Genomic DNA, 72089 nt, shown 5'->3' with positions numbered 1-72089 from the left:
TTCTATAACAGACATTTTACATTTGTCAGCTTTTACTTTTTTACGCCCGTCCCACTCTCTTCCTTTGTGTCTTATTATCTCATGGAAGCCCTAACATTTGTTATCTCTACCCAGATCCATTTCTCTTCTTTCTAGTTATCCTCTTTTGACTTCTTGTTGTCTCTCATACCAAAAGCGAGTATTTCTCCTTCTTGCAATCTTTCCTAGGCATCGTAGGTGCTATTGTGGATCCTCAACTCCAGTTCCACACTGAATTCATTGACCAGTACCGTACCCAGGAAATGGCAAAGGATTGTGGGAGAAAGCAGTTATTAGTCAATGGTTTAGTCCGAAATCTACAGTGCAGTGGTTAAGTACAGGAAGTCTGGAATCAGACCTTGATTGAAAACACAGTTCCACTACTTCCTGGCAGTGTGAGCTTGGTCAAGATAGTTGACTCCCTCGGCCTCAGTTTGCTTAGATTTCCTAGAATTCCTGAGGTTTAAAGGGGGTAATAAATGTAATGTAATTAGCACAATGGCCGGTACATAATAGTAGCACATAAGAGTACATAATAAATGGCCGGTAACATTTGTGGAACACTCCGTAAGTGTTAATTCATACTAATTTGAGGATCTTCCAAATGAGTGATGAGAATTAAGTAAAGCACAGATGAGTGACATTATAGAAAATTACTTTAATTACTTTTGTGTTTATCTTCTAATCTCATACTTTTTCATAACAACTCCTTCCTAACAGAAGTTGAACTTTCATGGTTAATATTCAGAAACTGTAATACATTTTCAAATATTTATGAACAGAGAAAAAGAATTTGATCTCAGAATGGTTACTTAAATACACTCATTTTAATTCTGAAGCCATGTCTGAAAACTCTATTTACTGGAATGAATATTATAATAACACATTGTGATGGAGGTGCCAGGTAAGGTTCTGAGTACAAGAGCGTTTTCCTCTGGCATTTTGAGTATTTATATTTTATATTTCATCTGTTACTAACAAGTGAAAAACTACCTGGTATTAATTAAAACTCTCTTGACCTTCAGTATGTCTACAGGTAAGACAGATCTTTCTGTGGTTTGTGTCATTTTCATTACAGGGCTAAAGCATTAAACTTTAATATCTGGTATTCATACATCTGTCAAAATTCATTTTAACTCATGCATAAACATGTCATTTGCATGTTGATTAACTGCCACAATTTCCTCCGTAACAATCTCAGATTGGAAGTGCACATAAATCACAACGGAGCAGATTCCTATTAATTCCAAAACTTCATATGAAATAATTGTTGTTTTTCTGGAGAAAATCTGTAGTCAATGTGCAAATTATACATTTTGTTTATACATGTGATCTATAGTTGATGTTGTAATTAGACATTTGTTTATACATGAAACTTGGATTTCCAAATGAAAGACTATAAATATAAAAAAGATTTAGCCAAGCCAAAGTGCAAACTTTGTGTGATCAAATTAACTAGTTTGGCTGCAGAAGGCAGTTGACGAAGCCACCCTGGCGATTGCCCGCAGCGGCATTACCTTCTAGAGGCAGGCGAGGGAGCTCTTCCCTACAGTATCCTGGTCTAGTGGTCCCGGAGAGAACCGGGCGTGAGAAGCCAGCCCAGTCAGAGGAAACACCCCACAAGTTTGAGCAGCATCATGGCAGTGCTGTGTTTGGAGACCTTGAGAAACATAATTAGGTCCATCACAAAAACGGGAGGCCATTTTTGGATTCTATTGAGGTTTTCAGAGATTCCAAATGGTTTAGGAGGAATAGGGAAGTTACAGTGTCTACTCAGAGCTAAAAATGGAGGGCTTTGAACTCAGGAGGTTCATTCAAGTTCATTCCCAGCCTACAATCTGAAGTGTGCTGGAGTCAAGCTATACTATGTGGGTGGGGGCTTTGTGATACAGACAGTGGATTTTGACTTTGGATTCTGGATCGCTTTTTTCACATATCCTTTAAGCGTTCTGAAATACAAAGAAGTTTGTGATCTTTGGAGGGCTGAAATTTTGAACTGCCTGTGCACTCTTTAAAGAATGGTTTTAGCTATATATTTTGGGAGCTCAACAAACTCCTCCTGCATTCTTTTTATTCTGCTTTAATTTGCACTGTGCTCGTCACGAGCCTCATTGCTTTACTTAAAGCATCACGATAGCATGGAAATGCTTATTTTTGTTAACAATGAGAGGGAGTATTGCATAGTCCCCATCCTTAAGACTGAGTATCTGCTGATAACATCTAGGCCTACTTTTAAAGGAGGGTTGATATTAAATTGTGATGGGGTGAATTAAAAAGCTCACATTAAATTTGTTCTCAGAAATAAATGGAAACATCATCTGTAAGCTTAAGTTATCATGTTGAAATGATGACATCCTTCAATAGGTTTCTAACATTCAGAAAATAGTCAATGGGGTTATGTATGTTTTCAAGGAAAAGTTAGGAAAATGGCACCCAAATGGCATTTATGGGCAAATTGACATCTAGCTGTTCTTCAATGAAAATCTTTGGCCAGGGAGGCAGTTTGGGCCGTAGCAGAAGCAGCAGGAGAGTGAAGACACCTGCTCCTGGGTCTACCACTAATTAGCTGTATCAATGCGATGTGTATTTTCTGCTCTGAGTCTCAGGCTACAGAGATGTCAACTGTGCAGAATGGGGCATAGTCAGTTAAGGAGTTAAAATTATTCACCCTTATACGGTATTAGGAAAAAACGAAAGTATATATTATATATGTGTATATATCTATACATACAGCTATAAAGAAATAAGACCTATATGTTAGATACAGGTAGATACTAATACACACAAACATGGCCTGATAAGGCAATATGGAAATAAGAATATGAAATATGAAAATAAGAATATGGAAATAAGTAAAGTGTACAAAAGCTGGAGACAAATAGTTTGTGGGTAATAATTCTCTTCTGTTGTTTCCATGGCACAGTTGCTTCCAAGTTTCTTGAGTTAAAAGGAAACAAAATGTAAAATATTTCTATCCTATAGAAATAAGTTTTATTTCACTTCCAAGTTGAATGGACTACTTTGACTTAATTACTTAAGTCAAAAAGGTTTTCAGAAACTAATACATAAATGAGCAATCTCATTCTTCACTGTACCCTCAGCTCCTGGAACAAGTGCCCGGGGTTATCAGAGATGCTGAAGAAGTATTTGATGAATGTATAAGTAAATGGAAAAAATATAGGATATGACCCCACCTTAATAGTCTGTACACCATTAAAGGCTGTATATGTTGAGACATTTATATCCTTAAACTGTTATGTTAATGCTGCCTGTATTAGTTAAGGTTCTCTAGAGAAGCAGAGAAAGAGATTTATTGATGAATTGGTTCACACAATTATAAAGGTCGGGAAGTTCAAATTCTGCAGGGTGGGCTGCCAAACTGGAGACCCAGAGAAGAGCCAATGTTACAGTTGAAGTCTGGAAGCAGTCTGCTAGCGGAATTCCTTCTTCACTTGATCTGAGCCAAAAGGCCGAGAAGCGATGCGGAATTCCTTCTTGTGTGGGGAAGGTCAGTCTTTTGTTCTATTCAGGCCTTTAACTGATTGGATGAGGCCCACCCACAGTATGGAGGTGCTTTGCTGAAAGTCCACCAATTTAAATGTAAATCTCATCTAAAAACACCCTCACAGAAACAGTACTTAGAATATATCCCCCAAATCACCAAACTAATCTTTTCACCTTAGTTAAGTAATGAAATCAGTCAGCTCAAAAGGCATTTTGAAAGTTTACAATTTTACTATTTACATGTCTACTACACGTGTGGCCCTTTGCTTCATACTGGCCTTACGTAGGTGAATGAAATAGATTTCCCATATTCACAGAACTTACCGTTTGATGGTAAGATAAACATATTTGTAGTATCACATTATGATTTTCATGTGCAACGTGAAAAAAAAAATGCAACCTAAATTTTCTCTCCTTAGTGTCACAATTACACACTTACCACACCGACTTCTTGTTCTTTGTGCAATGCTCACCCTATCACTGTGGCCTCAGCTCTCCTGCCTTTTCTAACAGTTGCATCCACAAAGGCCACACTTGTGTTGATCGGGACCTCGGCACTATTGCTTGTTAATTTGGATGAGTTACCGTAATGCTCAGAGCCTCCCTGTCTTCATTTCTAAAGTAAAATAATTTCCACAATGTCACAATGGGATGGTAATGTGATGGACAGAAAGATAGAAGGTTTTAGTGGCAGTTGCTTAGGAACTTTACAGAGATAGCAAGAACAGAGAGCAGTTACATACAATAGGGGTTAACACGGGTTTTAGAGGTGCAGGTATGGCTTCTCGTATTCCCCCCGGAGGCCAGTGGTATCCTGCAGCTTTGGATGACGCTGCCCGCGTGGAATAAGGACCCTACCAAGCAGGAGAAGCTTCTCTTGCCATTTTCAAGCATTCTTTATACACTGCTGTTGGTATCAATCAGGCTGTTGTAGAGACTCTGGCTGCGTGCCTGCCTCCTCACTAGGTGCAAATAACTAGTGCAAAATAAAATTAGCACCTTCCTGAGCCTTTATATGGAGGTGGAATGAAGTGAGGTTCTATTACCCATGATCAGGCTTCAGCAGGCCTGGGCTTCAAGCTCTGTGAGGGCCTTTCCTGCAAACAACTAGCTCACAAAGATGCAACATGGAAATGTTTAAAGCACCTGGCATATAACAGGCACTCAACCGTTTAAAAACTGGAATTCTGTGACATATACGATGCGCATAATTCTGTAGGTGTATTACTGCATTATTAAATTGAGTTGAAAAGACAATATTCTGTGATCTGGGTTCTCTTTGTTGCTGACGTCAACCATAACAGCAAGTTATTAAATTACTACGAACGTATTATTCTGTATATTATCATTCAGCGTACTGTGCTCACACTGTATTCAGATTTTTCATATTCCTAACCTCTTGTGCATTTGCTATATTTTAAATTCTCTAAAAGAGGAACACTGTTCACCTTTGAATGTCACCAGATATTTTATTCATTATTTTGCTCGGGAACAGCAGTGTATATGCTTAAAGGTGATTATTCAAACATTTAATTGGTTTTAGGATGAGGTTTTTTCTCGATTCTCTTCATCTTAAGAATAGCAAATTGTACTACTTTTGAACACAAATTATACATTTAAAAGAGGCATTTGGTTGTGTTATGTTACAAGTGAACAACATGCAAAACTTGTGATTGTGTTTTATGTCTACTGACTTAATATTCTCTTTATATATGCTGCTATATTTGTGTTTTTCCACAATCTAGATATAAACCACTTTATATTCAACTCCAATTGCTCTTACCATAGGAGAAACTGTTAGCAAGGACAGTTGTCTGTTGGTAAAATTCACAAGTGATCAAATAGAGTACAAAAGTAAACGTGACTGCCACTCAAATAGCCTGACACCGCCCCCCCCACCCCAGCAGACACACACACGAACGCTCGCACGCACACCACTGAGCACTCCATTGACTTTATAGATCTTTCAAGATGCAAGTAAGCCCTTTATCATGTCATGCCTTGATGCTTCATGGCTTGGCTCCTTTGTCTTGAGCCCTGTCTCCAGCCACAGCACTTTGGCATGCTCTGCTTTAGCCACAGTGACCTCCTTTTAGTCTCTCAACTGATCACGTGCCTTAGGACATCGATGTTTCTTCTGCCTGGAGTATCTTTCCCTTCTCTTGTTGAGTAGTTAGCTTCTAAGAGTCCTTTAGAACTTCTTTATAGAAGCCATCTTAGACCCTCTGAATTGCTTAAAAGACTCCAGTCATAGATCCTAAGCATCACATAGCTGTCCTTTGTCAAATTTGTCTCTACTAAAATTTCACATTTACTTGTGTGAACTCTTAATTGCTATGCCTGCCTCTCCGTCTCTGTTAAGCTATGGGCTCTGTGAGGGAGTATTTGTCAGTGTCTGCTCACCGTAACAATTCCCCAGTGCCCAGCACTGTGCCTTGGAGTAGCTGAAGCTTGATAAGACTCTTTGGAGAAAGAGTGAAAAATGAGTATGAGTAGAGCATGAAAGCATATAATGTTGGCCAAGTTTCAAGCCCACATATTTGTGCGATTGAATATCAGAAGACATAATAGATGGTTTAATTTATGTGTTTGGAATTTAAAATCAAAAGATTTCAATGAAGGAAGTGTTATTTATTTCTGCCCTTGCTTTTGATTCCTTAGGGCACCTGCTAATTTGTCAAATGCCTTTGATGAAACTGTTTGCATTTGGTTTAATTTTTATTTGTTTTCTTGTCATCCTCAGGGAGCAGAATGTCTGTCTGACTCACCCTGACAGATCAGCTATGGCAGGTCTGCTGTTATAGAAAATTCTCCACCCCAAAGGCTCTCCTGCAGGGAAGCCTCATGAGCAAATGCTGTCATTAGCAACCGTGCATTGCTGAAGACACACAGTGAGAAAATATGTCAGGCATTGTTTCGATGCATAGGTTTAAGTAGAAAAGTATAAAGATTTTCAGGATATTGAATACAGATTAAAGCAATAACAACCTTTAACCTGAATCTTGAGAGTTTCCCTTTTCGTTTTTATTTTTTGATTTTTCTTCCCCATCTTTTGAGAATTCATGCATTTGTCCTTGTATTTTTCAGGAGAAAGTACTTTCATCAGAGAATGTTTTAGCTATATGATTGGATTTCCCTTCACTTTTTACATAGTCTGTTTCATACTTCTTGGTAAGATCTCTTTTTTCTTTTTTTAAAATGTACCTACAACCATATTGCACTGTCTTGTGCGTAACAGATAACCAATGAGTGTTTGTTGAGTTAATATTCTGCCCTCACGAACCATTCTGGGAAATAGTAATTTTTTTCATTTAATTTGGTGAAGGTATAATGTTTATTTTTTAATTTTCAAAACTGTGCACTAGTGGGATAATACCCGGCTCTGCATGGGACAAAAAGTTGGATGAATGAATTCCTGATTTGACCAAGAATGAAGTCTCTTAAAAAATAGCAGTAATTTTGGGTGCCTGGGTGTCTCAGTCAGTTAAACGTCTGACTCTTTGTTTCAGCTTAGGTTATGATCTCACAGTTTGTGGTTTCAAGCCCCTCATTGGGCTCTATGTGGAGACTGCTTCAGATTCCCTTTCTCTCCCTCTCTCTTTGCCCCTCCCCTGCTCACATGCTCGCTCTCTCTCTCTCTCTCTCTCTCTCTCTCAAAATAAATAAATAAACTTAAAAAATAGTACTAATTAGAATAATAGTCAGGATTAAAAGCAGATTATTAATGGGTACTTTGAGATAATTGTCTTACAGCCGTTTTCTTTCTGGTTGTTATAGTTCAGGAGGCATCTATGCTTTGCTGGTAATTAAAGAAGGATTTGAAAAGGGAGGATGGGTTTGAGATTCATTTGTAAGTCTAGTAGGAAAGGAGTCACAGAAATATTATTTATCCTACTATATCTAGAGAAATAGTTGTAATAGGAATTTTCTTATCTGATTCAAGTAGATCCTATAGTTGGTTACATCACTGAAGAACAGTCAGTGTAAGGAATCATCAGAAAGTGATTCATGCATGCCTTAAATATTTTAATCTTTATAAAACATAAATCTGTTGTTTATTTAAATCTATTTCTGAATATCCTTCATTTGTCTTTCTAACTATAGATTGCTTTTCTGTGTACCTTTATCCTCATTGGAAATATGGCTGCCAACAACACCTGTCTGAAGATCTACCTAAATGGGAGCAACTCCCCATACCTTCTCCCTGTTTCTTTCATAGTTGGAAAAGTTCCAGACATGGGATTAATTGGCTAAACTTTGGTTAATTTGACAGAGCCAGTACTAGGACAATAAACTGGGTGGGCATACTTCCCAGAAGAGTGTGTGTGTGGTTGGTGGTAAGACCAAACAAGGGGTCCTTGCAAAAATTTCAATATCTTCATTGATATTCAAGCAACTAAAATAAATCAGTTAAATAACAGTTACCAGCTATGGATGTATGTCAAAGTACACTCTGATTTTACATGCATTACCTTTTTAATCATTACAGCAACTTTTCTAGTCAATGCAGTGAAGACCCATGACTTTTCCCATTCAGAACCCCTTCTCTATCGGGAAATGCCCCCACGATTTTTCCGTGAATTCACTTAGCCATTCTACATATAGCACACACATAGTTCCTGGCATAGAGGAGGTAAGCAATAAGTGTTATCGAATAAATAAAAGATTAATATGGATTTAAACATTGCTAGAATCACAATAAGTAGATCTCTAAGTCAAATGTCATCTAAGTATTGCCCTAATTGAGCATCCCTCAAAAAGTAAAATTGACAGTAAACTTTTTTCCTTAAGAACACAAATTCTCATCCATTATTCCTAGAAACCCTGAACTGCTTGGTGTTCTCTATACTTCAGCCTTTTTTCTGTTCTCCCTATTTTTGCTGGACTCAATCCCTCTGCTTGCACCATGGATTCTTCCTCCTCCCACTTCAATAACTAACCCCTACCCTTCTGCCCTTGTACCATCCACCTCCTTCAGGAAGCCTCTCTGAACCACTGGCTGGTGGTCCTTTCTCTTCACTCTCAAAGAACTTGGGTTTTAGTCCAAGTTCTGTTCTGCACTGCATGATATAGGGGAAATTACCTCACCCATTTTGGTTTCAGTTATTTCTAAAACAAAGGAGGTTGTACTAGATGAATGGTGTTTAGTTTCTTTTTAGCAGCCAAATCCTCTTATTTTATAAGTAAAATTCTTTCATGGAGTTCAATATACACATTAATGGAAGTCATGTCAGAGGGTGCAAGTGTCGTGTTTTCTCTAATGATCTAAAAAGCATCTTGAAATCATGGAAACTACTCCACTCTACACTGCCTAAAAGAGGCCACCCTTGTGGACACCTTGTAATCCCAGGAGCACCTCGCTTAGAACGTAGAGCACTGCAAGGGACTTCAATCATATTACATTATGTCCTCTCTGTCATACAAGAGGAGATAATCAGCTTCTTTGTTTTCTGATAGTTGAAATGAAAGCCTTCCCTTCTCCAAAAGGTAGATGCTCAGGAAAGGATATTGAGTTCATGAAGGGATGAGCATAAAACCGGTCCTAAAAAAGCACTCTGTGGACCAGCTGGGGCCTTGGAAATGGCTGCATATGGTAGCCTGAAAATGCAAACACTAAAGGACTAATCTCAAGTACAAATTTAATTGCCTTAGCCAAATCTTAACATTTTGTTAATTTAACCACTCAAAAATTTTCTGTTATCAGATCAGTTTGTTGTAGTGATAATCAGTCACACCCTCTCAATATATCAAGTTAAAAATCACATAAAGGAGGTCTTCTAGGGGTTGTCTGGCTGCCTCAGTAGGTAGAGCATGTAACTCTAAATCTTTGGGGTGGGGTTGTGAGTTCAAGACCATGTTGGGTATAGAGATTACTTAAAAATCACATCTTTAAAGGAGATCTTCTAAAAAGGGGAACACAAACCAGAAAAAATTATACTCAAAAGGTTTATTGTTTCCCTTTTGTTGACCAATCTTTAGGGTAGAGTTTTATGACTCTCACTCGCAAAGCAAACCTTGTTTTAGAACCGTTTATATTTCAGCTGCTAATCAAGAAAATAATTGCGAAAAGTGCCAAGACTCAAGGCTTAGATGTGTTCGTTGAATTGATGTCTTTGCTGGAGCTAAAATTTAAAAGGTTGCTGAGAGACAGCCAGCTCAGTGATGTATTCTCTTTTAGAATCCTTCTAACTATCTCAGCTCTTCACTTTTCATATAGAAATGCATGATCTTCCTTATTGGCTTGGTACAGAAAAATTGCATTCTGGTCAAATTTACTAGTATTTTTAAGTTTTAAACAAAGATAATGCTTCTCTAGCATTAAAAGCTTGGCTTGACTTGCTTTTATGCTTGAGTACTATTCAGTACCAATGTTACACAAAAACTGATTTAAAGAGTGATGTTTGGTCAGAGATGGGGCAACAGTAGAACAGGATGATTTGTTTTGGAGAGTCTTAGAAGGAATCTTATTGATACAATATACAACAACATGGATCCAAACATTAAAAGAAGGAAGTATAATATGTCTTTTATAATATTACATTTTCTTTGGATAACCGTTGAAAAGTTCTGCTTACTGTGATTATTTACAGGAATAGAACTAAAGTAATAAAATTGCTAGGGAAGACATATTATTTGAGAAGTTATGAGGGACCAAAGCCTGAGGTACTCTGGTTTCCTGGGATATCATTATTGGCTCAGTGCCAACTAAATATCATTGCTTCTCAATGAATTTTCATAAAATGGTGGGGCTGCATTTGATAAAGAATTACCTTGATGAAGAGACGTGAAAGGTTAGAATGTTTGGTTATATAATCTTCAATTTTATCCTTTTCTGCATTCAAGTTTCTTTCCAATTAACAACAACAAAAAAGATTTAGTTATGCAATATAGTGTAGTGGTCTAAACATAATTTATGCAGCCCAACAGCTACATAATTTTTTTCTGGCATAAGTAAAGGACCATTTTAATTATTGTTTCATTTAAAATACTTTACATACTTTAATATTGACACTTTATTTTTAAGATAGACATAATCATATTAGTGTTTTATCCCAAACAGAACATTTTTTTCCATTAATTCTAATTAAGCTCTCATATGTGGCAAAGGGAGGGGGTAGAGTAGGTAGTCAAGGAAGCTACCAAACTAACATTTAGTAATTTAGGGATAGAGTTCGCAATTACAAACTGTAAAAAAAAAAAAAAAAAAAAAAAAAAAAAAAAAAAAAAAAAAGACATATTTGAATCTCAGAAGATAATAAACTATTGTTTGCATGTTATAATTTCTTTTAGAGAAGTGGTCCATTTGAACTCTCTGAAGCCGAAAGGAAAGAAATATTAATTGAGAAGTAAATTGGGTGCTGAGTAAAACTTCCTCTGTTCAGTCATGTATCTTAAAAGTTGAAATAGTCATTTCCCTGATTTTGTAATGTGTCCTAACTTCATACCAAACACTAATCAAAGTGTAATAGATTGTACAGAAATGCCAAGACATGTAATAATTTACATGTTCTGTTTTGTATATAAAAAAATCAATATTATATATTATAAACCCTGCAGGATGCTGACACAGAAAAATCCATGTTCAAATCAGTTCTTGTGCAGATAAATGACCCCTGATGTAAATCAGACAATGATTAGGCAACATATTTTCTGATCTATATATCTGTAGTAGAAACTACAGAAATAGATGAGTTGTGACTATTCCTATTTTAAAAATTATGGTTACAGATGAGATAAGCTTTGGGAAAAGATTCAAAGACATTTGTTTCTTCTTTTTTGCAGTGAATGCTTTCTAAATTTAACCTATTACTTCAGACTTTCTTTTATCAACCATGATCTCCTTCACAGCTTGTGTATTCCTGTTGTCATTTAAATTTTGCTAATAGCAACAAATAGTTGAATACTAAAAGGAACAAAGACAGATATTGTACATTTTATGAAGTGTTTTCATATTTGCCTAATCATCATAATGACTTGGGTGGGCACAGCTGAGAACAGGTGTGAATATCATTGTTGTACAGATAAGAAAATTGTTGCCAAGAAGATAAATGATTTACATTGTTCCAGGCTCCAACAGCGTGGCTGGAGCTCTCCGTAGTTTTATTCGTGGCCACAATAAGCCTTTACTTAAGGAGCCAGAGCATGGTAGCCATCCTAATAGAAAGGCACTGTTGTTCAGGCAGGTTAAGGAGGTATCATCTCAGACCAGCAAAGGCAGCCAGGACTTCCCTAAGCAACTCCCCAAGCTGGATACCTTAGTTCTGCAGCTTACCACTCTGAGAATGATGCCCACCTGAGGGCAAGCACGTGTCAGTTACAGTGGGTTTCTGGGAAGGGTGCAAAGAGATTTTTTCCTATTGAGTTTGGCTTCCTTTCTGGGTAGAGGTGAAAATTAGTGACACATTACTGTGATCTAGAGTAAAAAGGATATAAAAATATCTTACCCTTATTAACCCAAGCTTCAAACTAATGAGATAAGAGGGGAGGCAATACCTCTGGTTTTATTTTGGCAACTATTTTTTCTTGTTCTGGAATTAACCCAGATTACCCCCTCTTGAATTGTTGTTTGTTTTTTTTTTAAACAAAATACGAAATGCGACAGAGTAGAAGCTCTCTCTCATCCCATTCCTGTCCCTCTAGCCCCAGAGGTAACTAATATTCTGAAGCTGATATGTATTTTTTCCTCCATATATTTTATACTTTTGTGATATATCATGTATGGTTTACCATAGTGTTTTCTGTTCTTTTTAAGAGTTACACAAATGACAGCATAGTATAGTTGACACTGAATCTTGCTTTTTTCCCCTGACATTCATATTTTTCAGATTCAGCCTTGTTGATATGTGTAAGTCTGGTTTGTCCTTTTCATGAATATACTACAATTAATTTTTCCATTCCTATATAGATTGACATTTGCAATGTTTCCATTCTTTTTATTAAAAATAAGTATAAAGGTTTCCTTATGCCCACATTCAAGAGCTCCTCTAGGGTTTATTCTTAGGGGTAGTGTTTCATGTTCAGAAGGTATAAACATCGTCAACTTTTTTTTTTTTAATTAAAAAAATGTTTTTAATGTTTATTTTTGAAGGAGAGAGACAGAGCATGAGCAGAGGAGGGGCAGAGAAAGAGGGAGACACAGAATCTGAAGCGGGCTCTAGGCTCTGAGTTGTTAGCACAGAGCCCCACGTGGGGCTTGAACCTGCAAGCCATGAGACCATGACGTGAGCCAAAGTCGGATACCTAACCAACTGAGCCATCCAGGTGCCCCCTTTTTAATTTTTTTAAATTTTTATTTAGTTTTGAGAGAGAGAGAAAGAGAGACAGAATCTGAAGCAGGCTCCAGGCTTTGAGCTGGATGTACAGAGCCCGACGCGGGGCTTGAACTCACGGACCCTGAGATCATGACTTGAACCGAAGTTAGATGCTCTATCAACTGAGCCGCCCAGGCGCCCCGTCATCAACTTTTTTAAGGTATTGACAAAATACTGTCTTCCAAGAGCAGGTTATGACAGCTCCCATTTCTTCCTACCGTGTCAAACAGTTGGATATTGACATTCTCTATAATAGTCTAATAGAAGTAAAATGGCATCCCATTGTTATTATAATTTGCAGTTCTCTAATTATTAGATTGACCGTAGTTCCACATTGTTTTTAAAAAATTTTTTGATGATTATTTATTATTATTGAGAGACAGCATAAGCAGGGGAGGGGCAGAGAGAGAGGGAGACACAGCATCTGAAGCAGGCTCCCGGCTGTCATCACAGAGCCTGACACAGGGCTCGAACTCACAAACCGCAGGACCATGACCTGAGCCGAAGTCCAACACTTAACCAACTGAGCCACCCAGGTACCCCCATAGTTCCACATTGTTAATGGTCATTTGAGTTTCTAACTTTGTGAAATTCCTGATCTCATCCTTTGTCCATCTTTTAAAAATTAATCTTTTTTCTTCTCTTTATAGGTGTTTTTTGTAGATGTTGGAGGCCAGTCCGTTTGCCCTGTTGCAGGACAAAAAGTAAGTTCCGAAGATCTCTGTGGAACGTGGATTATTTGAGAGAAAATGATAAAATGGTAGTAAATAACCTCAAGACTACAGCATGCATGAGTGTTCCCATATTTGCTCCTCTTCATCCTAGAGCAAAATTTTTATAAGTTGTCCCAAACAGGGATACTGCTAGGGGGACCACCTTGGAAAGCCCTCTCAGTTTTACCAAAGTGCATGCAAATTAATAGAAATTGTATCACTTTGTTATGATGATTTGTGCAATAATAATTCAGCTTTGAGTGAGTGTGCTGGGTGATTACTTTGTATTTCAGGTGGGCAGTTGTAAACCTGTACGGTAGCATGTTTTGTGTCTTTAAAAGACCCACTGGAGCTAGACTTTTCTCTCATTGATAGGCAGCACTAGATCTTACTATTCTTTTTGTACCACAGTTGGCTTCAAACCTGTAGCTTGATTTTAACTTTGCTGTTGGTTTCCTTGTTGGTTCAGAAATGTAAAACTTGAAGATAATCATATTTATCGTTATTTTTTTTTATACTTTTTCTTCTTCAATCATATGAAATCTTTCCTACTCTTACGTCATAATATTTTCCTATATTTTCTTCTCAAAGTTTTAAATACTCGGTTTTCATATTAAAATCTTTAATCTGAAATATATTTTATATATAGCATTGAAAAAAGAAATATAACTCTATTTTTTCCCTCTATGGATTGTCAATTATTTTCAGTACCATTTATTGTCCAGTCCAACCATTCCAACTATTTGTTTTTTTTTTTTTAAGTTTATTTATTTTTGACAGAGAGAGAGAGAGACAGAGCATGAGTGGGGGAGGGTCAGAGAGAGGGAGACACAGAATCTGAAGCAGGCTCCAGGCTCTGAGCTGTCAGCACGGAGCCTGATGCAGGCGGGGCTCGAACTCATGAACCATGAGATCATGATCTGAACTGAAGTCAGACACTCAACCGACTGAGCCACCCAGGCCCCCGATTCCAACTATTTGTAACAGCAGTTCTCTTGCTATGTCAAATTCTAACATAAGTTTATGCATGCTTACCTCTTTTCTGTTCTGTTTCATTGATCTATTTGGCACACTCTGCACCAGTATCATGCTCTTTTTGTTACTGTAGCTATATAAGCCTTGATACCTTAATTCACTTTAAATTTTGTATGTAGGCTTATCTAATCTACAAATAACACCAACTGTACTTCTTTACTACAACTATTTCTTTTTCTTGTCTTATTGCATTGATAAGTATTTTCAGTATAGTGCTGATTATAGAAGAGGTGGTCCTGTCTTGTTTCATTTTAAAGGGAATGTGTCTGTTATTTTGACATTAATGTTTGCTGTATTTTTAAATTAACATTTGTTATATTAAAGTGTTTTTTTTTTCTAAAGGAGTTTGCTAACAGTTTTAATAATGAATGATGATGGCATTTAACCAAATGCTTCTTCTGCATCTGTTGACATAAATATATCTTTGTCCTTATTTTCATAAATTGCTTAATTTCATAAATTATAAAAAAATATTCTGTTAGGCTATCCTGATATTTCTGGGATAAACCCTATTATATGCCGTATTTAAAAATAAAACAGGTAGTGTTGAAGGTTCGTCAAGGTTTTATTTGGGATTATTGGATATATGTTAGTAAGTATTCAAAAATCACCTTTTATATTAAAAAGGCTTTCACTGCCCATCCTTTTAACATACTTCCCTAATCCATTACTCTACTTCCTTACTCTCCATTCTTTTCTCTCTAGCACTTATCATCATCTGATGTATTGTATATTTATTTGTTTATTATCTGTCTCCCCCAAGAGAATGTAAATTCAGAGGGAGCAGACCTTTATTTTGTTCACTGCTCTTCCCTAAATAATGTGAGCAGAATATTTGTTTATTGGATTCATGCACTTGAGAGAATTATTATATGTAAATGAATTAATGTATAAATGAGTGCTATTAACCCTTTTTTTCCTTTTTCTGGCATTTTCCAATTTGATATTAAGGTTATTCTGGCTTCACAAAATGAATTGGGTAGCTATCAAACATTTCGTATAAAGCATAATTACTCCTTAGGATTCGATAATGTCTAGTGCTTTCTGATAAGTAGAACGTGATGAATGATTTCATTTCTTTCTAAAAAAATTCTTCTTGAGCTATTTTTGGTAGTTAATATTTTCCAAAAAAATCGTTGTTGCTGTCTACATTTTTAGGTTAATTGGTATATTAGTTTATTATTGCTGCTGCAACAAATTACTACAAATTTAGTGGCCTAAAACAACACAAATTCATTATCTTATAGTTCTGGAAGTCAGAAGTGTAAAATGAGCAAGCGGGGACTTTTCCAGCTTCTAGAGATTGCTTGACTCATTGCACCACTCTGACTCTTCCAGTTCCCTCTTGTAAGGACCTTTGTGATTTCAGTGGACCCACCTGGATGATAATTCTTCCTATCTCAAGATCTTTAACTGTATCACATCTGCAAAGTCCCTTTTGCCAGATTTTCACAGGTATTGGGAATTAGGATGTGGACATCTTTTGGAGGGCCATTGTTCTATACCTGTCACAATTGGCATCATATTTTTCATTGTATTTTCTCTTTCTAGATGTTGCCTTTTTTTTTTTTTTCATTTCAAAATGTGTTTTTTTTTTTCTTCGTCTGTCACTTTCTCTCTTAATCAGTTTGCCCATTTTATGTTATATTTGTCTGTCTTACCAACTATACCCTGAACAGCTTTAGCAGGCTTCCTGCTAAAGGCTGGAAAGGCATGGTCAGCCATGCCAAGTTAATTTTCGCCCACCTGTCATTTCCCACTAGTTCATCAAACGAAACTACTTTCTTTGTACTCTGGGCATTTTAAGTAACCCCTGTTATCCTGCTTCCTAACTCGGTGTTAAAGGTAACGATGCATCCTGGACATTTTCACTGTGCGTCCCATTCCCAGAACTGCTCCTTCTCTGCGAAGGAAACCTCTGAGCTTCCTTTCTCTCGAGTCTCAGCCCCTGGGAATACCGAACGAGGTGAGCGGGCTGCTCACCTTACTACTCCTTCGGGGCCGAGGCCTGGGCATGCGCACGGCGGATGGGAAGAGAAAGCACGGGTCTCGCCCCTGCTCCTCCCCACCCGGCTCTGGGACCTGTCAAGCTGGTTCCGACATCTGGGGAATTAACGTGTCCCGCCCATCCCTAGCTCCGCGCCCCGCCCTTGTTCCCTCTCCGCTTCCAGCTCCTACGAGTGAAAGCAGCTACAAAGGGCTTGAATGAAACGTGTGTGGGTTTAATGAGTCGTAAACCACCAGGGAATCCAGTCTCCCCACAAACCGGCATCTCTCCGAAGAGGCAGAGGAGGGGGAGGAGGCAAGGAGCGGAGCGCTGGGTGTCGCCCTCGCGCGCAGCGACAGGAGCCGCGGGGAGAGGCCGGGCCACCTCCCCCTTTCCGGCCATGCACCGCCTCGCCCGCGGCGGCTCCAGGCACCACACTCTCCGCCCGGGTAGCGCCCGCTGTCGCCGCCACCAGCTCTTTCGGCCGCCGGCACGGCACAGTCCACCGAGGAGCGGCGCCCGCCCTCCTCACTCCCGCCATCGACTCCCTTCTCCGCCAGGACGCACCGCCCAGCAGCCGGCGCCGCCCCCTGGTCAACTTTGAGCTGGAGGAGAAGCAACTTTGACAGTGACCACGGGTTTCGCATCCCGCTTCTCCACGGCAGCCGCGGCCTGGCGAGTCGCTGGGGTTAGGTGGGGCAAGAGTTTCCCGGGCGCGTCTGCGCGGCGTCTGGCTGTTTGCAACCTGTTTCCAGCGAGCCGGGAGCGGGATTGTGGCTGCCAGTCACCTGAAGAAGGGGAACTTGTTTTTCTCCCCCTGTAGCGACCTCGGCTTACAACTGGACAAAGCGGTTGAAAGGATGTAAAAAGGCAGCACAACTGTTACCAACTGGATAAAGCTGTATCGAAAGGATGTAAATAGGCAGAGCAACTGTTACCAAGAAGGCAACCACCCAAAGGCAGGGAGGAACGTGGGGCTTGGTCCGGGCTTCTCCCGGTAGCAACATTCATCAACAGTCAGGTGTTGGTTACAACTTTTCAAGGTCAGCCGTCGGGAGCAGTGACTCCCTCTCTGAACCTTGCGGGGGGGGGGGGGGGGGATACGCAGCGCTCGGGGTGGGTTCGGCCGAGAGATGCACGGGAAGCCAAACGAGGAAGGATTGTAAAGGGGGAGGGTTTGTGACCCAAGACCCATCCCCCAACCTCCCCGTAATCTCCCGTCCCCCACTGCCGGGGCGGGAGTGAGTATGTGACATGTGTCTAACTCTCAGCAGCAACTTAGGCAGCAGGTGTCGGTCCTAACCGGGAGCCGCGGCCGCGGGGAGCGCCCTCACCGAGCCATGCGGGCCCCGGGCTCGCCTCTCGCCCGCACCTTGCGGCTGCTGCTTCTGCTACTGCTCAAGGTTTCTGCCTCTCCTGGCCTCGGGTCCGCTTCTTCGCCAAGAAACGAAACTTGCCTGGGGGAAAACTGTTCACCTGCACTGAGCCACCGTCGCAGCAGGGACTCTTGGGGACTGGGAAATTCTGCAGAAGACCTGCTAGCCCGTGCGCTCAGGGAGGAGGAGCAGGGGGCAGCGGTGCGCGCACCGCCCTTTAGGGACAGAAGGGCAGCTCCGGGCGGTGACCCAGGTGCAGGCAGAGGGGCGGAGGCGTTGACCGCAGAACCCTCGGGACCTCCAGCCAGGCCGCCTGGAGCCTGGAGGTGGAAAGGTGTCCGAGGTCAGGAGCCCCCTGGAACTTTGGCGAGAGGGAACCCCCCGGCTCTCCAACTCCTCCTTCAGATCTCAGAGGAGGAAGAGAAGGGTCCTAGAGGCTCTGGCATTTCTGGGCACAGCCAGGAGCAGAGTGTGAGGACGGAACCTGGCGCCAGCGACCTTTATTACTGGCCAAGGAGAGGCGGGAAACTCCAGGGCTCCCACCACGACACCCCACCCAAGACGGTCAATGGGCTGTCTGGGCACGAAAGGAGGACAATTGCACCCCCCGGCAGGGCGCTGGCCCAGAATGGGTCCTCGGGCGAAGGGATCCACGAGCGCGGGGGTCCCCGCCGGGGAAACAGCACAAACCGACGCTTGAGAATAAAGAACCCCTTCTACCCACTGACCCAGGAGTCCTACGGCGCCTATGCGGTCATGTGTTTGTCTGTGGTGATCTTCGGGACTGGCATCATTGGCAACCTGGCGGTGATGTGCATCGTGTGTCACAACTACTACATGCGGAGCATCTCCAATTCCCTCTTGGCCAACCTGGCCTTCTGGGACTTTCTCATCATCTTCTTCTGCCTTCCGCTTGTCATCTTTCACGAGCTGACGAAAAAGTGGCTGCTGGAGGACTTCTCTTGTAAGATTGTGCCCTATATCGAGGTAATGCCTTCCAGGGGGTCTCAAGCTACTGGCTTTACCCATTTCTGGGATTTATAGCATCAGAACTGCTGTTCCACGCACCTACCTGGCTGCTGAACCCCTTCACTTTTTTTCTGGGTACCTTCCTCCATTTCTCTTGCCAATCATTGAGAGAGAAGGAGGGAGGAAGGAGGGAGGGGGGAGAGAGAGAGAGAGGCAGCTTTGTTCACCCACCTTCAAATTCATTTTCTCCTGGATTATGGTATAATTAATTATGATCTCATAACGTATAGAATTGTTTAGATTTTAAATTTCTCTCTCTGAATATGGCATTTATATATATTTTTTATTTGGCACCTATCAGAGATTCTAGGGTTAATAAGTGACCAGTCAAGGTTGTCTTACCAGAACTCAGCAACCACAAAAAACCATGTTTTGTTTATCCAGTAGGGCTCCAATATGATTTCTCCCCAAGAAGATTATTGCATTTTTTCTTAAATATATAAGTTGGAATACTATTTTATTTAATAAAGGAAATCTGCTTTTGTCAGTTGGCTTCATGATATGTTAATAACCTTCCAAAATTAGTTTACGTGTCTTTGGCTCTCTGCCATGCTATCCCATCTAAATTCTTATGTCATTTTTGATTTCTTTCCTTTTCCTTCTCCATTTCTTAACAGTTTTATTTCTTTCGTGTGAATGCACTTAAGCAAGAATAACACGTTGGCCATCATGGCATAGAATTTATATATAGATATATAAATTCTCAGAAGTATACAACATATACTTGTCATTTGTTAGGGTATTGATTGACTATTTTAAGGGATTGACTAACTCTAGAAAATTTCTTAAGAAGAAGAGGGAATATAACAGGTTCCGAACTTTGGAAACAAAAATATTTCTGAGGAAAATCTTACTGTTTCTTCTTACAGCTAGTGTCCTGAACCATTATTATGGTGGTTGGAATTTGCTCTTTAAATGGCCTCTCTTTAAACACCAGCTCTTGGAAGGAGCCCAAGTGCTTTGTTGCCAGTTGTGTTTTTAGCCAGCTGGCCCTTGATTTCCTCCATTCAGACTGCCCATTTCATTTATGGAAGCAGAAGAAGGGAAACTGTAAATATTCCAGAGCCCCTGATCCTGTCTGGCACCAGGGCCAGTGACACTATGTTCAACATTGTTCCAGGGCCTAAAGCTAGGGGATAAGTAAACAGAAAACAGTACCTACTTAGAAGAAGTAAGGGAAGAGACAGTAAATGAGACCCTCTGTTATCCTGGCAGGGATCAGATGCAGAATCATTCCATGCTGGCTAAATCAGCTGTTGCTGCTTCACCAAGACCTAGGGTTTCTCTTGTTGCCAGGCTCCAAGTAGCTCTGAAATGTCTAATTTATTTGGTAGTTCATTTTTGAATTGCAGAGGAGGTAATTGAATTCATGTAAGAGAAATGTGCCTATCAATTGCAGCTTCAAGGTCAAGATTTAAGATTTCTCTGATTGTTTGCTTGAATAATGCAGAAGAAATTGACATACAAGAATGAGACAAAAGTAAACTATACAGTGACCAGGAGAGTTACCCGCTCCCCCCCCCCCCCCCCCCCCCCCCGCCATACAAGAGAAGTGTATTGGCTTGTCTAAAATGTACTGGGCATGATAAAACCTTTATATGTTATAGGGAAAAACCATATAAAGAAGACAGAAAAAAAATGGGGAAAGAAAAAACATATTACCCAAGTTCTTGAAAAAAAAAACTTTAAAAGAAAGGAATCCCATCCAAATTCAGAAAAGGATATAAAAACTCAGATTTAATGCAACCTATGAGTTTTGAGTGATGATGGTATTATGTATGTCTTTTAATTGTTTTTCTAACTCTGAGGATTCTTAAAAAATGTGTATTTTCATTTGTATTTCATTTTTTAATTCTCTGCTTCTTAAGTTTATTTTTTACCTCTTTTATTATTAAAACAATTACTGCTTGTTTTGTTTTGTTTTGTTTTGTTTTGTTTGCTCTGTAGTTTTTCCTATTCTTTATAGCCCTATTTTTTTAGTTATTAGTACTAGGTTTTATTTTCCCTAGAGAAGCAAAGGTTGGAAAAAAATTTACTCATTTTTTTCTTTAAAAATTAGACTCTAATATACATTTTTTATTGTTAAAGTAATGAATGACTATCTTCAGATGTAGTGTTTCTACATTCCTACCTAATCCTATTCTTCTGAAATAATTTTATAATGTGTTAGTATGTTTTGTGAAAATAATTATTGGATAGTAGTATCAGCCCCATAGTTCCTGATTTTGAGAACAAGAAATACAGTCCAAAACTCAAAATAAAACAGTTCTGCCTGTTTTATTTAGAGATTTAGTGCCTGTTCCGTGTCACGTCCCTGAGAAATCCGACCCAAATGTGGATATTTGCTTCACAGGAAGTTTATTGGGGTGTGTGCTTACGTTCAGTGCCTCGTAGGGAATGAAGGAAGCAGAATTGGGCAGGGGGGAAAGTTGAACCGTGATACAGATCCCACTGAGACCTCAGCTGATACCACAGGGAGTTGCAGGGCCCCGAGGGCCTTGTACAATATCCTGAATTGAGGCAAGATGGCCCAGACTTTATGTCCCCTGAAGGGACCAGTAACTGGATGCAAGTTGCTTCCAGGAAGGGGGCATAACCTTGAGCTGGGTGGATCTCTCTGAAGGGCAGTTCCTAGACAGGGATGCAGCTAAGAGCCGTCAATCACCACTAGTCCCAGAAGTTGGAATCAGCACTTTATACCTGAAGGAATTCTGTGGGGAGGCAGTCTGGAACCACAGCCCTCACTACAGTGGCTTTTGAATTATCATGTTAAATTAGAACCAGCGGGCAGTCTGATCCAACCCTCTGATTTTAAAGATGAAACATGAGACCCAGAGAGGAGAAATGATCATCTCAAGCATATATACGTATTCCGTGGTAGCCAGACATTTTGTCTCAAGCTTGTTTATTAGACAAACATTTAGGAGGCAAGAATGTCCAGGGAGTGTTTCTTTCGATGTCTGCTCCTTGGTGTCTTTTAAAGAAGATTTTTATATCCAGTAGGTAGGGAAAAAATAAGCCCAGTTAACATCATTTGCTATATGCTGAAGTTTATGGCTTTTTATATTCTTAGGTTTCATCTTGTTTGTCTTACATTAACAGTAAGTTCCAGGGGTGCCTGGCTGGCTCATTTGGTAGAGCATGAAACTCTTGATCTTGGTGTTGTGAGTTCGAGCCCCACATTGTGTATAGGGATTACTTAAAATAAAACCTTTAAAAAAACCCAGAACATTAATTTCCAGAGTTGGTAGCTGTTTTAAAAAAAAAAAAAAATTTTTAATTTCAATAATCTGATACAATTGCAGTTTTTAATATGTCAAGCATGATTACTTTAGTTATCAAATCAAGTTACATAGGTTACATTTCATGTTCTCAAAATCACGAAGTGTTTTAGATTGGTAAAAGACACTATACATAATTACATTTCTTTAAACTTTCTCAAAAACCTTTCCCCCACCAAATTGTTTTCTTCTTGACCACAAGACTTCTAAAATTATTTGAATTTTATTTCCTTTTATTTAGATTTTGCCTTCTCTTCACTTTTTACTTTCTTATATTTACTTTATTTGTTGACATCCCCCCATGCACGTTATTATTGATTTATAGTGTATGATTTACCTTTTAGATAGTAATCTGTTTTGCCTTATCCAGTGTTTTTATTTTTAATATTTCTTAGTATAAAATTTTATCCACAATTAATTTTTATTTTTTATTGATGTATAATTGACATATGATACTAGTTTCAGGTGTACAACATAATGATTTAATAGCTGTGTAATCGTGAAATGATCACCACAATAACTCTAGTTAGTATCCATCACCTTACATAGTTATGACATTCTTTTATCTTATGAAAATCTTAAGATCTACTTTTTTACTTTCTTAGCAACTTTCAAGTATGTAATGCAATGTTATTACCTATAGTCACCATGTTGTACATTACATCCCCATAACTTATTTTATAACTGGAAGCTTGTATCTTTTGACACCCTTCAACCATCCCCAGAAATTCCAGCCTCTAGCAGACACCGGTCTCTTCTCTGTTTCTATGAGCTTGGTTTTTTGTGTTTTGAGATTTTTCATTCTTTAGATTCCATATATAGCTGAGATCATATGGTCTTTGTCTTTCCTGGTCTGGTTTATTTCATTTAGCATAATGCCCTTGAGGTCCTCCATGTTGTTGCAAATGGCAAGATTTCATGCTTTTTTGTGGCAGAATAATATTCCATTGTAAATATATACACATACATACGCACACCACATTTTCTTTACCATTCATTCATCAGTGGACACTTAGGTTGTTTCCATATCTTGGCTAATGTAAATCATGCTACAATGAACATAGGGGTGCGTATATCTTTTCAAGTTAGTGTTTTCACGTTCTTCAGATAAATGCCCAAAAGTGGAATTGCTAAATCATATGGTAATTCTATTTTCAAATTTTTGAGAAATCTCCATACTGTTTTCCATAGTAGCTAGACCACAGTTAATTTGTATTCACAAATTTTCTCTCCTCTCTTCTCTTTGCCTTCTTTTCCTCTTCTACCATAGTTCTTTCCCCACCCCCACCCCCCCTACAACTTCAGTATTAGCATAATCTTAAGGAGACAGTGGAATTTTGGGGAAAGTTGGGCTTGTGTAGAAAAATAGGAGTTGTTTCTTCAGCAGAAATTACACATCTTTGCAATTTACATTCAACTCTTGTTTTTATTTCACTTTGTTGGCATAAGGCTTGACGAGAGTAGCCAGCTTCCTGGGTCTGTTGCTAGAGAGTTGTTTTATCATATTTAATGTTGCTATGAGTGGGAATATACTGGGAACTGTTGTACTTGATAACTTCTCTCTTTCTATTCCAGGATTCTGGTATCTTTGGGGCCTAGTGATAAATCCTGTAAGGACCAAGGGCAAATGGAATGGTAGGAGAAGGGGATAGGAGAGAAGAGAATCTGAGTGGATGGTGGTCATCCTAACAGACACATCATTTTAAACTCGTTTATCAGATAGTAGACAAAATAGACAAAATAAACAAAACTATGCTCAAAATGATAGTTGTATGTGGAAAGAGGGGGGGGGCAAGGGAGAGGGAGGGAAAAAAGGAGGGAGAGAGAGAAAGATGGAAATGAAGGTCTGGGTATGGACTGCAATAAGAGAATGGTATAGGAGTTTCCTACCATACTATTCCTTTAAGGATGTAAAAAATTATTAAAGCCAAATAATTCAGGCACTGAATATGGCAACTGGAACAGATCATTGCTCATTACTTGATGGAAGCCAACCGGTCAGTGTATGGTCTGATTCCAGTCCGCTGCCAAATATTTATTTCTGTTGGGACATTAATTGGAAGTTTTGAATGATACAGGCCCCCCCTTAGTTTAAAGAACTCATACCTTCATGATGTGTGGTAGGGAAGAAGGCTTCAAATAGTTGTAAGATAATCCCAGATCGAACTTTATTTTTATTTTACTGGGACACAAGATTCCTACGTGAGGGTAGAGGATGGATAGAGGGAATGCATCTCCCCAGGACCCTTGGACCAGGGATGATTTGTGAAAGATCTACAATCTTTTGTGGTGAAAAGAGCCAAATTCTCCAATGGCTTTAAAAATACTGTTTTTAAACTGAGTGGAATAGATGGCTCCTTAATTGCCTGAGACTGTAGTTAGCACTGGCAGGTAAGAAAGGAAGGATCCTGGAAGCTGAAGATGACTTACTGTACAGGTATGTGATTCCACACAGATCGCCCTAGAGCCCCCACATTCAAGTAACAGCGCACTTAACATGGCGGATGGCAAATTTGCTTGAGTTGTGGATTAGCCATTAGGTATTCTGATGGACTTGTAAGTGGAAACAAACAGTTTTTTGAGCAATTTGAAAGTTACTAATATTCTCTGGAAAAATAAACTCACTGTGTGAGAATGGTGCTTAACAAATATTTTATGACTTCCCATTAATCCTTTTATAATCGTTTTCTACATTTCCACGGAATAAAAATAGTTGATGATTCTCACAGACAAGTTTTAAAAAGTTATAGAATGAGCTCTTATTTACAATGCCATTTATGAATAGTGTATGGCAAGGTTTACTGAATTTAGATTCTACATAAATAAAAGTTTTATGATAATCAAATGTGAAATTCAAATAATTTCCTTAACTATATTTTATACTGAGAAGCCATCCTTTTCTAAAGTTTGTCAGTGAAGACACACAGAAATATGGATTTTCTCTACTCCCCTTCTTGAGATATTCATTGGCATTCAACTTGGAAGGATTATATATAAAACAGCAGCACCCAATAACTGATTAAAGAACAATTTGAGTAATTCATTATCTTCTATAATCCTTTTCCATGTATGTCATCATTCATTCATTTATTTACTATTCGTTTATTCATCAAAAATTTATCGGACTTTTCTACTATGTCAGGTACCATGTTAGGTGGGGATGGGAGTAGAAAGCATGGGAGAAAAGGGGGGAGAGTTTCCAGACATGAATAACATAGATTCCTTACTGCTTTTAAAGTTATAGAATAAGTGAGGCACCTGGGTGACTCAGTTGGTTAAGCATCCAGCTCTTCACCTCCCTTCAGGTCCTGATCTCATGGCTCTTAAGATCAAGCCCCAAGTCAGGCTCTGTGCTGACAGCCTGGAGCCTGCTTGGGATTCTCTCTCTCTCTCTCTCTCTCTCTCTCTCTCTCTCTTTCTCTCCCCCACTCACATGCGCCTGCATGCACGTGCACATACACACACTCTCTCTCAAAATAAATAAAAATAAACTTAAAAAAATTAAGTTATAGAGAAGTAATGTTCTGCAGTGTAATGAGTGCTATAACAGGTTTATTTAATTTTTTTCATGTTTATTTGCTTATTTTAGAGAGAGAGAGAGTGTGTGTGTATGCACACACATGTACATTTGCACACAAGCAGAAAAAGGGCAGAGAGAGAGAGAAAGGGGGAGAGAGAGAGAGAGAGAGAGAGAGAGAGAGAGAGAGAGAGAGAGAGAGAAAGAATTCCAAGCAGGTTCTGCACTGTCAGTGCAGAGTCTGATATGGGGCTCTAACTCATGAACCTTGAGATCATAACCTGAGGAAAAATCAAGAGTCTGATGTTCAACTAAGTCACCCAGGTGCTCTATAACAGAGGTTTAAACCGGGTATTATGGAAGTCAGGAATGGGTCCTGGAATGAGTCCACTCACAGTTGTACTCAGAACCAAAAATGGAGAAATACAAGTGAAAACTGTGCTCTAATTATTTTTCAATCGTATTCTTATTAATCTGCATAAATCTATACAGCCTAGGTCCATGATGAAAAGATACAAATATGAAAGTCTCTTAATTCTTGCTTTCTTATTTTCTCAATATTTCATGGGATAGGAAGCCCATTAGAATGATTGGCAAGATAATTGGGCAGATAGGACAGCCCTAGAAATTTCACTTAGAACACAGAATTATTCTAAAAATTAAATTATTATTTGGAATACATTGCCTGAGATAACCATCTCTGCCTTGGAATTATGAGTCTATTAGCCATAAGGAATTAAGCCAAATTTTAAAATTTTACTTAAATGAATGATTTATTTAACAGTCTAATGAATAGTACACTGATTTGAGTCCTTTTCTTCTGAAAAATCTCAAAAATGTACCTCTTATTTAATTTGACCTTAGAGAACCTAGGAAGAAGGGCTGACAATGGAGATACTTTAGACCCTATTATAGATACTTCAGACCCTATTATAGAAAGAGTATCAGAAAGAACGGACTTTCTCAAGAATTGGATTAATCTTTCAAGCAAGAAAGATTCTGAGTGAGGACTTATCCTGAGTTCCCATGGATTGCCAAGATACCTAGTTATACTAACAAAGCATCCTTCAACAGCGAAAAGGAAGCAAATATACCTGCAAAAGCAAAATAGTCTGAGTTTATGGTTCCCAGGCTGAATAGGTGAAGGCGTATCTACCATGCTTTTCCCCTTCCACACCATGGACCTTGATAGAATGTTTCCACCTTTAAAAGCTCTTTCCATGTGCTGCAACTAGATTTAACAGTGTCACATTGGAAGCACAGGGATCTGTGTCTGGGGTGTGGACTGTGTGGGGAGAGGGATCGGCAAGCTACTATGCAGTGAGATTTGTGTCTGGCATTGCACTTCTGATTTCATCCTCTTGGGATCCTCCTGTCCTTTAACTTCCCAAGAATTGACCTGCCAAAGTCTACTAATTAACCCAACCTTCTTGTCAAGACTAACTCTCAAGTATCCTAATCAGAATGGCATTCTTTTTGCCAGAGGAGATGATCTCATCTAAACTTTCAAGGTAGAGTGGAAAATGGGGTTGCTGCAACTTCAGATATGGGGCCTCTCTATTTGAAAAGTAGGTATACATACTTTCCATAAAACTTCCATAAAACACAGGATGGAATCACAGTGCCAGGCTTATTCCCGAGATAGAATACTTTCAGTTTGTGAATTTATGATGGTTTTCACTGTTATTTGTCAGCACACTTGAATGGTTCATAGCATTAACAAGGCCAAGGTCACTGATTTGATCCAGGACTGGAATGAGTCATTTTCATTAGTCTATGACTGTGCTCAAGGCTGCCATTTTTTACTTCCTGCTCGTCACTCCTCACCCTAAGTGCCTTTTCTCCTACCTTCACTGTCTTCTCCTTGGTTCAACTTTCTCATGTATAGGAAAAGATCTGTTAACTCATTCACAGCAAGATGAAAGATTTAGAGGTACATATCTTTTATAGGAGGATTGAGTGAAGAAAGAGTACTTCCTTAACAGACTACCAAGAGTGGAGTTTTGGCTAAGAGAAGAGAAATTTTGTCTTCAAAATTTCGGGTTTCTTAGTGTCATTCAAATCATAATTACCCAGCCACAAATGGATGAGGAATATGTTTTTAGTTTAGGTTTTCTGTCATGCAAACTAATATTATTAAGGACAAAGGAAAATTGGTGAAAATTGATTACTGTTCTTTGGAAACTCATCGGAGCTTGGGATGGCCAAGCTTGGGCTTGGGATAAATATTACACTTTTAAATGGATTTTAATTATTGAGAATCAACATGGAATATATAAATTATATATATTAACATCTGTTGATTTCAATAGATTGTTTCCCTCCTAGGACAAATGATGTTAATCTTGCTTCGCTGTTATTTTTTATACTAATGAGCATTGACACATTTATAACCAAATTATAATATTTTATGCAAGTTGTAGTAAAATGTGTGTGTGTGTGTATATGTGTGTGTGTGTGTGTGTGTGTGTATACATATATATATGTACTGTTATACTGTGTATATATAGTACACAGAAATGTACTGTGCTGCAGAAGCCAGAAGTCACAATTGGTAGGAAACCTTATGTCAAGGTGGGACAATAAGGTAAAGAAAGATTTATAACATCAATACAAGTTTTGGGGTGATATGTTAGCTTTTAAATAGTCTCAATTGAAAAAAGAGAGAGAGAGAGGGAGGGAGCCAAACCATAAGAGACTCTTAAAAACTGAGAATACACTGAGAGTTGATGGGGGGTGGGAGGGAGGGGAAAGTGGGTGATGAGCATTGAGGAGGGCACCTGTTGGGATGAGCACTGGGTGTTGTATGGAAACCAATTTGACAATAAATTTCATATTAAAAAAAATAGTCTCAATTGTTTTTAAAATAAGTAAGAGCGTGTTACTAAACTTAAGCAAAAGGGAGGGAGGTAGAGAATGAGACAATAGTAATAGTCAATATCTTCAAAATATTTTGCTTTTCTATAACATTGGGAATCAAGTATAAATGAAATATATTGGGTATAATTGAAATAAATGGATATTTATAATACGTGGGTGTATCAGATTAAATCCTAGTGATTTTGATAAAGGTAAGAAGCCTTCTCTTTGACTGTGGAAGAGTGGCTGTAAATAGCTTTATTTTGTTTTAGAGATGCACGCATGCCTGGAAGGGGTGTGGCAAATCTCTCCTCCTTGCTCTATTTTGACTTGGAAACACTAATGGAAGTGTGTTACTACCACAGTGTCATGACTTGCATGCTTTCTGAAATGAAGACCTCTTTAAAAAGGCCATCTTATTCACAGCAGAGTCTCTGATAACATGTTAGACCCACTGGTGTTCAAAGAAGCGTCTCTTTCCTGGAAAAGTTGCCCTCAAGTGCTGTAAGCATAAGGATTATGGAAAATGCAAGAGGAGGCCAAAGACATACAAGCTGAAGACATTTAGAGTTTCAAAGGAAACTCTACCCTGTGCTCCTCCTGCTTTTTTCCTGACTGATTGTTAGGCCTGTAACCACAGACTTATAATAGATTATCATTCATGGTCCAAATGAATGGGTTTTCTTCACAGTAATGCCCTTGTTTTGTGAGTTACTTGTATACAAAGGAGTACACAGAAATAGATCTACTTAAACATCTTTTTTGAGGTAAAATATAAGTTAGGATAGAGTACAGTTGTCATGACTTTAGTTAGAAATTTCCCTATTTTCTAAAAATCAGCCTATTCACTGTACTGAAGCATATAGACTTAATTTCATATGAAAGACATTTTGCTTTGGAAGTACATTGGTCTTCCCCCTCCCCATTGTTATCACTGATTTATATCAGAAAGTTTAGCAAGAGATACTATTTATTTGGTAAGAGTTGTACTTTCATAGCTTACTCTCATTCAAAATGATTTCTTATTTGTCTGTCTGCAGTACGCTTCTGAGAAATGGAGCAACAGATAAGACAACAGCCAAGGATCTTCCTACAAAGATCCTTACCATTTTTCATAAAGCATCCGTGCATACTTTCTTCCTATCATTTTGAGGGAACGGGAAAAGTGACTATGATGGCCTAGGCTTTCTCATGGGCTGATATTTTTGTATTGAATTTGAACTTGAACAGTGGGAAGAACATTTTGACCCCAGAGCTGCTGCTTTCCCACGGTGAGTACTCATGTATCAACTTTGTGCCTGCCCAGTGCCTGGAAGCAATGCCGCAGGTGGCTGCAGCTTGGAGAAGCCTCACCACTCTGGATGTGGACTGAGCGGGCACTGAAGGAGTTTTATGGTTGTTCCTCTGGGATATGGAGAAGGGCAGAGCATTGCTGTTTGAAAGAAAGATTTCTGAATTGTTCCTTTTGATTCTCTTGTTTGTGTATTTTGATGCCAACACCCTCAAATGCTTAATATCTTTTTCCCAAATAGTTAAAAATTTATGCTTCCAGCTTCCCTCTGATCTTCGTTCTCAAAATTAATAGTCTTGTCCATTAGAAGTGTTTACAGTTCTGCTTTTGTTGATGCTAATTATTTCTCCCATTGCAGTTTAATTAATAGGAGATTGCATCTTACTCATTCCATCTCTCAGGATGTTGCTTCAAAAAACCACCCCTTACCAGCTTTACTCCCAAGAGCGTATTTCTTAGTGACATTGAATTTTAGCAATCTGATATGGTCATTAAATGCAGAAGATCCAGCATTTATGATACAGATTTATAATTGCATATAATTGCACTATTCATCTCGGTAGAATTTCTAATGAGCTGTAAGTAAACAAATATGTTTGAAAATTGTGATAGAGATCTTTTCATGTTACACCAACATTTTGCATTTTTAATTGCATGGATAGATTTCATATCTGAGATAGCAGAAATTAGCCCACCACCCATGATCCAGATGTTTTTTATCAATTAATTTCTGAAGTTGATTCTTTACAGATGTTTTAAGCCTTCTACAAATAATTTGGGAATGTACTGAGCAGGGGCTTTGTACCTTTCTTGCTCTTTCGCTTCATAAAATCAAGTGCATAAGTAGATTTGCAGAAAAGTAAATGAAGTGATAGCACTGCAGGCAGTGGCAGTAAGAGGGAGGAGACATCTAGGACCGGCCTTGGGGCTGCGGTTGCTGTTGGCAACTACATGGTACGTGCCATCTGCATTTGGGGCAGCATTTTACTCCAAGGCCCCAGCTCTTGTGACTTTCCTGCTTCAGCTGGATACTAACGGAGGAGAACACTATCAGAGAGAAGTACGATTTGACAACAAGAAACTAGGTGCAGGAGCCTCCTGAAACTTGTGTATGAAACTGGGGAAGCTTCCCTCAAACCGCGATTTGGATTACAGATCAAATATGTTCTTTTAAACATATTTGGTGCTCAGTCCTAAAGCTTTTGAGAATATGGCTGAAGAACTAAGCATCTGCAAATAAAATACAATGTAGAAGGGTGCCTGTGTGGCTCGGTCGGTTAAGCACCAGACTCTTGGTTTCTGCTCAGGTCATGATCTCACGATCGGTGGGATCAAGTCCCGCGATGGGCTCAGGCTTATAGCATGGAGCCTGCTTGGGATTCTCTCTCTCCCTCGCTCTCTCTGCCCCTCCCCTGCTTTCACATGCAAATAAACTAAAAAAAAAATAGCATAGAATTCCTGAGTGAAAGTAGGAGCACATGTAAATTTTGCTTAAAACTTGCTCTGGCTTTTGTTATCATGTGCAATGAAATATACAGAACCTAGAAAGCATTTTTTGGTTTTCTAGCAAGTGAACTTCTTCTAATTAAAAGTGGATATGTATCACAGTTCATAAATATCTAAGGAGAGGCACTCTAACACACCTTCTTAGTACATGTCCACCTACGTTCATCGGTTATCACCTTTCATGAAATGCTTTGCAACAGACTGAGAGTTAGGTATGCAAATGCTAGCTCTTGTGATCATTGGTCCAGATCTTAAATCTCTGTGTTTAAAATTAAGGAGATTAATCAGGGGAGAAGATGCTATCTCTTGAGTGTTATGTGTTCTTTGTAAAGAATGATAGAAAACTACCAAGCAAATAGATGTTCCAAGTCTCTGAGAGATTGCCTGTCGTCAGATTCCCTAGTGTTTTTGTCTTACCAAGTTTTCCTTTTAATAGAAATGCTATTCATAATTGTACAAGAATGCACAGCATTAACCTTTGTAGCTTTCTTTATGGACTGACTCAGGATACATGGGTGACATGCACAAAGATTTGCATTAGTGAAGATGACACAGAAAGCCTTGCTGAGGATGTGTGTGCATTTGATAGTTGGAGAACCTTTTGTTGTTCATGTTCTTCTAGAGAAATGAATCAAACTGCTTGAAAAATTAGTATGTAAATGTAATGTTTCAGAAATCCATGAAATAAAATAGTGCAATTTCTAAGTAATACTGTTTGATACAGACCTTGAGAAGAGAGCAAGTCCTCGGGTTTCCATTCAAAATGTGGCAGTTACTGACAGATCTGATCTTAAGACAGTCGCACAGCAGGGGCCTCAATTTTAGAATTATTTTGAATCTCTGGCAGAGATGCAAAATAAATTACCATCAAGATGAACAATTCATTAATTTGAAGGTTAATTTTAAAAACGTGTATGTAGAGATGACTTTTTACAGTCATATCGGATTGATATTCCTTGTACTGGTATGTATGGAAAACTTTCTGAAGATTTTGTACAACAGGAATTGTGCTTATAAGCTCAGTCATGTAGTCTTGATCTGCCCTGATGTTGATTGTGAATCATACTTTTTCTTCAGTTTTGCTTTTCATACACTTAAGCCCTCATTACATCTTGTTTTCAAACTGTCTCCACTAAGAGTTGTGAGAATAGTCAGGGCATGGATGCCACGTCCTTACTTTCTGTAGCGGGACTGGTAGACGTTGACTAACGTGTTGCGTGTAAAAAGGGGAGAACATTGGACATTGGAACTCTCGTAGAATCTGCAAGGCAAGTTGCCATCATTACTGGGGAGAGTGACAGCTTGAATGTGGCAGATAAACAACCAATGTGTTGAGTGTCCAAATTGTTATGACAAATGGTTTTCCTTTTTTCAACATGATCCCTTTGAGTTCCAAAAAATTAGACATTAACATTTACAAAATGTTAATGTCTAATTATATATATATATATAAAATGTTAATGTCTATTATATATATGTCCAGTATATATATGTGATATATATATATGTCTAATATATATGTATATATGTATGTGTGTGTGTGTGTGTGTATTTCCCCCTTGCCCCTTTGCCAAGGCATGACCAATAGCTGCCAGAGGAGAGTGCATGCACATACCGAGTGTCCAAGGTACACCCCAAAACATCTTTCCCACCTAGGGAGTTTTTGTCTCCTGTTTCATCTTAAACCTCATGGACAGTTTACCATCTACCTTCATTGTCTTTACTTAAGTATATAAATAATGGCTACATGTATTAAACATTAAATTACTTCAATTTCCTCTGAATAGTTGAGTAAACCTGGTGCTCCCAGATGACGACCGTGTTTATCTTGTGACTGTGAGAACCACCTTCCCCCTCTTGGCTGACTATGACCTCTCTGAGAGAAAGAACGGTTTCTTGTTTCTTTCTATATCCCCAATATCTAGCAGAGTGTTTGCACATAATCGATATCAATAAATGTATGCATGCGTTGAGTACATGTCTGTGTACCCTATTAGAGTGTATGATGTTTGTAAATATTTTACAGACTACAGAATGATAGTATGTTTACATTAGGAACATGCATTTATATTCCTGGCAAAGTATCTGTGTGAAAAAAATATGTACATAGTTTTGGTTGTTAACCTTTAATTGTTGATTTAGTTAGATGCCTGGGCCATGCGCATATATGAGTTTGGATACAGGGCTCTATGTGGGCAGTGTCAAAGGGTTCTTTGATCTGAAATTTTCCTATGACTGGTATATTTAGACATTATATCTGGCTCCTTTTTGCATATTTTCATGGTTACTTTTTATATCTCCTATTTCTTTGACATTCTTTTAGTATCATATAATTTTAAATTTGATAATGTACTTATTTCATGGTAAATGTATACGGCTGATATATGCCTGATTCTGTACCTTGCTTCTTTTGGCACATAAGTTCACAAGTGGTGGGTTGTCTCTTGCATATCGTGATTTTTAATTGTGAATTCATGTTCCCTTGAGTTTTATCTGTGGATTTCTCTGAGGCCCGTTTTAAAGTGCATTTTTCCAGAGAGGTTTGTGCTTTCTTCCACCAGGTGCCTGGGACAATTTAAAATTGTAATTTGGGTTTTTCTGAGCCACATAGATGGTGTTAATTCTGGCCTTAGGCCAGTGTAATTCGGGCTCCTGGTTAGAATTTGCCCTTTTTTTAATCTCCAGTTCACCTAGATCCAAATCATGTAATGCAGACAAGTTTCTCTACTATTTCCCTTTATGTTTTTTCTCTATATACCCATGAAGATGTCACTATTTGGGGAATTTGAAATTCATAAGGGGATCTTTGACCTAAATCCCCACAAACACTGACTCTAGCCTTGTTTCTTACCTCTCTACCTGGGTACCTGGCCCCATCCCTCTGGCTAAAACCAACCTGAAACTCTCACTAGGAAATGCAGATGTCCCTAGGGCAAGCATGCAATGTGCAGGGGGAGGAGTCACTGACCTGTTGGGCATTTGTTTTTTCATCAATTTCAAATTCTGGAGACTTTGCCTTTCTTGTTTTCCAGAAGTATATCATTTGAAAATAATATTAAAATACTTTATTTTACATTAGGAGAAATTGGAGATCTCTACTCATCTCATTTGTTGGAAATAAACTCTTGTAAGTTTTAAGTTTATTTATTTGAGGGGGAGAGAGAGAGAGAGAGAGAGAGACAGAGAGACAATGGAGGAGGGGCAGAGAGAGAGAGAGAGAGAGAGAGAGAGAGACAGAATCCCAAGCAGGCTTTGTGCTGTCAGTGCAGAGCGAACTCACAAACCGTGAGATCATGACCTGAGCTGAAACAAGAGTCAGACATGTAACTGACTGAGCCACCCAGGCGCCCCGATAAGCTCTTAAATGTTTGCTGTGTGTGAGGTGTGCTATCGGCCCCCACACTGGAAAACATGATTACCCTTTTAGTAATGAAAATGGGATACACTCAACTATCCTTCCTTATCTAGATCTTCTGGTGGCAGGCATTTTTGTGGTGACTGAAATTCTTGGGGTGTCTGTGTTCTTTTCAATAACAAAGTGGTATTGGACTAGTGGGTCCTTATGGATCCTTCCAGCTGTAAATTTTTCTGACTCCATGACCCTGAACCACTACATTATTTCCTTTTTTTTTTCCTGCCTATTTTCATCTTTACAATGATTTGGCAAATGTCACCAACCCAGTTAACCAGTTAACCGTGCCTCATTCCAGGAAATTGTTCTATTTGTGTTTTTTCGTTTGTTTGTTTTGTTTTTTCCCCGTTTTGCCAATCTGTATTTATTGCCTAGTATTCCGATCTTTCAGAGATCACCCGGAATAAACGCATTCTGTGCTCCTCCCGCAGGTGGCTTCCCTCGGAGTCACTACCTTCACCTTATGTGCTCTGTGTATAGACCGCTTCCGAGCAGCCACCAACGTGCAGATGTACTATGAAATGATCGAGAACTGTTCTTCCACAACTGCCAAGCTTGCTGTTATATGGGTGGGTGCCCTACTGTTAGCACTTCCCGAAGTCGTTCTCCGCCAGCTGAGCAAGGAGGATTTGGGGTTTAGTGGCCGAGCTCCCGCGGAACGCTGCGTCATCAAGGTCTCCCCTGACTTACCGGACACCATCTACGTTCTAGCCCTTACCTATGACAGCGCAAGACTCTGGTGGTACTTCGGCTGTTACTTTTGTTTGCCCACACTTTTCACCATCACCTGCTCTTTAGTGACTGCGAGGAAAATCCGCAAAGCAGAGAAAGCCTGTACCCGAGGGAATAAGCGACAGATTCAGCTGGAAAGCCAGATGAACTGTACAGTGGTGGCTCTGACCATTTTGTATGGGTTTTGCATTATTCCTGAAAACATCTGCAACATTGTCACTGCCTACATGGCTACGGGGGTTTCCCAGCAGACCATGGACCTGCTTTATATCATCAGCCAGTTCCTTTTGTTCTTTAAGTCCTGTGTCACCCCTGTCCTCCTTTTCTGTCTTTGCAAACCCTTCAGTCGGGCCTTCATGGAGTGTTGCTGCTGTTGCTGTGATGAGTGCATTCAGAAGTCTTCGACAGTGACCAGCGACGACAATGACAACGAATACACCACAGAACTCGAACTCTCGCCTTTCAGTACCATCCGCCGCGAAATGTCCACTTTCGCTTCTGTTGGAACGCATTGCTGAAGAACAGCCTTTTCTTTGGTTAGATCTATGTGTTTGATTTTCATATCCTGTCAACGTTTTTACTTCATATTTTTCCCTACCGGGGAAAAATGCAACGAAAGAGAGAAATATTAACGACTGTAGAACTGATTTTGCAAATTAATATTTGTGCTTTGAAAAAAAAATGTTTATATTTAGTTATTTAAGACGTATGAGAAGGCCAATAGTTTTAGATCATTATATCTGGTATGGTGCTAATATTTTATTTGAAACAAGTTACTGCACCTTAACTTAATTAATTACTAACTTTCTTTTAAAAATATAATCAGTGTATATTGATGATAGCCATGCGATTTTGTAGGTTATTTTATGTTTGAGTTGTGATTGACAGTATATTGTATATGGTATCGTGAGATGATTTGTAGTTAAGGAGCATTCACAAAGTAGCACCAAATAAATTATACTTTATTGTTTAATGTCATTGTCAATCTACTTTTAACCGAGATTCAATAAATCTTTTAATTGCCTTAAATACACAATTACTGGTTCTACGCACAATTTAAAGTCAGCCTTATTGCTTTAAAGTTCTATTTTCCTTTAAGGCAGGTACACTATGTTCTAAAGCAGTTTTCCTAATAGTACTATTTTATATGCATGATTCATATACAACTATATTGTATGTTCAAACAAAATTGTATTTTTAATATTCAGATACAGATGTAAAATTACTTCCAAGTATTTATAAAATGTGAATAGACAGCAGAGCAGGAAGAAAGTATCTTTTTTATCATTATTATTCACCTCTGAACTAGCATATAGAGCTATAGATTTTCCCGTTATGAATTATGAGCAGAATCTAGGACTAAAACATGATGCACCTGTCATCTGATTTCCTCTGAACACTGACCTTTGAAGCACTCTGAATTCTAACTTTTCTCCACTTAAAAAATGAACTTGGTTACATCTGTGTGATTTAATTTCTCGAAGTAGAATGAAAGTACAGTAGTAGGATAATAAAATATTTATATATCTTGATTTGAACACTTGAATATTCAAATTTATTTTGAATTGATATTCCATAAGCTTCCAACAAAAAACTAATCCTCTCCATTTGAATATTAGATTCCCCTCAGGAGTTTAAGCTCCGGCAGTTGTGTAGGATGACTGCCTGCCATGCAGGACACGTGTCTAAAAAAGGTGGCAGAGACAGCAGCCTAGCGATAGATGTAACGTCTCTGTCTTCAGACAAAGCATAGAAGGGAAACCAATTGGCTGGCCAGAAACCACCCTGTTTTCAGCTTGTCAATTTCTGTACATTGAGCATAACCAAGTGGTGACTTCTTTCTTCCAGATTATAGCATGATGTTATTTAAATTGTTAAGCTTTAGTGTTAGAAAAATTAAAGATACTTAATCTAGACTGTTCATCTTCCAGATGACACTCAGATTAACTAAATGACAATGTCCAGAATATCTCCTTTTCCCTAGTCCAGTACTCTGTGAAGGGATTTCCACCCACCCCACTGCCCCACTATCTGTATTGTATGGAATTTGAGGGATTTGAGAATGAGAGGAAAAAAAAAAAAGATACCATTGTCTTCTTATAGATCCCTGTAATAAGTCTTTGGAAAACTTCTTGAGGACACCTAAACTAGGTTTGGCTACTGAGATCAACAATTGTGATTTCACAGTGTCTCTCCTGAGGCTTAGTCAACTTTATAAATCAAGAAATACTGACTGAGGTGGCTCAGTCAGTTAAGCATCCGACTCTTGGTTTCAGCTCAGATCTGGCAGTTCGCGGGATCGAGCCGTGAGGTGGGCTCTGTGCTGACAGTAAGGATCCTGCTTGGGATTCTCTCTCTCTCCCTCTGCCCCTCCCCTGCTCATGTTCTCACTTTCTTTCTCACTCCCTCTTTCTCTCAAAATAAATAAATTTTTAAAAAGAGAGAAAAACTGATTGAGAACATGATGTAGAAAAATGTTCTATGTTATCACCTTTATTTACTATAGTAAATAAAAGTAACCAGAGCTTAGTGTCAGATTTTCAAAATCAGGCAGGGGTGGCATGAGAAAGCAGGAATAAGACAAATGCGTGTACAATGATGGTTAAAGCTGGGACCTGCTAGGGAGGTGTAAAGGTCCATGATGGATCAGAAAAGAGAGAGAGAGCCCACCAGACTGGGAGAGATCGTGAAAGGCTGTGTAAGATAACTGGATGGATAGTCTGTCAGAAGTTTGATAAAAGTACTATGAGGAGTGAACACTCCAGGAGGAGGGAGCTGGTTAAAGAAAGGAAGAGAGAGAAAACTTGTGGGGTACGACTGAAGAATAAATGTTTGGTTTGGTCCTGTCTGGTTCCCATGCTATGTGTGCATAGAAGCCTCATGGAATATGCTGATGAAAATATGCACTGAAACCATATTATAAAAGGGTCATGCTTTGAAAGATGTTCAGACGGAGTCCTTCAGGAAACGTAGCTTGTTTTTTGAGCATTGGAAAAACATTGTCGCAACTCCGTGGTAGGAAGATCAATTTGAAGACAATTTAAATGGGCTACTGGGAAGAGTCTGAAAGTGAAAAAACAATTAGGAAAATATTATACAGGTTGGACTCCAATGGAGGTAGTTGGGACTCAAATTTCTTTTTTCCTGGTATCCTTGACTTTCAGTTGAAACATATGCCTTCTTATTGAATGCTATCTCTGTCAAAGTAGAAATTTTGATAACCACAATGAAGTCATCCCAAGGGTGAAGTAGCTTGGAAGTTTTCTCATGGCCTTGATCACAGCTTTCTCATAAGAATTCCTACAGCATGCTTTAAAAAAAAAATTAACCTTTTTTGCTCTACTTCTTTCTAATCCAGATCCCGTCCCGTGTATTCCCCCTCCTCAAAGTTTCCTTAAGAAGAGAAATTCATGCATAAGATTAAGTCTACTAAAATTTTGATTGATCAGAAAACTCTACAAATGGTGTCTGAGCTACTGAACCAAATCAACTCTGTGGTTTCGGGATAGTCAATGAAAGTCTCTTCAAAATATCTATGTCTGTATCCATATATCTAGATGTATGTCCATATAGATATAGATTATTCATTATATCTATTATATATCTATAACTGGACAGTATAATCAACTCAGCATTTCCTTGATAATTCACAATTCTGAAGACTTCAAATCTATGACTTCAAAAATCAACTCATTTACATTCAACTCAATGATCCTTTATTAAACCTCTTTATGGCTGGTGCTAGGCTAGGCAGTTGGAACACAAAATTTAACTTCTTTTCTTTTTTTTTTTTTTTTCACTTATTTTGAGATAGAGAGCTAGAGAGCACGAGCACGCATGAGTGGGGCAGGGGCAGAGAGAGAGAGAGAGAGAGAGAGGGAATCCCAAGCAGGCTCTGCACTACCAGCGTGGAGCTTGATGTGGGGCTTGAATTCACGAACCATGAGATTATGACCTGAGCCAAAGTCAGATGCTTGACCAACTGAGCCACCCAGGCGCCCCTAACATTCTTAACCTTAAGATCCTTGCAAATGAAATTTCGTGTGACAAGTGCAGCATGCATGAAGCACAGAGTGGATGGTGGGAAGCTGAAAGTGAACCAACTCCCTTTGAGAGCTCAGTGGTTGGGAGGAAAGAGATAAGAATGAAGGCTTCACAGAGGAGGAAGAACAAACGAGCACTTGGTTCCATATTTTAGATCTAAGTGATTTACATCTGAATCCAGATGAATTTGTGTTTATTCTATGGACATGTTGATACTGTTTTTACAAATATATGCTTAATAATTCTTTTTTTTCATCATTTACTTTTTTCTCATAAAAGTGGAATTAGAATAAAGGTCCACTTCCTTAATAATTATGATAAGATTGATTTTTAGTGTGTTATAAAAAGTATGCAAGTGAAATTGAGTGCAGAGCATGGATGGGTGAAATAATGACTCTTCAATTATATCTCAATTCATTTATTCAACCAATGAATACCATTTATTCAACTTACTACTATATGTTAAGCACTGTTGTGTGTGCATGTGCCATAGCTGTTAAAAAATTCTGAAGAAGCCCTCCCCTCTCTTGTTGAGAGAGACAGAAATTATACTAAATAAATGTTAAAGTATTATATACACATGGTATGTTTGATAATGAAAAGTAACATGGACAAAAGGAGTACCAGTGTAAGGAGGGATTAGGAAGAAGACGTTAGTGTAAAGGTGATATTAGAGTAAACAAGTTATATAGCCATCTGGGGGAAGAGCAGAGGGAATAGGTGAGGTGCAAAGGCTCTGAGGTGGACACATGCTTGATAGGTTTCAGGAATAGAAAGTGGCCAATGTGGCTCGAACGGATTGAGGGAGGGGAAGAGAAGTACCATATGAGATCAGAGAGCTGAAAGGATGCCAGATGATAAGCTATTGCAATGACTTTGCTGTTTATTCTGGGTAAGACTCCATTGGATGGTTTAGAGAGAGGACTGACTTGACTTTTTAAATAACATTTAGTTATTTAGTTTTAAAATTAAGATACATTTTTTATTAAGATATAAATTCACCCCTTTTAGCATATAGTCCTGAGCACATATCATCATGTAACCACCACCAAAAAGTATAAAACAGTTCTATCATTCTAGAAAGTTCTATAGTTCTATAGAACAGTTCTATCTTTCTAGAAAGTCTCCAAAGACACATGGAGGCATGTGTCTTTGTAGCCAACTCCTTATTTCACCCTCAGCCCACCTACTGATCTGTTTTCTGTCCTTATAATTTACCTTTTTCAGACTGTCTTTGCGTAATACATTGGATATTCATCCATGTTGCTGTATCAGTAGTTTATTTCTTTTTATTGTGAAGTAATATTTTATTGTATGGATGTATCACAGTGTATGCCTTTCCCAGTTAAGGGACATTTGCACTGTCTCCAGTTTCCAGTTTGTTATGAATAAAGTCACTATAAACATTGATGTATAGTTTTATATGTGGACATAAGTTTTCATATCTCTGGTAAACAGCTAGGAGAGGAAATTTAGGTAAGTCTACTTTTTAACTATGAGAAACGACCACCTGTTTGCCAAAGCTGCTGTACCATTTTGCCCTCTCACCAGCGGTGTATGAGAGCCCACATCACTTTCTCCATATTGCCAACAGTAATTGGTATTGCCTGTTTTTAATTTTTAAAAATTTTAGCCATTCTGATAGGTATGTAGTGGTAGCTGTGGTTTTTTCACTTCTCTAATCAATTTTATTTTTTAAAAAAAGATGAACAGAAAAATCAAAAGGATAATGAATATGTGTACATTATTCACTTGGAATCACAAATTATTAACAGTTTTCACACCTGCTCTCTTTTTTTTCTTACCGTTTGAAAATAAGTTACAGATATTAGTGATGCTTCACTTGTAAAAACACTTCATCATGTATCTCCTAAGAACAGGAACATTCTCCAGCTGAACTCAGCATCATTATCAGAGCCAAGAAATTAAGCATTGAAACGGCCATATTTCCTAATATCCAGTACATTTTCAAATTTCCCAAATTATGCCCAATAATGTCCTTTATAGGAATTTCCCTTATAAAACTTCTTTCCCTATCCCTCCACTCTTCTTTCTTGGTTCTTTTTAGATTTGGAACGTTACTATTATCTTAGGTGGGGTTCCTGAAAGCAAAACCAGAGAAGGATTTAAGTGCCAGTGACTTATTTGTTCCTTCTTTCCTATTTTTGAGGAATATTGGTCGATAGTTTGTATGTTTTTCCTTGTGATGTCCTTCTCTGGTTTTATTTTTTTTTTAATTAAAAATTTTTTTCATGTTTATTTTTGAGACAGAGCATGAGCAGGGGAGGGGAAGAGAGACAGGGAGACACAGAATCCGAAGCAAACTCCAGGCTCCAAGCTGTCAGCACAGAGCCTGATGTGGGGCTTGAAGCCACGAACGGTGAGATCATGACCTGAGCTGAAGTCGGACGTTTAACCAACTGAGCCACCCAGGCACCCCCCTTTTCTGGTTTTATTCTCTGAGTAATACTGGCTCCAGAGAATGAGGTGAGAAATGCTCCACTCTTAATTTTCTGAAAGAACTTCTGAGGAATTCCTATTATTTCTTCTTAAGTATTCAACAGAACTCCTGAGCAAACCATCTTGGATGGGGCTTTTAATTGTGGAAAGATTTTAAATTACTACTTCATTTTCACGATGTGTATGGCAATGATTACATTTGAATTCTTCACCTCTATGAGTCTTACAGAATTTTCATGCAGGAATTTCTGTTTCAGACTCTGAATATTTCACATTCAGAAAGTTCCCTGATTCTGTGAAAAGTCTTGGATCCATTATTTATCACATGAGACACTATCTCTTTTCCAAGCTAATTCTCAGCCACTGGATCTGAATCTAAGTCTATGGTGGGCTAAGCACCCAAGTGGTTCTGTTGGGGACCTCTCTTGGAGAAACATTGCCATAGATGTTGCAAATAACTGTGATGATTCTTCCTTTGTTCATTCTAGCCTTTTACAATTCCTCAGAATTTCCAAGAACATGTAACTAATTTATAATTATACGAATATTCTCTCATGGTTGATATTTTCAGGGACCTACAATATTGAGTAGATGAATTAACATATATATAGAGAACAGAGTCTTTTGTAGAATAAACGCTCACTAAATATTAGCCACTATTATTATATCTTATTAATATTATTCTTATGTATTAGCAACACTATGGACTCAAAAAGGACACGCTTCAAATTTCCTCAACTTCATAGTTACTTAGCAATACTTACATTATTTGTGTCAACCAGAATGTTCCATTTTAGGACTACCTAGGTTAAGAACTGGTCTGATCCTACAGAAGATGACTTTACCATCAGATATTCAAAACACAAACTTATACTCCTGCAGACTGGCCCATATTCCTAAAGCTTGTATCAGTGAACAAGCAGTTATTTAAACTTATGTCTTTGGCATTCCAAATGTCCTGCCCTCCCTTTATCCTGTACTTGAATAGTATGTCTTAATTAGCAGCAGGTGTAGCAACTTTTCCCCTATAATCACTCCTGGTCCTGAGTTGGAAAATGTTTGCCAGGGAGCTCGGTTCCTCTGAGAAACATTTAAGATACTTCTATTCAAGGAATGTTCTTCTCCAAACCTTGCCTCTCAGTTTAAAAACAGATGGCCTTGGGTGCCTGGGTGGCTCAGTGGGTTAAGCATCTGACTTCAGCTCAGGTCAAGCTCTCACGGTCCGTGAGTTTGAGTCCCACCTCAGGCTCTGTGCCCATAGCTCAGAGCCTGGAGCCTGCTTCAGATTCTGTGTCTCCCTCTCTCTCTGCCCCTCTCCCGCTTGCACTCTGTCTCTCTCTCTCTCAAAAACAAAACAAAATAAAATAATAAAAAATATATAAATAAAAACAGATGGCCTTTTGGAGTGCCCAGGTGGTTCAGTCGGTTATGCATCTGATTCTTAATTTCAGCTCCAGTCATGATCTCATGGTTTGTGAATTCAGAGCCCCACCCTGGGCTCTGTACTGACAGTGTGGAGCCTGCTTGGGATTCTCTCTCCCTTCTCTCTCTCTCTGCCCCTCCTCCTCTCACGTGCACACATGCACTCTCTCTCCCTCTCAAAATAAAAATAAATTCATTAAAAAAAGAGATGAGCTTTTTCGAGTCTTCCAAGAATTCTTCAAAATAATAAGCTAAAGCCTCTTCCTGATGATTTGAAATCATCTTGTATTTTCAAGTACTCTTCAGTTACTTTCTGTTGTTTTGGGTTTCTATGTTCTCTTTCTAGAAAGCATGTTCCCAGCATATCTACTTATGGCTAACCGTTTTCATAAAGAGGAAGAAAAAACATGTTAATGTTTCTGCAATGTCCCACTCATGTTTTATGAGTATTCCCTCTCTCTTTCTGAAAGGAGAAGAATATTTGCTATATTTTCCTTGGCCTGGTCTTGTAGTAAATGCAATTGAAGAGTACGTACTGAACCCCAGTTTTGCTTTGCTACTTATACTGTCTATTTTTTCATTTGAAATCACCCAAAACAGGGCTTACGTAATAGACTGGAATTACATTACTGTAGAGCTCAAAATGATCTCAAACTCATCCAGTATTACCCAGCTCTTTCTTTACATATATAGAATGAATTCTCTGAGAAGTTAACTGACTTACACAAAGTCATGCAATTTGACCCTTATTAAATATAGATTTAGCATAGGAATTCTAAGAAGTAGGAGATCTTCCAGGAATTATAGATAATAATTCTTTCCTACCTAACTGATACACTTAACAACAATCTATGAAATACTATCTTAATTTGGATAACATAGTAGGTGTTCAATAAATATCGGATCAATGAAAGAATAAATAAATCTTTAAACTGAAATAACATGCAGAAAACAGGCAAAATCAGCTGGAAACCAGGGCTGTGAGATAAACAGCAATAAAAGAAAAAGGAAGAAAGTACAGTTTTTTGCTTTTTTTTAAGAGTGCTCAAACTGTACAATTTGCAGTCCGGCATTAATCAAGTGATATCACCAACATAGTTATGGCCACATTCATGGTATGTATTTTAGGCAAATGGTAACATCTGAGTGCTACAACGAAATCTTCAAACTTCTTCATCCCAAAGTTACTGAGTCCAAGTATCTAAAAAGCCACTTAAATTTTTTTTTAACATTTACTCATTTTTGAGAGAGGAGAGAGACAGCGCATGAGTGGGGGAGGGGCAGAGAGCGAGGGAGACAAAGCACCAGGAGCAGGCTCCAGGGTCCGAGCTGTCAGCCCAGAGCCCGATGCGGGGTGTGAAATCACCAATGGTGAGATCATGACCTGAGCTGAAGTACAACGCTTAACCCACTGAGCCACCCAAGTGCCCCATAAAAAGCCCATATTAATATTCTGCCCACTTCGTGCCCTCCCTCATTCACTGCATGAAACACTTTGCTGCCAGACATTATGCTAAATCCTAGAGACCGAACAATATATGAATTAGATACAATTCGGACCCTTTTGGAGTTTACACCACGGCAGCACCTACAGGTTTTAAACATTATTTCCTCAATTAAGTATTTACTGAAAGTATGAGTAATGCCGAGACTGAAAGTTCAGAAAGAAAAGTGCTCCGAGAGTATTAATAGGGAAACAGACCCAGTGGTAGTGTCGGAGAACGGTTCCTTGAAGAAGCGCTAGGAAAGGATTGAAAAGGGATGGGCCAAGGTAGAGGGAGAACAGCAGTTTCGCTTTCTTTCCGAGTTTCGGTTCCTCCCCGCCGACCGCACTCCGGAAGCAGAGGATCCGCCTGACGAATCAGCAGAAGGTCAACAGTAGCCTGACCTTACGTCAGGCGTGCTCACGTCGTTCACCGCGCTTCTCATCACGTAGGCATTTTACCGTCTCACATTATCGGGGAAGGAGGGTGAGTACAGGACAGTAAGGTATTTTGCAAGTATGCACTTGTGAGACCGCCTTCACATAACTTTTATTACAGTATATTGTTATATAACTCTTCTGTGTTATTATTGCTATTAATCTCTACGGTGCCTAATTTACAAATTAAACTTTATTATAGGTGTGTATATATATTCCAAGGTTCGCAGTGGATGCTTGAAATCACAGCATATATATATATATATATATATATATATATGGATTTCACAGCAAATATATATATATATATCACAGCATATATATATACTATGAGTATATATATATGCTATGATATTGATATGTTTATAAAATATATAAAATGTGCATATATGCTGTGATAATATATACGAAATATCATATATATAAAATACATATAAATATATTTTATATAAATATATATATATATGCTATGATTTCAAGCTTCTGCGGGAGCCTTGGACCGTATCTCCCATGGATAAGGGGGGACTGCTGTACAGTATTAAGATTCTTTGTGGAGACAGAACAGAGCAAGTTCAAGAACTGAGAAAGGCCAAAGAAGGCTGGCATGCAACAAGCCAAGGCAAGTGAGAGTACCGTGAGACCAGGATCTGTATGAAGCAAATTGCTGTTCATCTACAGTGGGTTCCTGTTATATGTAGTTAGAATAACTTCACTTGATCAATGTTAGACTGCCCTTCTGTGGTTCATAGGAGACCACCTATCATTGTTATTAGAAAACTGACTTCCTACATATTTGAATGTAACAGCCTCACAATTCTCAGTCTTGATCTTTCATTCCGTTTTGCTGAATTATGTTTCCCCACTTGCACCCCAAACATGGCAATCTCAGATAGGGTAATAATTCATTGATTGAAGAGATTATATTGGTATAAGCAGAAGATAATTATTATTTACTATCATAGTTATGATATCTTTGATTCGTAGAACTTTGGTGCTAAATCACTTTTCCATTGCATCCCATAAATTTGTAGAGGATTAGAAGTCTTGGCTCAAGGGCTCAAAACTTGAAGACCAATTTAAAAAAAACAGTTTTCCTTAATCAGTCTCAAAGTGAGTGTTCTCTTGAACTAATAATACTTTGTAATCAATCAGATAGCTATTAAATGACATTTTGACTTTCTACTAGTCCAATTATTATCAATTCTGGAAACTGAATTCAGTGTTTTTTCTTGAATGTTTAAGAGATATAAATAACTCATATTCAATACATTCTGTGAAATCCATAGAAACTTTTCACACTGAATGCCTTGCTATATGGACAGGGATGTGATTGGTTTGTTTCCTAGTCTGTATATATATGCTGAATTTAAGTATAAACATACACATTTAGGGGCGCCTGGGTGGCTTGGTCGGTTAAGCGTCCGACTTCGGCTCAGGTCATGATCTCACGGTCTATGAGTTCGAGCCCCACATCGGCCTCTGTGCTGACAGCTCAGAGCCTGGATCCTGTTTCAGATTCTGTGTCTCCCTCTCTCTCTGACCCTCCCCCGTTCATGCTCTGTCTCTCTCTGTCTCAAAAATAAATAAACGTTAAAAAAAAAATTAAAAAAAAAAAAAACATACACATTTAAAATTTTTCTATTTAATCATCATTTATTTTCCTGAGTTTTAAGAAAAATGGTCTTTAGTAATTTTATTCTTACTTGAATTTGTGTTCATAATGTATTTAGAAATTTAAGTCCACTAAGATTTCTTTTCCCTAATTAAATAAAGTATTTTGAACTTGATACAATTTGAAAGTTTACCTTGGACAGACTTTGGAAGTTTACAAGAACAGTGCCTCTGAGAGAGAGAACATTTGAAATATCTAGAAGAATGTATGATTTCAAAGTTTATAAAAATGATATAATCATATTTTTCTTCTGTCTTCTTCCTCCACTAATGACTTTTGTTTCTGAATATCTTATTGTTCTAATTCTGTTTACCAATTAAGTGGCCTCTAATTACCAGTGCTTCCAAGATGACCTAAGTGCAGTGACCTAAGTCATGAAGCATTTTGGCAATGGGAAGTTATGTTGGGATGTGCTTTAGTCATTCTAAAAACACATCCATGTTTTTGTTTAAAAACAAGTTTTAAACATATAGACATATTTAAAGTCTCCCTACAGCTTGTTTCTATCACATTGACATTTCAAGTTTAAAGTCTAAACATTTTAAGAACAGTTTGTAAAGATGAATATGTTCTTTTGTGAATTAGTGTGAGGACAGGAGGGACAGACAGCATGAATCACAGTTGAGTCCTGAAAGTCATGAGGGTCATGTTTTCTTTTATTTTGGAAATATGCTTTTGTACCATATAGTTAGGTTAATGTGGACAGAGTTTTTAGTTCTATTAAGTTTTAATCTTGCCTTCCCTGCTCCTGGAATGAAGACTGTTTTTTATTTGTTTGTTTGTTTTTTGTATCTCTACATTTGATTAGCTTCAGTGACTTGGTGTTAGGGCAGCCTTCTATCCCGATTTACTCTGATTTGAATTCCAAATTGATTGAACAAACCCCACATTAATAGGTTGGCATTATTCTATGGACATAATACAGTGATTGTTGGAGAAGTGTGGCTTCAAAGTCCACCCAGGGTGTCAGATAGTAAATGGGCCTTTTGTTGGCTTTGGGGGTTGGATTATTTTTCTTTGTCTTGCTGATGTTGAGATTGTTGGACAGAAATGTAACTTTTTCTTTTCTTCATTTTGGCAAGAGATTAAAAAATCTCAATAATGTTGCTTTAAAAGGCTTCTCTGACTTCCGTACAACTTTGTCTCCGAATTAACTTTTATCTCCTGAAAATGTTGGAGCTGGGGAGAAGCCAGGCATTTACATGACATTTACAACAATTAGAAAGTTCACTGGTTGGGACTGATCTTTGGTCACTGAGTTTAAAAAGATTGGATGCTGTAATGCCAACTGATTGTATGATTGTTTAAGCCTCACTCATAAAGGATTGTAGCTGAAGAGTCTTTGTCTCGGGCAGCCCTGTGAGACCCAGCTGCATCTGTCTCTGGAATGAATGCCTTTGTGTAAATGGTCAGCCCTGCTCTGATATTTGATCAGCCCCTATTTGTATCTCAACCTATTTCTACATCAGCAAAGTGTGCATATAATGCTGGTCTTTGTAATCTGGTTGAGAATATGCTTGGGTGATCAGAGGTTCCCCCTATACTGTCACCTTTAGATGATTACGTCTAGTGGAAAGAAGTGTTATGTGAATAATTATAAGTGTTAAGTGAATGGCTGATCCATACCAAGCGAGTGAGGACTGGGACTTTGTTTCCAAGTCTGCAATTCCCTGTAACCAAGGTGAGGTATCTGACTTGGCTGTTTTGATTGATCAAATTAACTAGAAAGTTTAGAAGATTTTCATTTCCTACAGACCCAAGGACTATGTCATCAGGCTTCAGCCATTGAAAAAGGAGAAGAAATATTTTTTATTGTTAGAGCCTTTTGAAAAGTAAAGAAATTCATAGAAAGCCAGCTATGCCTACACCCATCCACCTCCCCACCCCTACTGCTGTATACAGTAATATGGGAGTAAAAAGCCAAGCTGGTAATACTATTTCCTGATTTAGCATTGGGAAATTCACTCAGACCTCCAAAGTCTTTCTGTTTTAAATCATAACCTCATAAAGTCACAGTCAATCCTTACATCATAAAAAACTGGGAGAAATGTTTCCAATGGAAATACAATTGGCTTTTGGGGCAAAACAGTTTTTGTCGTTCTTTCTTGTGTGTGATTCTCCCGATGTTGCAGTAAGTTGACTGTATCTGACCCTTCAGGACCTAGATACCACCCTCTTCTAATAGACATGACAAGAGAAAACTCCTTCCTTTGTATTACCACCTCCCACATTTACAGATGCCTCTGAGAAACTGTAGAGTGGTGCCCAACTGAGAACCATGGTAAGGTAGTATGCTTACTGAACTATTTTGAAAAATACAGAGGCACAGCCACATGCATGGTTTACCATGTTTTATAAAAATTAGAATATGAAAAGTAACATTCAGCCCTAAAACTATAGAGTACGTGTAGACAACTCCTACCTTTTAAAATATTCCAAAAGGATTTACATTTTTAAAAAGTACTTATTTATAACTTTATACACAGTTTTCTATAGAAACAATTAGGCTGCATCACCAAGATTTATTCAAAAAGTTGTAGAGTTTTTTGACTAGAAAGGCCAGAGACTCATAGAGGTGTGGCATCAAGCAAGAGTTGAATTTGACAAAGTCCAGATTCTGGTTTTTAGCCTTGAACTTCTTCAGTATTACCCAGGACAATGTGACTGGGTTGAGAAGCTTGCTGGCTCAGATATGACAAGAGTATCAACTAATTTGATTATTGGGGGCCATAGAAGCATATTCTCAAACCCTCTATGGTATTATGTCCTAAGATCAAAGATCCTGAGGATTTGCATTAGTAACCGTAGTGAAAGAAAATGACAGGTCCTGAAGCCCAGCTCTTCTAGTCCATGAAGATATCTGGGCAAATGTCCTTTCATAACTGAAATGCCCATGTCCCTCAGATTCTGATTCTCTATCCTTAGGATAGTGGTAGATAAGCTGCAAGAATTTACTTCTATATACCTCTGTGTTAACTTCACAGATTAAATTGAATGCTGTTTCTAGCCAAGTTCACTGTTCCCACATGTCTAGGAAATGATCTATTGCTTCCTATTTGGGGTTGACATTAATTTTACTTCAGAGGGAAATAGTCTTCCTCACATCTCAGAGTTCTTCCTGATGACTCAGGAAGAAATGAGTCATCTCATATACTGCAGATACTCATATAGATAAAATAGCATTAACGACAGCAAATATTTATAGAGCATTTACTATATGCCAGAAATGGAAATAAGCATAAAAAGTTAGAAAATAGGTCTTTGTTAATACACATTTAAAGAACTATTGAAATACCTCAGTGAACTAAGAATTATGTAATAAATTTAAATAGGTTGCTATAATATTTTTCATGAGTTTATGATCTTATATTGTTCTAAGTAGGAAAAACATTGTACTCCTGTAAACACTTAGTCATAGTTGTGTCTCACCCTTATTTTTCTTCCACTGAATCATTCTTTCCTCCATTAGGCATCAGGCAAGCAGTCTCCAAGCATGAAACATCATTCACCTCATTTCAGACAGACCCTGTGACAAATTACAGCCTCCTCAGACATTAAAAATACATTGATCAAGAGAAGTTGTAAGACATGGAAGAAAAATTAATCCATACCTCTCTTAGAAAGAAAAGAAGGAACCACTTTGCTGAATGACCTTTGAGCTGAACAGACCATCGAGTTTTAAAAGTACCTGCCAGTTTCACATCCCTTCTGAGGTAAGTGTACTAAAAAACATATTCTAGACTTCCCATCCACATTTATTCTTTATTGTGAAACAGCCGCGAATGGTGTGGATTGCTTCTGCCAGCTCCAAAGGGAGGCTCATTGATTCTTACCCCATCTTTCTCTCCAGAATAATTTGTTTGGTTACTTACTGCCTCAGCCGACCAGCTCATAGCAGTTCCCTTGCCACTCTGATATGTTCAGCAGTGGGTCTAAATTTGCCCAACCCATGTGTCCTTATTCAGTGTATTAGTATTTTGTGGCTGTTGTAGCAGATTACCATAAATTTAACGACTTCTACAATATGAATTTATTCTCTTACAGTTCTGTAGGCCTGAAATCTGATATGTGTCTCACTGGGTTCATATCAAGGTGGTGGATTTTTTTGTTGTTTTCACCTGAAGAATCCTAACATATGCATACTCCAAATGGTTCTTTTTGGTATATTATATCATGATTTTTGAAACGTGTAGGGAATAAAACAGTTCAGCTATCTAGCAACAAACTAACAATTGTCACAAAGGCAAACCTAAACAGTAAGGTATATCACAACAGAAGTATATTGCCAATGAATTGACCTAGCAGAAACTTTTCCAGTAAGGACATCCCAGAATTGAGTAAGGCAACCTGGGCCAAATCATATCTTCCCTTTGGGCTACAGACTTGCTGGGTAATCAAATAAAAGTTAGGTCACTTGAGCTTAGATTTTTCCACAAGCTTGCTGTCCATCTTACTCTTAAAAGTTTTGCTAACACCAGGACCAGAAAAATTCTAGACCAATTAGGCTATTCTGTCCTATTGCAGAACAGAACATGTTTGTCATGTTATACAACCTCAGAGGTTGAAGGAGATTTTTTTCACGTATAGCATGAGGAAACCAGAAAACCTCAGAGAGGACACACCACTGAATTCAAAGGAGAAAGGAATAGACACCCAATAAAAGATACTTACTTAGATGTTTTCTAAGAATGGTAATTACATTTCTTTTCATGCCGCCATTTTTCATCAATCCAATTTAATTAAAGCAATCAAATAAGTTAAGTATGTAGATATATGAAGAACATAATGCCATAGACTGAGCCACATTAGTATACTTCCTTTTGATATTTCCAGTGACTAAGGAACTAGATTTTGTTATAATTTGCAAAGTGGGTGCCATAAAATAGGTCATCGTTGTTTGGAAAAAGAAAAATAAAGAATTATACTTTCAAGCTAAGTTCTTTCTCCCTTTGTTTTATTTTCCCTAAGGAAAAACTTTTAAACTGTAAAAAGTGATAATTAACAAGGCAATGTAAGGAAATAATGAGAGGAAAACATTACTTAGGAGTAAAAGGGATTATTATTAACATCAGAGATTACTGGCTTTCAACTGGTTTTAATCACACTTGAGAATAGAACTGTAATCATACATTGAAAAGAGCAGAAGTACAGGTATTTTTAAATCTTCAATAATAAAAGTATATAATTACCTCCAACATATTTCAGAAAACATATGTAAAATATTGCAAAACAAAACAAAACAACCCTCGTTAATTTCTGCAGTTTTTATTTCCCCATAAAAATTGTTTCTTTATCTAATAAGATCCCTCCCAATAATTTTGTGTGGACCATGATTTTAAGCTTAATTTTAAACTATTTTTGCTACTTATAGTATAGTACAATATTGTTTTTTTTCTCTCCAAACTAGCTGAGGAGGATTTAAAAACAGTTATCCACAATTCTACAGGCAGGATTCCTATCATATAATTCAAACAACATTTTCATATATTCAGGTCACATAATGCTTATACATGAAACTGGGTGTTAACACTTAGTATTTTAAAATTCATGTTTTTGAACATGGCAGAAAAGTAGGGGGACCCTTTGTTCCCCTGTCCCTCAAACACAGTAGTATTAAGGCCTGAAGACTTGGAATTCCAGGAATCTGGACGACAGAGTGACAGAAACATCTCCAGGGGCCCACGGGGACAACTTGGAGGGCCATAGGTGTGTAATCGCAAACTAGGAGAGATAAAACAGGCAGTGTAGGCACAGAGGAGAGGGATCCCCTTCTGTGGAGAGATAAAAGGAAGAGAAAGAGAGGCTGTGGAAGTGTAGGATTGTATTTGGACAAGAGAAAAACCATGAACTAGGGAAGGGAAAAAGCAGAGAAAGAACCAATTTCTAACTTGATCCAGGGTTGCAGGGCTTTCTCTGGACTGGGCCTGCCATCCTGTATGCCACTGGGGGAGGAGGGGGAGCCAGCCCTGGGGTCCTGAGCAAGCTCAGAGGCCCAGTTGGAGAGAGCAGTCTTCTCCCTTGAGTGCTGTGGGAAGAAGGCATATAGCTGCTCCAAGGACAAAAGACCCTACAGGTGCCCCCCAGCCAGAGGCCCTTTGTCAGTGGGCTGGGTGGAGTGGCACTACCCTGGAACTGGGGCATAGGGAGTGGGATCCTTTAAGCCATCAGGGTTTGAATCACAGCTGAGTGCCTGGGAGGCATGGGAGACCGTGGAGTGAGACAAACCAGAGCGGTCATGCCCCTGAGGCACTGTGAGGACAGCCTGAACAGAGTGATTTGGGTCACCCAGTCCAGGGAGGAGAGACTGGGGTGTTGCCATTTTTCTCCCCATCACCAACAAGGTGGGGCTTCAGGGAACGGAAAAGGGGCCCACAGTGGAGGCAGGACCCACCCACACCAAATCATGCCCCTCCGTGCCTGGTAACTGTGTATCTACCAGAACAAGATTGACACTGACCAAACCAGATGGCCCCTCCTCCAGACCAGCACAGCCACCGGTTCCAAGGCACCATCTGATATGAGTCCAGTGGTTTTGCATTATCTGATTTGATTCTTGTTCAATTCTTATTTTATATATATACATATACATATACATATACATATACATATACATATATATGTATGTTTTTTTTTTTCTTCTTATTCTTTTTCCTTTTCTTCCTCCTATTTCTTACCTTCTCTAGCCTGGTTGTTAGTTTGTTTAAGCAGACGTTTTTAATCCCCTTCTGTATATCCTTCTTTATTTTCCTCTCTCTCTCTCTGGATTAAGCTGTATAATTTCTCTGATTTTCTGCCTGGTAAAATTTTTTTTCTTCTTTTCTTTTTCCTTGCCCCTGTCATTTCTCTCTTTGTAGGAGATAAGGCTTCTTCCACCACCACCCCCTTTATTTAAAATTTTTTCTGGGGTTACTTCAACAAAAAAATCAAAGCACACCGGGTAGAAGGTCCAAACCACCACTATGAGTAGGGCGATAAAGCAACCAGAGTCACAATGACAGGGAGCATGCCACACACTCCAAAAACATCTTCTGAAGGGCCAGGACAGTGTATGACCCCTTTTTAATATAGTAATACTTGAAGGTGTGGGACACGTAACAAGCTATTAAAACGCACAAAAGAAAACTAGACAAAATGATGAAATGGAAGAATTCTCCTCAAGAGAAATTCCAGAAAGAAATGACAGCTAGAGAATTGCTCAAAACAGATATGAACAATATATCTGATCAAGAATTTAGAGTAATAGTCATAAGGTTAATAGCTGGGCTTGAAAAAAGCATAGAAGACAGCAGAGAATCTGTTGTTGCAGAGATCAAGGAACTAAGAAATAGTCATGACAAATTAAGAAATGCTATGGGGTGTCTGGGTGGCTCAGTCAATTGTGTCTGACTTTGGTTCAGGTCATGATCTCGCAGTCTATAAGTTTGAACCCTGTGTCGGGCTCTGTGCTGATAGCTCAGAGCCTAAAGCTTGCTTCAGATTCTGTGTCTCCCTCTGTCTCTGCCCCTTCCTGCTCAGGCCTCTCTCTCTCTATCTCTCAAAAGTAAATAAACATTAAATTTTTTTAAAAAAATTAAAAAAAAGAAATACTGTAAATGAGGTGCAAAATAAATCAGATGCAGTGACAGCATAGACGGAGGAAGCAGAGGGGAGAATAAGTGAAATAGAAGATAAAATTATGGAAAATGATGAAGCTGAGAAAAAGATAAGAAAATATAGACCATGAGGGGAGAATTAGAGAACTAAGTGATTCAATGAAATGTAATAATATCCATATCATAGGAGTTCCAGAAGAAGAAGAGAGAGAGAGAAAGGGGCAGAAGGTTTACTTGAACAAATTACAGCTGAGAATTTCCCTAATCTAGGGAGGGAAGCAGACATCCTAATCCAGAAGGCACAGACAACGCCCTTCAGTTTTAACAGGAATAGGTCTTCTCCACAGCATATCATAGTAAAACTGGAAAAATACAAAGATAAAGAGAGATTTCTGGAAGCAGCCAGGGACAAATGGGCCTTAACTTACAGGGGTAGACACATAAGGGTAGTAGCAGATCTGTCCACTGAAAGTTGGCAGGCCAGAAGGGAGTGGCAGGAAATATTCAATGTGCTGAATAGGAAAAATATGCAGCCAAGAATCCTTTATCCAGCAAGGCTGTCATTCAGAATTAGAGGGAGAGATAAAGCCTTTCCCAGACAAACAATAACTGAAGGAATTAATGACCACTAAACCAGCCCTGCAAGAGATCCTACGGGGGACTCTGTGAGTGGAATGCTACAAAGACTGCAAAGGACCAGAAACATCACCACAAGCATGAAACCTACAGATAACACAATGACACTAAATCCATCTTTCAATAATAACTCTGAATGTCAATAGACTAAATGCCCCAATCAAAAGACATAGGGTATCAGAATGGTTAAAAAAAAACAAAAACAAACAAAACAAAACAAAAAACACACCAAGATCCATCTATATGCTGTCTTCAAGAGAACTGAGGACATCTTCAGATTGAAAGTGAGGGATAGAGAACCATCTATCATGTTCCTAGAAGTCGAAAGAAAGCTGGAGTAGCCATACTTCTATCAGACAAACTAGATTCTAAACTAAAGGTTGTAACAAGAGATGAAGAAGGGCATTATATCATAATTATGGGCTCTAGCCATCAAGAAGAGCTAACAATTTTAAATATTTATGCCCTAACTTGATAGCACCCAAATATATAAATCAATTAATCACAAACATAAGCAATCTTATTGATAAGAATATGGTAATTACAGGGGACTTGTTAATAATCCACTTACAACAATGGACAGATCATCTAGATAGAAAATCAATGAAGAAACAATGGCCTTGAATGTTACACTGGACCAGATGGACTTGACAGATATATTAAGAACTTTTCATCCAAAAGCAGCAGAATACACATTCTTCTTGAGTGCACATGGAACATTCTCCAAGATAGATCACATAGTGGATCACAAAACAGCCCTTAATAAATATAAAAGAATTGAGATCATACCATGTATGTTTTCTGATCACAATGCTATAAAATGTGAAATCAACCATAAGAAAAAATTTGGAAAGCCTCCAAATGCATGGAGGTTAAATAACATCTTACTAAAGAATGAATGGGTCAACCAGGCAATTAAAGAAGAAATTTAAAAAATATATGGAAGCAAATGAAAATTAACACAGCAGTCCAAACCCTTTGGGATGCAGCAAAGGCAGTCCTCAGAGGAAAATACATTGCAATCCAGGCCTCTCTCAAAAAACAAGAAAAATCCCAAATACAAAGCCTAACCACACACTTAAAGGAACTAGAAGTAGAACAGCAAAGAAACCCCACAGTCATCAGAAGAAGATAAATGGTAAAAATTAGAGCAGAAATAAACAATATAGAATTCAAAAAAGCCATAGAACAGATCAGTGAATCTAAAAGCTTATTTTTTGAATGAGTAAACAAACTTGATAGACCCCTAGCTAGGCTTCTTAAAAAGAAAAGAGAGAGAACCTAAATAGATAAAATCATGAATGAAAGAGGAGAGATCACAACCAACACCACAGAAATACAAACAATTATTAGAGAATACTATGAAAAATTATATGCCAATAAACTGGACAACCTGGAAGAAATGGACAAAATGTACCCCAATGTTTGTAGCAGCACTATCAACAATAGCCAAGTTATGGAAAAAGCCCAAATGCCCATCAAATGATGACTGGGTGAGGAAGATGTGACTTATATATACAATGGAATACTGCTTGACAATGAGAAAGAATGAAATACTGCCACTTGCAACAATGTGGATGGGACTGGAATGTATTATGCTAAGTGAAAAGTCAGTCAGAGAAAGACAGAAATCATGTTTTCACTCATATGTGGAATTTGAGAAACTTAACAGAAGAGCATGGGGAATGGAAGGGGAAAAATAGTTTCAAACAGAGAGGGAGGCCAACCATAAGAGACTCTTAAATACAGAGAACAAACTAAGGGTTGAGGGGGGGGTGTGAGGGAGAGGGCGAAATGGGCATTGAGGAGGGCATTTGTTGGGATGAACACTGGGTGTTGTATGTAAGCGATGGATTGTGGGAATCTACTCCCTAACCCAAGAGTACATTGTATACACTGTGTGTTAGCTAACTTGACAATAAATTATATTTAAATAAAATAAAATAAAATTAAAATTAAATAAAATTCATGTTTTTCCCTCTTAGAAATAAGTTAAAGATATGATGGCTTAAAAATGAATATTATGAAAATAATTATTGCAAAGGTAAACATTTAAGCCTTAAATCTGCTCTGGAAAGGTACAATTTTTATATTCTCTTAGAAGAATATGTGTGCTTTTAATTACATGTTTGAGAAAATAAACCCATTTAAATCCCATTTGTCAGTTAAATTTGTCCCATGCGTGGTCTGTTTGTCATCCCTGTTCCAAAGGTCATCAGCCTATAACCTCACTGCCAGTAAATAAGTTCACTTTAATCACAGTTGTACATTCCACGGGTTGCAGCAATTTCCACATTATTTTCCCACTCATGCTGCCATTCATTGCTGTCCATTTTAGCGTGAATTTAGTTATAGAGGGAGGTGTGAGGGAGAAGGTGGAATTGGGAGGGTTTTTCTCAGGGAATGACTCACTGCCATATTGATTCCTTAGACCTTAGACTATCTATCAAGGTAAACTATCTTCAGAAATGCAGGCTGAACAGGGTTCTTGGAAGGAGGAGGAAAACAGAATTGTCTCCCCACCCCCCACATCTCCTCAAATGCTTATTCTACAAAATATTCGGCAAGAGACACATTGTAAAATCCAGGGTTTTCTTTTGTGACACTTGCTTCCTTCCTTTTTTGTTGTGCTTCTCAAGGTAAAGCTGTTCACGGGGAACTTCTGCTTTCTGAGTAAGATCTCTGCTGGGTTCTTATTCAGTGGTTAACACCAAAGGCTCCCTTTGTACTTTGGTTAGATTTTTGCAAGCTGCAATTTTTGGCCTCTGGGCAATTTTCCTCTAGCAGCTGGGCATTCTCACATGACACTGTGATGCCTAGAAGGCTCAAAAAAAAAAAAAAAATCCAGTGTTTTTCAGAAGAACTTTATCTTATGTTGTAATGCTCCACAACATCTACATTAGTACTAGGCACAGAATAAATGCTTCTTGATTGATTAGTAACAGGAGTGACGTTATGTAGGTCAGAAATATAGGACCATGTCACTAAGATGCTTCAAACATTTCTCAAAATATCTACCAGTAAATATCCAACATCAGTATCAGAGCACTTCAAACTTATATCATTAGTGACTGTTTTCGACTTTCTCTTAAAAATAAAATGTAATTATTACCAAAAGTGAGTGTTATTCTATTAACTACCATTATTACAAACTATAAAATCATTGTAAAATAATCTGTAAAACTAGGGTTGCCTGGGTGACTCAGTTGGGCGTCCGGCTCTTGATTTGAGCTCAGGTTATGATCTCACAGTTCTTAAGTTTGAGCTGCGTGTCAGGCTCTGCACAGACAGCACGGAGCCTGCTTGTGATTCTCTGCTTCTCTCTCTGCCCTTCGTGTGCACATGCTCTCCCTCTCAAAATAAATAAAGAAACGTTTAAAAAATAATCCGTAAAATTAAAAATGGATACTAAAGTAACCTATTCTGGACAATGGCTGCTTAAAGTGTGAGAAGGACCTTGGGACTGTAGGATGTGGGCAAAGTTCACAAGGACACAAGAAGAGGCTCTTTGATGGGAAATTCAGCCAATGGACATATGTTTTAAAATTCGGCCAAGAGTTTTGGTCTCAGCCTAGTTTCCAATGGATCTTGAAGATTCAGAAAATTCATTAGTGTTCAGGCTACAACTCCCAGTTATTTCCAGGACAGTCTGAGACCTGTGAAATAGGTGAGGATGAAAGAGTAATAAAATATTCAACATCCTCTAGTTTGTAGAGTATGATTGAAACTTGGAGGTGCATAGCCTCTCTCACTGAAGTCACCTTCCGTAAACTCCAGATATAAAGGAGAAGGGTGATGTGTCTTTCTGACTGTAAATGTTTTTCTTGAGTGTTTTTAACCTAATAGAGTATCTGTCTAAAAAGCATTTTGAGAAATTTGAGTAGGAGATGCATTGCAACCACAAGGCACTTGCCACATTCCAATGGGAGTCAGGTGCCTTTCATGGTTTAATTGTAATTATAAACATTACCAGCAAATCTGTCACATCTCATTATTAATTATGGATTATTCTTTGTTTCTTCAGTTCTAAAACTACTCATTAGGGATTCCTTAATTACCCTAGAGACTCAGTGACCATTTTCTGCTGTCCTGCTTCAATCTTCTCCCTATATGAACGCCCAACCCTTCACCTTGGCTTTATTCAATCTTAAGATCTATCAAACGGATATTTGATCAAAATTCCCAGGTTTTATAATACTGTACAAATACACCCTTGGCTAAAAAGTTAAATAACTTTATGAATGTGTACTTTTTGAAAACCAAACATCTTCTGAGCATTTCAGTGTTCAGTGTTGTATAACTGGGCTTTACCAGAGCTGAATGTATGTGTAAGCTACAGATCCAATTTCAATTAATAATGGAGCTCTGCTATATATCTGGAGGCTTGTTCATGTAGATGGAGGTCACAACTGAAGTCACTGTTGCAACATCTTGACAGAGCTTGCCAGTGTCATTAAATTAACTTTACAAATGCATGCCAACCTGAAATAAGACAGGTATCAAACAGGTGTATCAAAACTATATCAGAGGAGCATGTTTTGCATAAAACATGTCTAGCCTGATGACATGACTATTGGCAAAGGCTCTACCAACAAGGAAGTAAACTTTAGGGTCCCAGGACCACGAGTATACACACCATTAAATTAATTGTTCTACAATACAGTTTATATTTCTTTGATGACAAATATGTACTTATCAATTATTAGTTTGTGTGTATAAATCAATTAAGTAAAATGCGTTGCAACTATTATTAAATAATACCTCCTAATCATTAATTTTTTAGAGGAAGTAGAAAAATTACAAATGCATTTATACTGTACCTATACATTTATAGAAACGTGTTACTTAATCACAACCATAGAATGATGTAGATGCAGATGATGAATCATGAAATTGCAGATTTTGTAGATGAAAAGTAGTCAAATATTGGCAGTTTCATATAGCTCAATATAATAGTTGAAAAGCCAAAACTTAATGATTAATTTGCACAAGTTCATATAGTTTGTGATAGATGAGCTAGCTTTGATCCAAAGTCTATGTACACATCTCTTGGCCAGTCTGCTTTCAGTGTTCAGTCCTGTTCAGGCTCAGTGACATCTCCAGCTATGTGGCACTTACACTGCAGTCAAAGTAACCTGAACATAGAAGCACTTCTACTTTTTGTTGGGACACAGGGGCACATTACAATCTATTTCATGCTTGAACCATTCCAGTCTGCATCAATCTATTTTCCTCCCTTTGAAGGTCTTGTCCTTGGTTACATCCTGAGTGAGCAATGAAGCGGTCAGGTGGAGAACTTATCCCAGTTTCTTTAGAAACCAACTGATGAGTATATTCAGGGGTTTATACAGGAACAAATGAACCAAGTACATTAAAAGACAAAGTTCATTCATGTGTCTTTTATAAGCCAATAAAATTGATTTTAATTAGTGTTCTAGATGTGCTCATTGAGACACTGCACTATTGTGTGATACGTATATATCTCCCCCCTCTCCCCCCCCCACCCATACGCATGCTGTTTGAGGCAGAAAACAAAAATCGCCTTGGGTCTTATCATAATTCATCTATTTACATAACTTTGTGCTTGAATTCACTTGCCATAGCTGGCTTCCTGTTTGCCCAGTAATTCAAAATATGTTGCGTTAAAAGGGAAAAAAAAGAGAAATGAGGCAAACCAAGAAACAGACTCTTAACTCTAGAGGACAAACTGATGGTTACCAGAGGGAAAGTGGGTAGGGGGAAGGGTGAAATTGTGATGGGGCTTAAGGAGTGCACTTGCTGTGATGAGCATCAGGTGATGTATGGAAGTGTTGAATCACTATATTCTACACCCGAAACTAATATTACACTGTATGTTAACTAACTGGAATTCAAATAGAAACCTAAAAAACATGTGTTGTGTTAAAATAAATTAATTTGAGATTGAAATTAAAAAGAGTAAAACTGTTTTGTTTTCCTTCAAGGAGATTCATGTATATACACATTTCTTTTTTCTTTCTCTTTCTTTCCTCTTCTTTCCAACAGTCTCCTGTATATGTGGCTATTTTAGAGATGTTTTATTTTGAACTAATAAACACAGACCTAATTCGATATGGGCTAGTATTTTCCTGAGGGAGAGATGTTAGATCATGTCAGTCATGATTTCATTTTCTGAAAACAGTTTTACAGATCCATTCTGTTCTGTGCTGGCCACTATCATCTCTTTCTCTCCTTTATCTCACTAAGATTTTTATCTCTTGGTATTTGTGTGAGGCAAAAAATAAATGTTTCCATAAAAGACGTCCATTTAAAATATAATATTGGGCAAAAATGGGTTTATGAATATCCTACAAAGACACAATATTTATTTTCTTTTTTTACATCTATCCCTGCAGAACGAGTATTGTATGAAATTATTTTTCAAAAAAAGATATTAAGCCCAAAGAATAAACAGAGTATGTATTTTGTTTCATGATTGTGAAGAGTATCAGATAAGTTGTCAGAGGGCATGGCGATTTAATTAATGTAGTCCCCAAATAAGCTATAATGATAGCTGATAATATGGAATTATATGGATGTGACTTATACCAGAAGTAACATCTAAAGCAAGATATGGCAAACTATTATCCGTGGGCCAAATGCAGCCTGTTGTTAATTTTTGTGAATAGGCACACCCATTTGGTGTCTGTGGAAGCTTTCCTGCCACAATGACAGAATTGAGAAGTTTCAACAGAGACCATATAGTCCACAAAACTGAAAACATTTACTACCTTGCTCATCTGTCTTTCTGATAGATTAGAAAGAAGTCCTATGAAATGAATAAAAGGCGGAAAATAAAATAAAGTCCTATTTTACATCTAAATTAAAGGACATTGAGGGGCGCCCGGGTGGCTCAGTCGGTTAAGCGTCCGACTTCAGCTCAGGTCATGATCTCACGGTCATGAGTTCGAGCCCCGCGTCGGGCTCTGTGCTGACTGCTCAGAGCCTGGAGCCTGTTTCGGATTCTGTGTCTCCCTCTTTCTCTCTGACCCTCCCCCGTTCATGCTCTGTCTCTCTCTGTCTCAAAAATAAATAAACGTTAAAAAAAATTTTTTAAAGGACATTGAAGAAATCCTAGAGTCTTAGGCTGCTAGGTTGGCATTCCTTTAGAGGACTTGCAGTTCAACGAAAGCCTAGTCAGTAGAGGTGAGTGGGTATATGGAATGCATTCAATAGGGCAGTTGTTTTGTAACTAACTTTATTGGGCACCTGATTTTCAGTATATAGTTGCACTGAGGGCTGTGTTTTAATAAATACGTACTACTAAAAGGCGCAGTCTTGTAAACTTCAGTGATAAAGTTGCAAATGAGTCTTCTAACATCAAGTTATATGCCAACATAATTGTATGCCAGCTTTGATACCAAACAACTAAGGTGTTTCTTTTGTTTATTCTGAGTCTTTGGGGAAGTTGGAGCTTGTATTAGTCTGGATAGGCTAGGTTATTGTGCAGTGATAGACGACCCCCAAATGTCAGTGGCCTAAAAACAAAGGTTTAAATCTTGTTCAAACAGAGTTCACTGTACCTCTGGTAACCTTCCAGGCACCTGTCCTCCACATGATAGCTCAGCTTTGCATCTCAATATTGATACATGCTTCCATGATTGTAGTAGCCAAGGAAGAGAGTCCTGAAAAGTCTCCAATGGCAATTAAATACTTCTGCCCAGAGGTGACACATACCACCTCCACCTGCATTCTATTTTTTTTTTTTTTTTGAGTCATATGGCCATTCCTAACCTCAGGGAGGTAAGGAAATATAATTACCCCATGTATCCAGAATGATACTAGAACATTTTGAGAGGTAGTTCCAGACAGTTGGACAATAGGCTGGCTCAGTAGTAGTTTTGCATACCCCCCTCAACCTCCTCTTACTGATCACCCAGGAGTGTCTTCATAAGATCATAAATTTAGCCTTTCATGAATTGGAGAGAATCAGTAGGAAAAATGTTAGTATTCAAAGTGCATACAGGTAGGCAAGCGTATAGACTGATAGTACTATTGCAAAGATCAACTAGATTTCTGAATTAATGGTTATTATATTTTTCTTTCTCTGTTGCACTTGTCTGCTTCTCTTAACTGCCAGTGTTTGGTGAAAAAGTAAGGCCCTTTTCTGACTGAGTTCTCAGTATAACAACTAATTGAAAATAATACTATTATCTCTATATCTATAAGCTCAACTTCAGTAAAAAGCAAAGCAAAATAAAACTGAACTATTTACTCCTCACTGAATTCAAGAGCAATATAATCAGTTCTCTCCTTATCCTTCAACCCAAGGTCAAATTCCAAAAGCCATTCTTCTAGTGGTTCTTTCTTGGTTCACTCAGTTCCTCTTCATTCGCTATATGGAAGATAAACATCAACATTCTTGCGCCAGTGGCTTTGTTCTAGTTGACATTTTTACTCTGGTTTCTCCTTGGTTCTAATATATCTTTGTCCCTATTTTTCTCATGAGTCAACAGCTGTGTTATGGACTGAATGTTTGAGTCCATATGTTGAAATCTAATCCCCACTGCTGCAGTGGTATTTGGAGGTGGGGCCTTTGAGCAATAATTAAGTGATAAAGGTGGAGACCTCACAAATGGAATTATGCACTGATAAGTTGAAGACAGAAAACTTGCCCACCCATCTGTCCACCATGTTAGGATGCAATGAGAAGTCAGCCATCTGCAACCCAGATGAGAGCCCTCACCAGAACCTGACTGTACTGGCACCATGATCTCAGACTTGTATCCTCCCAAACTGTGAGAAATGAATGTGGTTTAAGCACCCCAGTCTATGGTAAACTGTTATAGCCACCCAAACTGACTAAGGCGGGTTGCTTTACCACAAATGTGTAACATCACATAGCACTCATGACATAACTTCAGCCTCCTCACACACAGCTGGGGAAATGTGTTATTCATGTTTTTTTTTTTTTTTTTTTTTTTATTAACTGCATCAGTTTTATTGAGATTTTGTTAGAACATCAGGTGATTTTCTCTTTTTTCTGTAGTGCAGATGGAAATGATTGGTGGTGGGTCATGCTATTTCAAACTTTGTAAAACACTTTACGCTTGTCCTCACCTAATTCACACATACTTATTTTGTTCACCAAACTTCCTTTTTCTCAAATCTCTTATTTTTCCTTAAGTTGATGAATTTCTATTTGGTTCTTTAAACATTCACATCTTAAAATGGTCTCAAGTTCTTTCACATTAAATTTCTTTTTCTAAAAATAGCAAGTGAAAATGAAAACACTTACTTTAAACAGATTTAGAGTGATTTCTATGTATGAACTAAAAATTAGTGCTGCAGGGGCGCCTGGGTGGCTCAGTCAGTTAAGTGTCTGACTTTGGCTCAGGTCATGATCTCGAGGTTTATAAGTTCAAGCCCTGAGTCATGCTCTGTGCTGACAGCTTGGAGCCTGGAGCCTGCTTTGGATTCTGTGTCTCCCTCTCTGTCTGCCCCTCCCTGCTGTGTCTCTCTCTCAAAAATAAATGTGAAAAAAAAATTAGTGCTGGAAATTTCACAGTATGTACAATTGTCCATGCTTTGAGATCACTTACAAAGATATTTGAATTCTGTTGGTCACTGGTGTCTTCAAATGTTAATAAATATTACTGTATTTTCTTCTTGTTTCTCATGTGAGGTAATAGGCTTACAACTTGAGATTTAGCCCAAACTAATTGGATCTCTGTTCTGCTGTTTAGCTTTCAGCACTTTAATATCAACTTAGATCCCTCATTAATCTTATACATCCCTTTTCCAGTAACCAATCTGGAAAGGACTGAGCCATCTGAAACTAAAAAAAGCTAGAGTTTGATTAATATTCTGCAGGTGACTGATGGGGCAGCATGTGAAAGCCTGCTTCAAAATGGTGTCCAAAATTCATAAGTCTCTGTCTTTCCATAAGAGCAGATCAATGATCATCACCAGTAGGCAACTGAGCTTGGGTCTGACAGTTTTCTATTAACACTGGGTATTATAGATGATGCCCTCTCACATCCAGATATTCATGTGATTCACAGTTGGCATCTTGTTGAAGATTAATGGCCCAATGTGAAATGATGGGTCTGTGATGGATTTCAGTTATGATTGTTTTTGGACTATTTCACTTAATATTCTTTTCTGGCTATAGTCATTCACCAGTTAGAGTCATTGAACTCGATCATTGCAACATTTAAAATTTGCACACATTTACTAGCCACATCTTTTTAAAACTTTCTTTTCTCTAAAATTGCATATCAAAGAAAGAAAATTGGTGTTTTTCTTTTCTCTTCTACCCAATGGAAAATTTTCTTTTCTAGGTATAAATCTTTGAGTGACTGTTTCAAATTTGGATTCGTTGTAGGTATATGCTTATATTCATTATGTGCTTTGTAATTTTAAAAATTCACATACATACTAGTCACAGGCTAGCTATAAATTCCCATTCTTTTTATTTTTTATTTTATTTTATTTCATTTATTTTTTTATTTGAATTCAAGTTAACATATAGTGTAGTACTGGTTTCAGGAGTAGAATTTAGTGAGTTATCACTTACATATAACAGCCAGTGCTCATCCCAACAAATGCCCTCCTTAATGCCCATCACCCATTTAGGCCATCCCCCTACTCACCTCCCCTCCAGCAATTCTCAGTTTGCTCTCTATATTTAAGAGTCTCTTATGGTTTGCCTCCCTCTCTGTTCTTGTCTTATTTTTCTTTCCCTTCCCCTATGTTCATCTGTTTCATTTCTTAAATTCTACACATGAGTGAAATCATATATTTGTCTTTGACTGACTTATTTTGCTTAGCATAAGCAAAAGTTCTATCCACATTGCTGCAAATGGCAAGATTTCATTCTTTTCGATTGATAAGTAATATTCCAGTGTGTGTGTGTGTGTGTGTGTGTGTGTGTGTGTACCACATCTTCTTTATCATTTTGTCAGTGGAAGGACAACTGGGCTCTTTTCATAATTTGTCTATTGTTGATAGTGTTGCTATAAACATGGGTACATGTGCCCCTTCACATCAACATTTTTGAATCCTTTGGATACATGCCTAATAGTGCAATTGCTGGATCATAGGGTAATTCTGTTTTCAATTCTTTGAGGAACCTCCATACTGTTTTCCAGAGTGGCTGCACCAGTTTACATTCCCACCAGGAGTGCAAAAGGATTCCTCTTCCTCCGCATACTCTCCAAAATCTGTTGTTTCCTGAACATTCATTTTAGCCATTCTGCCAGGTGTGAGGTGGTATCTCATTGTGGTTTTGATTTGTATTTCCCTGATGATGAGTGATGTTGAGCATCTTTTCATGTGTCTGTTAGCCATCTGGACGTCTTCTTTGGAAAAGTGTCTATTCATGTCTTCTGCCTATTTCTTCATTGGATTATTTGTTTTTTCGGGTGTGGAGTTTGATAAGTTCTTTATAGATTTTGGATACTAACCTTCTTAATCTGAAATGTCATTTGCAAATATCTTCTCCCATTCCATCGATTGCCTTTTAGTTTTGTTGATTCATTTTATGTGCAGAATCTTTTTATCTTGATGAGGTCCCAATAGTTCATTTTTGCTTTTGTTTCCCTTGCCTCTGAAAACATGTCTAGTAAGAAATTTCTGCAGCTGAGGTCAAAGAGGTTGCTGCCTGTTTTCTCCTCTAGGATTTTTGATAGTTTCCCATTTCATATTTAGGTCTTTCATCCATTTTGAATTCATTTTTGTGCATGGTGTAAGAAAATGGTCCAGTTTCATTCTTCTGCATGTAGCCATCCAGTTTTCCCAACATCATTTGCTGAAGAGACTGTCTTTCTTTCATTTGATATTCTTTCCTGCTATGTTGAAGATTAGCCAGACATACATTTGTGAGTCCATTTCTGGGTTCTCTGTTCTGTTCCATGATCTATGTGTCTGTTCTTGTGCCAATACCATACTGTCTTGATGATTAAAACTTTGTAATACAACTTGAAATCTGGAATTGTGATGCTTCTAGCTTTGATTTTATTTTTCAACATTACTGTGGCAGATGGGGTCTTTTCTGGTTCCATGCAAATTTTAGAATTATTTGTTCTAGCTCTGTGAAGAATGCTGGTGTTATTTTGATAGGGATTGCATTGAATGTGTAGAATTCTTTGAATAGTACAGACATCTTGACAGTATTTGTTCTTCCAACCCATATGCCTGGAGTATTTTTCCATTTATTTGTGTCTTCCAATTTCTTTCATAAGCTCTCTATAGTTTTCAACATACAGATCTTTTATCTCTTTGGTTAGGTTTATTTCTAGGTATCTTATTGTTTTTGGTGCAAGTGTAAATTGGGATAGATTCCTTGATTTCTCTTTATGCTGCTTCATTATTGGTGTATAGAAATGCAACTGATTTCTGTATGTTGATTTTATATTCTGCAAGTTTGCTGAATTCATGTATTAGTTCTAGTAGTTTCTTGGTGGAGTCTTATGAGTTTTCCACATCGAGTACCATGTCATCTGTGAAGAATGAAAGTTTGACTTATTCCTTGTCGATTTGTATGCCTTGTATTTCTTTGTGTTGTCTGATTGCTGAGGCTAGGACTTCTAGTACTGTGTTGAACAACTGTTGTGAGAGTGGACATTCCTGTCATGTTTCTGACTGTAGGGGGAAAGCTCTCTCAGTTTTTCCCCTTTGAGGATAATATTAGCTGTGGGTCTTTCAGATATGGCCTTTAGGATGTTGAGATATGTTCCTTCTATCCCTACTTTCTTAAGGGTTTTTTTTAATCAAGAAAGGATGCTGTATTTTGTCAAATGCTTTTTCTGTATCTATTGGAAGGATCATATGGTTCTTATCCTTTCTTTTATTGATGTGGTGTATCATGTTTACTTTCTCAAAAGAGATATAAACAATATATCTGAACAAGAATTTAGAACAACAATCATAAGACTACTAGCTGAGCTTGAAGAAAACCATAGAAGACACCAGGGAAACCCTGCTGCAGAGATCAAAGATCTAAAAACTAATAGGCTGAAATTTTTAAAAAATGCTATAACTGAGATGCAGAAATGACTGGATACAGTCACAATGAAGATTAAAGAAACAGAAGAGAAAATAGGTGATATAGAAGTAAAATTGTGGAAAATAATGAAGCTAAAAAGAGGGACAGAAAACAATTAGATGATGGGAGACTTAGAGAATTTAGTGATTCCATAAAGCAATATCTGTATCATAGGAGTCCTAGAAGAAGAGAGGGAAAAAGGGGCAGAACATTTAATTGAACAAATTATAGCTGAGAACTTTGCTAATCTTGGGAAGGAAACAGGAATTCAAGTCCAAGAGGCACTGAGAACTCCCCTATAAATTCACATTCTTTTTTTTTTTTTAGGTATATTTATTTTTGAGAGAGACAGAGACAGAGTGTGAGTGGGGGAAGGTCAGTGAGAGAGAAAAGGAGACACAGAATCCAAAACAGGCTCCAGGCTCTGAGCTGTCAGCACAGAGCCCTATGTGGGGCTCAAACTCAAGAATGGCAAGATCATGACCTAGGCTGAAGACAGATGCTTAACTGACTGAGTCACCCAGCCACCCATATAAATTCCCATTCTTAATTGTTTAATTGCATTAAAAAAAGCAAAGAAATAATTTATAAAAGATGAACATTTTAAAAACTGAGTGTTCAATATAAATGAAAACAGAGGCTTAAACCTAAGTCAGTTTAGTAAAACTTGAAGATTTCAGCTTTAGCTTATTGTCTTTTGCAATACTTTTCTTATTATGTTTTTTGTTGACTGATTTCAATATATCCATACATGACCTCTCATTTCCTTGACTTCTGTCCATCAATAACGTCCTTCACACAGTCTTAGTCACTAACTCCCACACTTACACCTGGATATTTGAGTTCTCGCTCTCTCCTTCTCTTTCTTTCCTAGATGACTACTATTTTTTAAGTTTATTTATTTATTTTGGGTGAGGCAGAGACAGCATGAGCAGGGAAAGGGTAGAGACGGAGAGAGAGAGAGAGAGAGAGAGAGAGAGAGAGAGAGAGAGAGAATCCCAAGCATGCTCTGCACTGTCAGAGCAGAGCCCACTGCTGGGCTTGATCTCACCAATAGTGAGATAAGGGCCTGAGCCGATACCAAGAGTCAGATGCTTAACCAACTGAGCCACCCAGGCACCCCTAGATGATTACTTTTTACCATCACCTCTTTCTTCACATGGCCAACTCTGCTTCCACCACCCTCACTCTCTACTGAAAACCTCGCTTCCCATTTCATGAGTTAACAGGAACAAAAACACTACGCTACATGGCCCTTTCTATCAACTACATTATCACAGCCTATACCCTCTGTCTTCATCACTATGGATCCACTGTCCACACTCCTAATTGAACAACTATTTGTGTTGTGTACTAGCTCTCATCCTCTCTCATCTACTCGGTTACTTTGGCTATTTATGACCTCTCTCTCATATCATTTTTTCCTCTCTGCTATATCACTCCCATCAATATTAAAAAATGCTATGATTTCTCCTTGTTAAAAAACAAACAAAAAATAAATAACCTTCTCTTGACCCTACTTCCTCTCCATCTACTGTCACTTTAAAGCAAAACTGTTCAGAAGTGTTTTCTATAATCTGTGTCCAACTCCTTTCCTCCCCATGACTCTTAAACCTGCTGTAAACAGGCATTTGTTCCTTCCATTCCCCCAAAATTTGTCTTGTTAAGATGACCAATGACCTCCCATCCACTCAATCAGCACATCCCCTTGGATCTAGCTTCACATTATATCCCAAATCTCATCACTTTATATCATTTCTATTGCTATCACCCTGGTCCAAGTCACCTGGATCATAACCCACCTGGATCATTGCAATAGCTTCCCAACATTGTCTCCCCGTTTCAACCCTCATAACGTTCCCTCCCCCATCCACCTATTTTAAGCACAACAATATGATCTGTGACAAGGTAACAGACAAGTAACAGATCTACTCATTCTTTGAAATGTTCCAGTGTTTCCTATCTTCTTCAAAGTAAAAGTGAGTGTCCTTGGGATTGAATCCCCTCCTTAACTTTTGCACCCTATTGTCCTACTTAGCTCCTTCTCACTCACTTCACACCAGTCATTTGGGCCTCCTTGTTTCTTTAACACAAGAGAACACTTCCGCCTCAGGACTTTGCCCTCATTGGTTTTTTTTTTTTTTTTCTTTGCCTGGAGTGCTCCCCCATCTAGTTCACCAGCCCACCAGCTCACTTTCTTCAGGTCTTTGATCATTGAATATCTCCTTCTCATGGAAGTCTTTCCTGATCATCCATTTAGTTTGTGTGCCCATTCTCCCTACCTTCCACTCCTGCTGCATTCATGATCTGGAATACATATATTTTACTTAACTTTTTTGACTCTCTTTCCACCACTGCAGTGTAAACTCAATCGGGGGATTTTTGTTACTTTTGTTTGTATATCCAGCAGAACAGTGCCTGGCAAATAGTAGAACTTTAATAAAATGTCTTCAATCATAAACAAATGGTATTGTATATTGTGCTTAGTTGGAATTACGTGGTAGATGTGGCAAAACTACCAAGGCATTTCTCCCCTGTAGTGGTTCCCTCCACATTCCAATAGGACACTCTGTTACAAAACTGATCTCTGTCCTCTCTCTCCCTATGACATTTGTTTGTTTCTTGAGGGTGTATCTGATGGTTTTAATTTTTATATTTTTATCACCTAGAAAAAGAGCAATGAAACAAATGCTGAGTGGGTAAATATGAGAAAGAACAAAGTATACCTTGATGAACAGCAAAGACCCAGGTATGTCTGTGTTCTGCAACAAGCAAGGAACTGTGCCAGAAGATTGAGGCTCTAATGTACTCATCAATGATGTTATGAAAGTAATAATGCCCCAAATTATTCTCTGACCATAAAAGACATTCTTTGCTTCTCTGAAGCTAGTTCAGAAATGAACATTGTGGATAAACTTGGTTGCTATAGAAGTCAGGTAACAGCAAATGAACTTGATTTTACAACGTTTATTTATTTTTGGTACAGAGAGAGACAGAGCATGAACGGGGGAGGGGCAGAGAGAGAAGGAGACACAGAATGGGAAACAGGCTCCAGGCTCTGAGCCATCAGCCCAGAGCCCGACGCGGGGCTCGAACTCACGGACTGCGAGATCGTGACCTGGCTGAAGTCGGACGCTCAACCGACTGCGCCACCCAGGCGCCCCTGAACTTGATTTTAAAAGAGGTAGAAACAGAGCTGGTTTTCAAGGTTTCCTCATTTAGGCACAAACTGATGGCTGCTCTCCATATGTCATCATCATTGCCATTGTCATTGACACATGCCAGTCAGAATCCAGTATTTGCTAGTTCAGCAAATATTGAACATTTGCCATATACTTGGCATGATAAGAGGCAGAGGCAGTACAACAAGCAAAGAAGAAAACCCAGATATGGTTTTGGCTTTTTAGAACTTACATTGATCTCAAATATGATAATTGCTGCCATGATACAGAAGGCAGTATTTTTTAAATATAAAAAAAATAACTTTATGGAGATATAATTCCCATACTATGAATTTTACCCTTTTAAAATATACAATTCAATATTTTTAGTATGGTATAGTATAGTATAGTATAGTATAGTATAGTATAGTATAGTATAGTGTAGTATAGAGTTTTGCAACCATCACCGGAATTTGAGGACATTTTTGTCATCCGCCAAAGAAACTCCAGTATCTGTTATCGGTCACTCCCCAGTCCCTACTCCCTCCATGCCCTGGCAACTACGAATCAAGTTTGTGCCACTCTGGATCTGTCTGTTGTCTAT

General features: G+C 38.3%; 1 protein-coding gene across 1 annotated transcript; it reads left to right on the top strand.

Moving 5' to 3' along the window:
• Nucleotides 1–17118: 17118 nt before the first annotated feature.
• On the top strand, nt 17119–36600 carry GPR37 (G protein-coupled receptor 37). The gene is made up of 2 exons (XM_030308355.1): nt 17119–18931; nt 35271–36600. The coding sequence occupies exons 1-2, from the start codon at nt 17909–17911 to the stop codon at nt 36087–36089; spliced, it is 1842 nt and encodes a 613-aa protein (XP_030164215.1). The 5' UTR covers nt 17119–17908; the 3' UTR covers nt 36090–36600.
• Nucleotides 36601–72089: the final 35489 nt, after the last annotated feature.

The sequence above is a fragment of the Lynx canadensis genome, chromosome A2 (assembly GCF_007474595.2).
Source record: "Lynx canadensis isolate LIC74 chromosome A2, mLynCan4.pri.v2, whole genome shotgun sequence".
Taxonomy (NCBI): domain Eukaryota; kingdom Metazoa; phylum Chordata; class Mammalia; order Carnivora; family Felidae; genus Lynx; species Lynx canadensis.
Note: the sequence above shows the minus strand (reverse complement) of the source record. Positions and strands in the feature narration are given on the sequence as shown.

Bases quoted from the DNA above. Each gene is read 5' to 3' on its own strand.
- GPR37 (XM_030308355.1), top strand. From the start codon at position 17,909: ATGCGGGCCCCGGGCTCGCCTCTCGCCCGCACCTTGCGGCTGCTGCTT. The intron at 18,932-35,270 runs GTAATGCCTTCC...CTCCTCCCGCAG, and splicing joins AGATTGTGCCCTATATCGAG to GTGGCTTCCCTCGGAGTCAC.